Source organism: Gopherus evgoodei, chromosome 1, assembly GCF_007399415.2.
Source record: "Gopherus evgoodei ecotype Sinaloan lineage chromosome 1, rGopEvg1_v1.p, whole genome shotgun sequence".
NCBI classification, from domain to species: domain Eukaryota; kingdom Metazoa; phylum Chordata; order Testudines; family Testudinidae; genus Gopherus; species Gopherus evgoodei.
Window position 1 is genome coordinate 6,018,315 of NC_044322.1, and position 51,094 is coordinate 6,069,408.

The 51,094-nt window shown below is 48.3% G+C and overlaps 1 protein-coding gene across 1 annotated transcript; it reads left to right on the plus strand.

Annotated features, from left to right (window-relative positions):
* Nucleotides 1-2,009: 2,009 nt before the first annotated feature.
* RNF169 (ring finger protein 169) lies at nt 2,010-50,868 on the plus strand. Its single transcript, XM_030555604.1, has 6 exons — nt 2,010-2,313; nt 22,699-22,775; nt 37,724-37,870; nt 39,958-40,070; nt 41,276-41,375; nt 44,042-50,868. The coding sequence occupies exons 1-6, from the start codon at nt 2,010-2,012 to the stop codon at nt 45,242-45,244; spliced, it is 1,944 nt and encodes a 647-aa protein (XP_030411464.1). The 3' UTR covers nt 45,245-50,868.
* The last annotated feature ends 226 nt before the right edge of the window (nt 50,869-51,094 follow it).

The window sequence follows — 51,094 nt, forward strand, 5'->3', positions numbered from 1 at the left end:
GGATTGGTGAAAGCTTCCTGCATTTCTCCCCAAGCTCATCACAACAACCCTCCTAGGCATGGCTTCCTCACCCCAGCCCCTCTCTGGGCTCTCTCCCCAGGCTGTCCCCTACACACTTCACTAACCCCCTTGCTCCAGCTCTCCCCCAACCACTTACTTCTGAGAGAAATGGGGAACTAGGCTCCTGCTTCCCCTACACCTGTGCTCAGGGCTGGGGCAGACCCTGAGGGGGAATGGGGAGAAGCCTCTGACATGGGCAGGGGTTTGGGAGAGCACAAGGGGGGCAGTGGGGTAGGGAAGACTGGTGTAACCCTGGTCCAGGTGGGAGAAGTCTCAAGGGGTGCCGGGCAGGCTGGTGTAATGCTGGTCCAGACTGGAGAGGTCGGGAGAGCAGGGGGTGCTGGGCGACAGGGCAAGCTAGGATAACCCTGGCCTGAGGGGGAGAGGACAGGAGACCAGTAGGATGCTGGGGGTCGGGACAGGCTGGGGTATCACTAGGCCAGATGGGAGAGGTCAGGGGCAGGGAAGGCTGTGGTAGCCCTAGCCCAGGTGTGGGGGGTGTCAGGGGGCAGTGGTGTGCTTGGGGGAGGGCAGAGGGAGCTGGGGTATCCCCAGCCCAGGTAAGGGAGGCTGGGGTAGTGGGGGAAGGGCAGAGTGAGCTGGGGTTGTCCTGGCCCAGGTAAGTGGGGTGGTGGGAGTGCTGGGGGAGGGCAGGCTGGCCCGGGTAAGGGGGCGGGGGAGGTGCTGGGGGAGGGCAGGCTGGCCTGGGTAAGGGGGAGGTGCTGGGGGAGGGCAGGCTGGCCCCCGGTAAGGGGGCGGGGGAGGTGCTGGGGGAGGGCAGGCTGGCCCCGGGTAAGGGGGCGGGGGAGGTGCTGGGGGAGGGCAGGCTGGCCTGGGTAAGGGGGAGGTGCTGGGGGAGGGCAGGCTGGCCTGGGTAAGGGGGAGGTGCTGGGGGAGGGCAGGCTGGCCCCGGGTAAGGGGGCGGGGGAGGTGCTGGGGGAGGGCAGGCTGGCCCGGGTAAGGGGGCGGGGGAGGTGCTGGGGGAGGGCAGGCTGGCCCGGGTAAAGGGGGCGGGGGAGGTGCTGGGGGAGGGCAGGCTGGCCCGGGTAAAGGGGGCGGGGGAGGTGCTGGGGGAGGGCAGGCTGGCCCGGGTAAAGGGGGCGGGGGAGGTGCTGGGGGAGGGCAGGCTGGCCCGGGTAAAGGGGGCGGGGGAGGTGCTGGGGGAGGGCAGGCTGGCCCGGGTAAAGGGGGCGGGGGAGGTGCTGGGGGAGGGCAGGCTGGCCCGGGTAATGGGGGCGGGGGAGGTGCTGGGGGAGGGCAGGCTGGCCCGGGTAAGGGGGCGGGGGAGATGCTGGGGGAGGGCAGGCTGGCCCGGGTAAGGGGGCGGGGGAGGTGCTGGGGGAGGGCAGGCTGGCCCGGGTAAGGGGGCGGGGGAGATGCTGGGGGAGGGCAGGCTGGCCCGGGTAAGGGGGCGGGGGAGGTGCTGGGGGAGGGCAGGCTGGCCCGGGTAAAGGGGGCGGGGGAGGTGCTCGGGGAGGGCAGGCTGGTCCGGGTAAGGGGGCAGGGGAGGTGCTGGGGGAGGGCAGGCTGGCCCGGGTAAAGAGGGAGGGGGAGGTGCTGGGGGAGGGCAGGCTGGCCCGGGTAAGGGGGCAGGGGAGGTGCTGGGGGAGGGCAGGCTGGCCCGGGTAAAGAGGGAGGGGGAGGTGCTGGGGGAGGGCAGGCTGGCCCGGGGAAGGGGGCGGGGGAGGTGCTGGGGGAGGTCAGACTGGCTCTGGTGGGGGGGTTGGGGCTCCGGCTGCCCCCCCCCCCATGAGCGCACTGGAACGTCCGGAGCCTGCACGCGACGGGCGACTCACCGCCCGGCGAACCCTCCCGAGGGGGCGGGGCCAACCCGCGGCGCCGCGCGGCCTCATGAATATGTATATTACCCGCCCTGCCCTGCGCTGCTGAATATGGATGAGGTGGGCGGCGCCGCGGCCTAACGCTCTGTCCCTGCCAAGGGTGAGAAGATGGCGGCGGCGGCGGCGGGCCCTGGCGGCCGGGCCGCGGCTCCGGGGCGGCGGGGCCGGCGGCGGCGGGCGCAGGCCGAGGAGGAGGCGGGGCCCGAGTGCCCGCTGTGCCGGGAGGCGCTGGTGGAGGCGGTGACGCCGCCCTGCCGCCACTCGCTCTGCCGCGCCTGCTTCCAGCGCTGCCTGCAGGGCCCGGGCCTCTGCTGCCCGCTCTGCCGCAGCCGCCTCTCCACCTGGGCCCGCCGGCAGCGGAGCGGGGCCGCCGCCGCGGGAGGAGGCGCGGAGCAGCGAGCGCCGGACGAAGGTGCGGCCGCCTCCGGAGCCTCGCCCGAGCTGCGCCGGCGGGGGAGGGAGTTACATGCACCGAGTGCGCGGGGCTCGGCGCCGTGGGGGGGCCCTTGTGCCCCCCCGGGATCAGTGACACATCGGGGTGCAGGGGTTACATGCACCGAGTGCGCGGGGCTCGGCGCCGTGGGGGGGCCCTTGTGCCCCCCCGGGATCAGTGACACATCGGGGTGCAGGGGTTACATGCACCGAGTGCGCGGGGCTCGGCGCCGTGGGGGGGCCCTTGTGCCCCCCCGGGATCAGTGACACATCGGGGTGCAGGGGTTACATGCACCGAGTGCGCGGGGCTCGGCGCTGTGGGGGGGCCCTTGTGCCCCCCCGGGATCAGTGACACACTGGGGTGCAGGGGTTACATGCACCGAGTGCGCGGGGCTCGGCGCTGTGGGGGGCCCCCTTACACCCCCAGGGATCAGTGACACATCGGGGTGCAGGGGTTACATGCACCGAGTACGCGGGGCTCGGCGTTGTGGGGGGCCCCCTTACATCCCCCAGGATCAGTGACACATCGGGGTGCAGGGGTTACATGCACCTAGTGCGCGGGGCTCGGCGCTGTGGGGGGGCCCTTACACCCCCCAGGATCAGTGACACATCGGGGTGCAGGGGTTACATGCACTGAGTGCGCGGGGCTCGGCACTGTGGGGGGGCCCTTACACCCCCTGGGATCAGTGACACATCGGGGTGCAGGGGTTACATGCACCTAGTGCGCGGGGCTCGGCGCTGTGGGGGGCCCTTCTGCCCCCCCGGGATCAGTGACACATCGGGGTGCAGGGGTTACATGCACCGAGTGCGCGGGGCTCGGCGCTGTGGGGGGGCCCTTACACCCCCCAGGATCAGTGACACATCGGGGTGCAGGGGTTACATGCACCTAGTGCGCGGGGCTTGGCGTTGTGGGGGGCCCCCTTACACCCCCCGGGATCAGTGACACATCGGGGTGCAGGGGTTACATGCACCGAGTGCGCGGGGCTCGGCGCTGTGGGGGGGCCCCCTTACACCCCCCGGGATCAGTGACACATCGGGGTGCAGGGGTTACATGCAGCGAGTGCGCGGGGCTCGGCGCTGTGGGGGGGGCCCCCTTACACCCCCCGAGATCAGTGACACATCGGGGTGCAGGGGTTACATGCACCGAGTGCGCGGGGCTCGGCGCTGTGGGGGGGCCCTTACACCCCCCGGGATCAGTGACACATCGGGGTGCAGGGGTTACATGCACCGAGTGCGCGGGGCTCGGCGCTGTGGGGGGCCCCCTTACACCCCCAGGGATCAGTGACACATCGGGGTGCAGGGGTTACATGCACCGAGTGCGCGGGGCTCGGCGTTGTGGGGGGCCCCCTTACACCCCCCGGGATCAGTGACACATCGGGGTGCAGGGGTTACATGCACCTAGTGCGCGGGGCTCGGCGCTGTGGGGGGGCCCTTACACCCCCCAGGATCAGTGACACATCGGGGTGCAGGGGTTACATGCACTGAGTGCGCGGGGCTCGGCACTGTGGGGGGGCCCTTACACCCCCCGGGATCAGTGACACATCGGGGTGCAGGGGTTACATGCACCTAGTGCGTGGGGCTCGGCGCTGTGGGGGGCCCTTCTGCCCCCCCGGGATCAGTGACACATCGGGGTGCAGGGGTTACATGCACCGAGTGCGCGGGGCTCGGCGCTGTGGGGGAGCCCTTACACCCCCCAGGATCAGTGACACATCGGGGTGCAGGGGTTACATGCACCTAGTGTGCGGGGCTCGGCGTTGTGGGGGGCCCCCTTACACCCCCCGGGATCAGTGACACATCGGGGTGCAGGGGTTACATGCACCGAGTGCGCGGGGCTCGGCGCTGTGGGGGGGCCCCCTTACACCCCCCGGGATCAGTGACACATCGGGGTGCAGGGGTTACATGCAGCGAGTGCGCGGGGCTCGGCGCTGTGGGGGGGCCCCCTTTCACCCCCCCGAGATCAGTGACACATCGGGGTGCAGGGGTTACATGCAGCGAGTGCGCGGGGCTCGGCGCTGTGGGGGGGGCCCCCTTACACCCCCCGAGATCAGTGACACATCGGGGTGCAGGGGTTACATGCACCGAGTGCGCGGGGCTCGGCGCTGTGGGGGGGCCCTTACACCCCCCGGGATCAGTGACACATCGGGGTGCAGGGGTTACATGCACCGAGTGCGTGGGGCTCAGCGCCGTGGGGGGGCCCTTCTGCCCCCCCGGGATCAGTGACACATCGGGGTGCAGGGGTTACATGCACCGAGTGCGCGGGGCTTGGCGCTGTGGGGGGGCCCTTGTGCCCCCCCGGGATCAGTGACACACTGGGGTGCAGGGGTTACATGCAACGAGTGCGCGGGGCTCGGCGCTGTGGGGGGCCCCCTTACACCCCCCCGTTATCAGTGACACATCGGGGTGCAGGGGTTACATGCACTGAGTGCGCGGGGCTCGGTGCTGTGGGGGGGCCCTTCTGCCCCCTGGGATCAGTGACACACTGGGGTGCAGGGGTTACATGCACCGAGTGTGCAGGGCTCGGCCCGGGGCGGGGTGCTGGGCTGTGGAGGGGTCTCCCTTCCTGCAGGAATCAGTGACACATTGGGGTGCAAGGGTTACATGCACCGAGTGCATGGGGCTCAATGCTGGGCTGTGGGGGCCCTCCTTCCCCCTGGGATCAGTGACACATCGGGGTGCAGGGGTTATATGCACTGAGTGCGTGAGGTGAGGCTCGGGGGCGGGGTGCTGGGCTGTGGGGGGGCCCCCCGGGATCAGTGAAACAGTGTGGTGCAGGGGTGACATGCACTGAGTGCGTGGGGCTCAGCCAGGGCAGGGGGCTGGGCTGTGGAGGGTATGTCGGGCCCCCCCCCTCCGGATCAGTGACACAGTGGGGTGTGGGGCATGCATGTATTGAGTGTGCTAGGACTCTGGGCTTTGAAGAGGCTGTTCTCACCACCATCGCACAATGAGAGATGAGAGGATTACGTGCACTGAGTCTGCTGGGGCTCAGCTCATTAGTGTGTGGGCACTCCGCTCATGGGGGCACTGGGTTCTTTCTCTCTGGTATTCTGCTGAATGCGGGTGCAGGAGAGGGGCTGGAGTGATTGAGTTTTGGGCTCAGGATAGAGAGATGCTCAGATTGTGCAGATTCTTCACACCCTTTTAAAGTTATTTCTAGCCTTCATAGCTGCATAGTGAACTTTCCAAATAAATAATCCATAAAAGGCTATCTGCCTTATTCTACTGAGAGCCTGCAACTTCGACTCAGCGATGTGTGAACTCTCTTGCTCCCGTCTTTCTAATTGGGGTGGATTAAGACCTTGTTTTCGTAATGTATTGTGATTATGTTTTTGTGGTGTTAGCTTGCCTCCTTGTTACTGCTTCTCAGCATAAGTTATGCCATTGTCCAATGGGACTGATTTTCAAAAATGGAGGTCTACATAGAGGGAGGATATGTTATCCAGCGTTACATATCCTGTCACATCAGTAATTAACCATTAGGCTGAAGGCCATGCAACCTTTTAGTAAACTAGAACAGATTGCAAACCCTCTTTCTTTAACATACAACTTCTTGCATCTCATCTTGAAGCTGGTAGCTTCTCAGACCATCTGGGTTGGCCTTGCAACTGTAGTCAAGAGACAAGATCAATTAAAAAAAAAAACACAGACCCTCAGTTTTTCTTGAGCTGACCTGCTCGTGTTAGAATAACTTGTTGAAATGGTGAATTGAAATAGTAGAGGGAAAGGTGTCATTGACACTTCTCTCATTTCTACATTTAACTACGTCATATTGTTAATCAGTTGCACTGTGTCCTCTAAATAGGTAATCAGTTTCCCATTTTATTTGTGTGTGTCATACCAACATGGAAGAGAAAAGCATGAATCGCTAACACACTGTGATTTGAATACCACAAACATTGACAGATGGGCTCTGGGTCAAGGACAGTACCTAGAATTACTTTAAAATAACTCTTTGAAATTGACTGGACACTAGTTGACAAGAACAGCCATACTGGGTCCATACCAATGGTCCATCTAGCCCAGTATCCTGTCTCTGACAGTGGCCAGTGCCAGATGCTTCAGAGAGAATGAACAGAACAGTGTAGTTTTGGGTGATCCATTCCCTGTGGCCCAGGACCGCCTTCTGGCAGTTGGGAGTTTAGGGATACCTTAGGCAAGAGGTGGTGTTCCTGTCAGTTTTGGCTAATAGCCTGTGATGAGTCTGTCCTCCATGAATTTATCTAGTTCTTTTTTTAACCCAGTTATGAGGTTCTTTTAAATAAAAAAGTTGGCGTTGACTATGGGCAGCATTTATAGTGTTTGAGCTGCATTTGCCTTCATGCTGTCCTTTGGTTACTCATCACCCTAAATGTTGATTGACTGGGGTGTGTGCTGAGGGGAACCAGAGCAAAAAAATCTAGATGGAAGGTCCTTAAGCATCCGACTTAGATTATTTTATGATTGTAAGCAGGCAGTAGACAGAAACCAGTGGTTCTTACCATTGAAGTGAATGCAGGGTTATTGTGTGAGATATTCATAAGTGATATCTCAAGACAAAATACTTTGGAATTAAGCTTGTAAGTACATGGCAGTTGCCTTAAACCAACATTATTACAATGTTGAGCTTTTAACAAGTTTCTCTGTAGTGAGTTGTAATAGGTCTGTTTTAGGGGAGAAGAATGAAAGGAAATAAAATAACTACTGTATTAAAATATCTTTTGGCTGTTTTAGTCAACAAATAGTGACAACCTGAATTTATTTTAGAAAAGTCAATGAAGGGCAGACTGGGATCTTGGGGTTGTGGATAATGTATTATTCCTCTTTTCTATATATGCTTAGCTTCAGTTTAAGTAATAATGCAAAGTCTTTAAAACTCATTACCACAATATTTGGGGTCGGGAAGGAATTTTCCTCTGGGACAGATTGGCAGAAGCCCTGGAGGTTTTTCGCCTTCCTCTTCAGCGTGGGGCATGGGTCACTTGCTGGTGGATTCTCTGCAGCTTGAGGTCTTCAAACCACAATTTGAAGACTTCAATAACTCGGACATAGGTCAGGGGTTTGTTATAGAAGTGGATGGGTAGGGTTCTGTGGCCTGCTTTGTGCAGGAGGTCAGACTAGATGATCAGATTGGTCCCTTCTGACCCTAAAGTCTATGAGTCTATAATTTTGGGTACAGGAATTGAAAATTTTCCTATAGACTGAGATGACAGATTGGGAATTATTTTGTAGCTGGCAAAATATATAGTCCAGAAGTAAATGATTACTGAGGTATTTTCTTTGGCATCAGGTTAGTCAGCTGATAAAGTAAGGTCAGTTTATCTGAATGGTGTTAGGAAAAGAGAAAAGTTTAGTGCCAAAGGGAGTCTCTTCTTGGCAAAATGTTTACTAGTACTAAATTCATCACTTCCTTTGGCAAATTCCTTGTCCATCTGTAAAGCAGGCAGCAACACAGTTGAGGGAACGCTCACTACAAACAACTTTCTTCTAAAAGTTCTACCTATAACAACCCTTGGTCATTTGAAAAATTAACTTTTCACCGCTGTTGCTTTTTCATTAGCAGTGCACTATTAATGCTGATGTTTAGTCTCTGGAGACTGGACAGTGTAAACAGATAACAGACTAGCTAGTTTCACTTTCTCATGCTCAAACATTAACATAAGGTTTGTCTTCATTGCAGGAGTTAAAGGCTTGGATGAACCTATAGACTGCTCTTAAGTCTCTCCCTTTAACAAAAAGCAGTGTTGAAAGGGAACTGGGCTTAACTTTAAAAATTTTAGGAGACTCCATATAGGAGAAGTGTTAAAACAGTGGTGTTCCTCTGCTACAGTTAAAATAATGTAGGCAGGACTTTGGGGTGGGATTCACGAGAGAAACTTAAGTGCCTGACTGACACTTTAGGTGCCTACATCCAAAATTCAAATCTTCATAACCCCTGCTCAGCTGCTGCCTAACCTAGTAGGTGACTAAATTCTCATGGTGCCTAAATTTCTGCTACTGGGAATGTACACAGCCACCTCAGACCTGAAATCACTGAGCCCTCAGTACTGAACTCAAGCCTAAGCCTCTGCAGGATTCACAAAGTAGGATCAGGTCCTACAGGCAAGGTAGGAGTAGATGTAGTCTGAGGCCACCTTACCGTATGTCTACCAGTTTGAGTCACGCACAAAACACAGAAGAAGGAGATGATACTCCCCTGAGGATGAGGACCAAGAGGTCAGACATGAATCAGTCGTTCTGTGAAAAATATTCACCCATGGCTGATATTGTGCTCCTGTCTCCTATCATCTTTCTGTGTGAGTTCATTTGAGAGCATAGTGATTGACTGGTTTCAGGCATGTTGTTGGGGCATTTAGTGCGCTGGCTGAGGTATACCACATGTTGTGATAGGCATGAGTAGGAGCATGGATTTTGAAAGGTGTGTTGAGAGGATATTGATCATTGTAGCAGTGGAATTTTAGCTTCAGGTTTTGCATCAGTTGTTGTAGCAGGGCCTAGTGCCACTTTGAACTGGGGGGTCCTGTTCTGTGGGGAGCTTGCTTCTGATGATGAGATTGGGATGTTTTTAGGCCAGAAGAGGGGGTTCAGGAAATATTTCTTTCAGGTTCAGAGACGGGCTACAAGGATGATCCGAGGAATGGAAAAACTGCCTTATGAAAGGAGACTCAAAGAGCTTGGCTTGTTTAGCCTGGCCAAAAGAAGGCTGCGGGGGGATATGCTTGCTCTATATAAATATATCAGGGGGGTTAACGTTAGGGAGGGAGAGGAATTATTTAAGTTTAGTGCTAATGTAGACATAAGGACGAATGGGTATAAATTGGATATTAGGAAGTTTAGACTTGAAATTAGACGAAGGTTTCTAACCATTAGGGGAGTGAAGTTCTGGAACAGCCTTCCGAGGGAAGTAGTAGGGGCAAAAGACTTTTCTGGCTTTAAGACAAGGCTTGATAAGTATATGGAGGGGATGTTATGATAGGATCGTTAATTTGGGCAATTGATCTTGGATTACCACCAGATAGGTCTGCTCAATGGTCTGCGGGGAGATGTTGGATGGGATGGGAACTGAGTTACTGCAGAGAATTCATTCTTGGGTGCTGGCTGGTGAGTCTTGCCCACATGCTCAGGGTTTAGCTGATCGCCATATTTGGAGTCGGGCAGGAATTTTCCTCCAGGGCGGATTGGCAGGGGCCCTGGAGGTTTTTCGCCTTCCCCTGCAGCGTGGGGCACGGGTCGCTTGCTGGTGGATTCTCTGCAGCTTGAGGTCTTCAAACCAATTTTGAGGATTTCAATAACTCGGTCCTGGGTTAGGGGTTGTTATAAAATTGGATGGGTAGGGTTCTGTGGCCTGCCTTGTGCAGGAGGTCAGACTAGATGATCATATTGGTCCCTTCTGACCTATGAGTCTATGAGGATGGGGTCCTCACTGATGATACCTTGTATGGATTCCAGTGTGAAGTAGTATGTGACAATTAGGGGTGTGCAGTCAGAGGGTTTTGTTTTGATTTCTCTCCCCCCTCCATATTGAAGCAGGTTCTCTCTGGGTATTTGGGTACCCGATTCCATTATGCTGTCTGTTTCTCTGGTGGAGTGTCCTTGTTTGATTAAGTCAGTTTTAAGTGTGTTAAGATGTGTATGCCAGACTTTTTTCTTGAAAAGTATCCTGTGGTATCCGAGTGCCTGGCTGTAGATAGCTGATTTCTTCACTGCATCAACGCATTTGCACTGATGCAGCTGGGCAGCTGTGGCGCTTTAGGGAAGACGCTCTATGCCGATGGAAGAGAGCTATCCTGTCAGCGTAATTAATCCACCTCCTCAAGAGGCAGTAGCTATGTCAGCAGGAAAGTTTCTCCCACCAACATAGCGCTGTCTACACTGGGCTTAGGTCAGTATAACTACATCGCTGTGGGGTATGGATTTTTCACACCCCTGAGCGACATAGTTGTACTGAAATAATTATGTACTGTAGGCCTGTGTCTGTGAAGGTAAGTGTGGTGATCCATGGATTTCTTGCATATAGTCTGTACGGTTCCATTGTTGAATCTGATAATAGTATCCAGGAAGTTCATGCTGGTGAGGTAATGTTCTGTTGTTGAAACTGAAACTAAGTTTTGTAGACTTCCTTTTAACAAAACTTAATTTTGGATGTGTACTAAAATAAAATAGAAGTTTTACCATTGTACAAAGAAGATAAATTCCTTAAGAGTCAAGGGAGAGAATGGGAGTGCATAACCCAAGGTTAACTGCCAGCAGAAGAAATTCAGACAAAAAGCCCTCTGCGCTGTGAAGTGTATGAGGCTCATGTCAGTTTCACTGTGCTTCTGATTTTGTGAAAGCACTGATGGTGGCAGTGGGGATGGCGGCAAAGAAACATATGACGCTGTGTAAGAAGGGAGACAAATGAGAGGCAAAAACACAGATCTTGTCTATGCTGGGCAAGTGCATCCTGTTAGAAAGTGTGTTAATAAGCATGGTGTTAAACACAGTTCTGCCCTTAGTGTCCTTGTGTAGACTAGAAAAATAGGTAGCTTGAAAATATTTTACCTCAACTCCCCTGTCCAGTTAATGTGTTTCAATTATGAATGGTCTTGTTCGTACAAAGGCCAAATAGTTAACATTTGATTTGTTAGTATCGCTTCTGTCTACACCAGTGCTTGTCAACACCAGTGCTTAGACTATGTCTAAGGGGTCTGCAAAAGGTTGTCATTACCATAGAACAGCGGCTTTCAGCCTATCGTCTGTGGATCCCTGGGAGTCCATGGACTGTGTCTAAGATTTCAAAAGGGGTCCACAGCTCCATTTGAAATTTTTTAGTGAGTCTGCAAATGATAAAAGGTTGAAAACCACTGCTCTAAACAGTGCATTTCCTAGGATAGATAAGGACCCAGGCTCTGTCTACACTACTGTGGTAAGTCGACCTACACTCTGCAACTACAGCTACGTGAATAACGTAGCTGGAGTCAACATACCTTAGGTCAAGTTACCGCAGGGGACTTGCCTTCCTCTTCTCATGTGGGGGGTAGAGCATAAGGGTCAGCTAGAGAGCAATCTGCAGACAGTTTGGCATGTCTTTACTAGGCCTGCTAAATCGATAAATTTGGCGCATTGATCCCGGCTGTAGTGTAGACCTGCCCCCAGTGGGAGAAACAGCTCAAACGACATGAAGGGGGGGATGGAGCCATAGTAAAGGGGTAGGAGACTGACAGAAGGAGGGAGTTGCTGTATGAGTGACAGTGACTCCTAGCTGAAGACAGCATTTGGTACCTTATTCTGTTGACCAGCAGAGATTGGGACAGCTGAAGATAGAGCACTTAGCAGCAAAAATGTATTAGAATGAAAATAGTTATCTATAACTCAAACTGTAGTTTTAGTGCCCCCTCCACCCCACCTCACACACACTGAATTAAATCTCTTCCTTTCCCTCTCCACACAAATGCTTGAGAATTGCTCAGAGCTCTGTGTGTCTTTTATAGGGTGGGTGCCTATTTTATTCCCACTGCATTCAAAAAATGAAACAAAGCCTCTCTAGGTAGGTGGAATATCTCTTTACAAATTAAAGCTTACCCCCAGTTCTAATAAGCCTTCATGAATCTAGCAGCTAGATTGTATTCAGTGTGTTGCTGTCATTCATAAAATAGCATGTTACTTATGAAAGAGCTTCAAGAAGCAGGATGTTTGTGACTTCCCTGTCCTAACATGGGGGTAACTGAGTTGGGGAAATCTTTATTTCACTCTCTGCTGGCCAGAACATGCAGAGATAACGTTGGTGCAGAACCAGCCTATTATAGAGGGCACAGATTATACTTAAGGATTTTTAAAAAAAGGCTAATTTATCCATTATGCTGGCTAAAATTTGCCATAGTAAAAATGAATAATAATAATTTAGATACAATATAGGCCTGCGCCTAGCATTGCAGTTTAAGGGCACTTGTTTGTTAACTCACTGGTAATGTAAATATTAAATTATTATGTGACGGAATCCTAATGCCTCAGTGAGGATCGAGGCCCCATTATGCTAGATGCTGTACCCACACACAAAACAAGGTCCCTACCCTGAAGAGTTTATAATCTAAAAACACAAGTCAGACAAATCCTAATACACAGATGTGAGCAAAACATAAAGGTACTAATCTTATTACTTACATTTGTTTCCCCCCTGAACCATCCCTTCTTCTTCGAGTGATTGCTCATATCCATTCCAGTTAGGTGTACGCGCCGCGCGTGCACATTCGTCGGAAAACTTTTACCCTAGCAACTCAGTGGGCCGGCAGGTCGCCCCCTAGAGTGGCGCCACCATGGCGCTCCATATATACTCCTGCCGGCCCACCCGCTCCTCAGTTCCTTCTTACCGCCCGTGTCGGTCGTTGGAACAGTGGAGCGCGGCTTAGCTGACCTCCACTTCCCTAGCTACTCGTTTTCTCGTATATAATTATGCAGTTATAACCCTTTTATATATATATTTGTATGGTTATACGTGTTTTCTTTGCTAACATGGTTAGTTTAGTTAGCGGGGTTCAGGAAGTAGCCCCTTCCATGAGCCCAGTGCCGGAGCCATGCATGGCTCACCGGGTTTTAAAAGGGGCCCGGCCTGCCAGAAGCCGCGGCCGAAGAGAGATCTACATGACTCCTGTTTGAAGTGCCTCAGGGAATCACACTTGACAGATAAGTGCCCCATTTGCAAGGCTTTTAAGCCGAGAACAAAAAGGTGCGGGACTTTCACTTACCCCTCCACCTTGGGCGCCGAGCGATGTTCAAGCGGCGGGCAGAAGCGCCTCCTCGGCACCGGACCCCGCCGGTACTACCAAGGCCTTTCGGCACCGACCGTCGCCGGCACCGATGTCGACTCGGCACCGCTCCCTTCTTCCGAGGTCGAGAGAGCCTACGATTCCTGCTGGTGCCTGGCGGCTCCCCGGCACGCGCCGTGGTTGAGCCCCCTGCTCCCGCTGCTTCCGTGCCACCTGCATCGCAGCCAGAGAGCTCGCCTAAGTTGCGTTACCCGGCACCGACACCTGCAGAGGCACCGATGACTTCGGCTCCGTCGATTCCAGTCCCCCAGGACCACTGAATCCGGTGCCTGGCAGCTCCCCGGCTCGCGCCGTGGTAGAGCTTACTGCTCCTGCTGCTTCTGTGCCAACTGCACCACAGCTAGAGAGCTCGTCTAAGATGGCTCGCCCGGCACCGACGACGTCGGCACCGTCGATCCCGGTCCCACGAGGGCCGTAGAATCCGGTGCCTGATGGCTCCCCGGCGCGCGCCGTGGTTGAGCTACTGCTCCTGCTGCTTCCGTGCCAGCGGCACCGCAGCCAGAGAGCTCGTCTAAGTCGGATCGCCCGGCGCCGACACCTGCTACGGCACCGATGACGTCGGCACCGTCGATCCCGGTCCCACAAGGGCCGTAGAATCCGGTGCCTGACGGCTCCCCGGCACGCGCCGTGGTCGAGCTAATGCTCCGGCTGCTTCCGTGCCAACGGCACCACAGCCAGAGGGCTAGTCTAAGTCGGATCGCCCGGCACCGACACCTGCTGCGGCACCGATGACGTCGGCACCGTCGATCCCGGTCCCGCAAGGGCCGTAGAATCCGGTGCCTGACGGCTCCCCGGCACGCGCCGTGGTTGAGCTCCTGCTCCGGCTGCTTCCATGCCAACGGCACCGCAGCCAGAGGGCTAGTCTAAGTCGGATTGCCCGGCACCGACGCCTCTGAGGCACCGACAACATCGGCACCGTCGATTCCAGTCCCACAAGGGCTATCGAATCCGGTGCCCGACGGCTCCCCGGCACGCGCCGTGATTGAGCGTATTACTCCCGCTGCTTCAGTGCTGACGGCACCGCAGCCAGACAGCTTATCTAACTCGGATCGCCCGGCACCGACACCTACCGAAGCTCTGATGACCTCGGTACCGTGGATCCCGGTCCCACGAGGGCCGTCGAATCCGGTGCCTGACAGCTCCCCAGTACGCACTGTGGTTGAGCCTGCTGTTCCCTTCACGCCGGAGATGTTACCAATGGCGAGGGCTCTCAGTGCCATGACAGAGTCAGTGCTGCCTGACCCGGGCACCGCCGGTACGGGTAATACAGTCTCTTCAGGGGACTGTCCCCTGTCAGCACAGCAGAGCGGCACCGTTCATGATCACGGTCCCGCAGACACTCCAAGTCCTGTCGGCACGCCGGACACCACTGGCAGTCCCGGTGCTGTTTTCCTCGGTACTGGTCACACTCGCTGCACCGGTCGGTATCCCGTTCGCCGACCCGCTATCGGCACCGTTCCGACCTCTGGCACCGGGGCAGGTACCTTGACTCCTGTAGCCCTTCTCCGAGCCTCGAGATCTCGGTCGACCTCCCGACACCGTTCTGGTTGCGGGTCTGGATCTCGTTCCAGGTACCGATACGCCTCCCGATGCCGGTCCCCGGTGCCGAGTTGGGCAAGGTCCGAGTGAGTCAGAGACTCTGCCTGTGCCTTCTTTTAGTACCTCCATGGCCGTCCGGACACGCATCCGTGTCATCCCATATGCGCAGATTTTATGCTCAGGACCACGATCCTGATATGATGGCCAGCGGGCGCCAGCCCCGAAGCAGAAAGAGGCTTGGCGAATGAACAGGCTTGGCCGCCAGGTGTACTCTGCAGGGGCCCTGCAGCTCGGGGTAGCAAAGCAACAAGCCTTGCTTAGCTGCGATAATTATAGCACCTGAGTGAAGGAGTTTCTCCCTCAAAACTTCCACCTGGAGTTCGCTGCCGTCTTGGAGGACGGGGGAAAGAAGGTTCCCAGAGCGTCCCTCCAGGCCTCGTTGGACGCAGCAGACTCTGCGGCCAGCACTCTGGCCTTGAGTGTCGCCGTGAGGTGCATTTCATGGCTTCAGGTTTTAAACCTCCGGCCGGAGCTGCGGTATGCCATTCAGGATTTACCCTTTGTTGGTAAAGGCATCTTCGCGGCAGAGACAGCCCCAGACTGCGAAGTCTGGTGGGCAATAGGGTCCTAATGCGTCTCAGCATGTATACGCCAGCGACCAAACGCAGGCCTTTCTGGCCCCAGCCGCCATACTCTGTGCCTAGCCAGAGGCAGAACTCTGGCAAACGGCAGGGCCAAGGTGGTCGCAGACGAACGTCAGGACCCCTAAAGAGCCAAAGTCAAGGTCCCTCGCAATTACCACTGGGACCAAAGACGGACCTTCCAAGGTTCACCTGAGGGCGGTGTACCAGTCGCAGGACGGGATCCCGATCCCGCTTTCTCCTGGCATGGCCCCAGTTACTTTCAGATCGCTGGGTCCTGCGCACGATGGAGCATAGGTACCACCTTTAATTTGCTCCAGCCCTGTCCCACTTCAGCGGACAAAAGGGGTAAGGGGTTTTACCCCCGTTATGCCCTAGTCCCCCACTCGAACACAGGTCTCAGACCTTCTTGGTCCTGCACGGACTCAACCGGGTTAGGATAAGGTTGGAGTTCTGCATGGTATCCCTGGGAACCATTATTCCATCCTTGCCTCCTGGGGGCTACTGTGCCGCCCTGGATATGAAGGACGCGTACTTTCGCAATGCCATCTTCCCTCCGCACGGGAGATGCCTCCGCTCTATAGCCGACAGTCAATACTCCCGGTTTACGGCCATAGTCGCCGCCTACCGTCGCTGATGTCGGATATGCGTTTTTCCGTATCTGTACGATTCGCTTATCCGCGGAGACTCTGAGACACAAACCACTCAGCGCGTGGGCATCGCCACGGTCTTATTCACAGGTCAAGGCCTGCTGTTTATTATAGAGCAATCCACTCTGGTCCCCACGCAGAGGTTGGGCTCCCTAGGGGCTATCCTGGTCTCCTACCTAGCCGGAGCCTGCTTATCGCAACTGAGATTTTAGGCGATGGCAACAATCATCTGAGGTCTGAAGGCTTTCCCAACGACCTCAGCTCGTTCTTGTCTCAGTCTCCTGGGTCCATGGTTGCCCGCAAGTTTGTAACCAAACACGCCAAGCTCCGCCTCCGTCCTCTCCAAGTCCGGCTCACTGCCCCTGACGGCGGACGCCTCATCTCTCTGCTCGAGTGCTCATGGTCACCTCTGAGCTTAAGGCCTTTGGTCTTCTAGGGAGCTGGCATTCCTCATCAATGCCCCAAAAAATGAGAGTAGTCCGCCTGGCATGCCAGGGGTTCCAGCGGCAGCTGCGAGGCCGTTGTATCTCGGTGTTTACAGCCAACACAACGACCAGGTGCTTCATAAGTATTCAGGGGGGACATAGTCCTCCCCCCCCTTTTTTGTCAGGAGGCCATCCATTTCCGGGTCTTTTGCATGGCCCACTCGATGGAGCTGGCGACGTCCTTTCTCCCAGGCGTTTGGAACGTCCTAACTCTTTGCCTCAGCAGGTCTTTCCTGCCTTACGAGTGATCACTCTGCCCCATGTGAGGCGTCCCGCTTTCCGGAAGTGGAGATGTTTCCTCACACAGACCTGTTCGCTCACCGCGAGAGCAGGAAATGCCAGGTGTTCTGCTCCTTCCAAGATCTCTCCTCGGAATCGATCTTGGACGCATTCCTGATGCCGTGGAAAGGCCAACTGCATTATGCCTTCCCACTGTTCCCACTGGTTCATTAGGTCCTGCTCAAACTCCGCAGGGGCAGAGCGTGCATCATCATGATCACTCCAGAATGGTCCAGGCAGCACTGACATACCACGTTACTCGGCCTGTCAGCCCAGACCTCATCACTCAGGGCAACGACAGGCTTCGTCACTCGGACCTGCAGCCTCTTCACCTCACGGTGGCTGCTGCGTTCCTGAGTCGGGGTGACAGGCAGCCTTCCACCTGGTCGACGTACCGGGCCAGGTGGAAGCGTTTCTTTTACAGCTGCAATTCGCTCGATCTTGCTCCTGCTGAGGTCTCGATCCCCTCTATTTGGCCTGCCTCTGGCCTTCAGCGGCAGGACCTGGCGGTATCAGCGCTGAGGATACACTCAGCAGCCATCTCTACCTTCCAGCAGGCTGAGATGGACGTTCAGTGTTCTCACGCTCTATGGGTTCGAGGTCCCTCAAGGGCTTGGAGCGCTTGCACCCTCGGGTGCGCCGCCCAGCCCCGACCTGGGACCTCAACCTAGTCTTGGCCAGACGGGTCTCTGAGATCAGAGCTCTTACGGGGGTTCCGCCGTACACTAGGTTTCACAATGACAAGGTGCAGTTATGACCGCACCCGGCTTTCCTCCCTAAGGTGGTTTTGGCTTTTCATGTTACCCACAGTTCAACGCAATGGGCACAACCGTTGCACTCCTTGGACATCTGTGGAGTGCTCGCATTATATTGTGCTGACAGAACCATTTCCTAAGGTGCCCCAGCTCTATCCCGGTAGCGGGCCAAAGGGAGGGCTTGCTTGTTCTCCTCTCAGAGGATCTCATCTGGGGTGATGGCGGACATCCCCACTTGTTATGATTTGGCTCATATTTCCCCAAGCCACATCAACGTGCATTCTACCAGGGCTCAGGCTTCATCTGCCGCCTTGCTGGCTCGTGTTTCTACCCACGAGATCTGCCGCGAAGCTCCATTGGTCCTCGGTCCATACCTTTGCTTCGCAGTATGCCCTGGTTCAGCAGTCAAGAGAGGCTGTAGCCTCTGGCTCAGCAGTTTTATTCTGCCACATTTCACTCCGACCCCACCGCCTTTGTAAGGCTTGGGATTCACCTAACTGGAATGGATATGAGCAATCACTCGAAGAAGAAAAGACGGTTACTCACCTTTGTAACTGTTGTTCTTCGAGATGTGTTGCTCATATCCATTCCACACCCGCCCTCCTTCCCCACTGTCGGAGTAGCCGGCAAGAAGGAACTGAGGAGCGGGTGGGCCGGCAGGAGTATATATGGAGCGCCATGCTGGCGCCACTCTAGGGGGCGACCTGCCGGCCCACTGAGTTGCTAGGGTAAAAGTTTTCCGACGAATGTGCACGCGCGGCGCGTACACCTAACTGGAATGGATATGAGCAACACATCTCGAAGAACAACAGTTACAAAGGTGAGTAACCGTCTTTTCTACCACCATCTCCCTGATTAACAATTGGAACAGATTACCAAGCATGTGGTAAATTCTTCAGCACTTGCGGTCTTTAACTTAAGATAGAAAGTCTTTCTAAAATGCATGAGCTCGTTAAGCTGCAAGTTATTAGGCTGGAAGCAGGAACCACTGAGCGAAAATCTGTGGTTCATATTTTGCAGATCGGAGTAGATTTATATTTCAGTAGCACCTATAAACCCTGCATATAGACCAGGACCCCACTGCGCCTGCCATTGTGCAAACACAGAACAAAGAGACATAGTACCTGCCACAAAGAGTGTGCAATCAGAAAACAGACAACAGGTGGATACTGACAGATGGGGCAGCAGAAGGAAACAGTGAGACAGTATTGGTCAGCATATAGGCAGCAGTCTCACCATACTTGCTGCCTAGCTATTGTCAGGTTTAGCAGGCAGGTGATTTTGGAGATTATTACAAAGTCCCATCTGTCCTTGAAATATATTAATCCTTCTGTTTGGGTGCCTCAGCCAGTATGCTCCTCCACTGCTGATTCGAAGTGCTTCCCTTTCAACCTCTGTGGCCTTTTCTGTTATGTTTTATTTTAATGCTTGCCTGTTGCCTCACCCTTCTGTATGTCTCCTTCCCAATCAGCATCTACACCTTCCCTTATTCCTCCTTTGTGCATTTTCAGTATACTTCACAGTTTTGCTGTCAAGAGTTCTGAAAGCATCCTAGGTCTCTAATGGCCTGCTCCCTCTGTACGAGTGCTGCTCTGGTTGCTGCTGCTTGGGGCTGACTCTTGAGAGTTAATACCTTCTACTGCCTGCATGTTTTGGGACGGCTATGGAGATATTACACAATTATATGGCGTAAATTGTCCAAACTTTAGGATAGTGTGTTTGCTAGGGTTTGAAGAATGAATTCCACTGTCTAAGACCGTCTTTACTATCATAGAGATGGAAAAGACTTCCTAGGTCATCTAGTCTCTCTCTTTCTGGCATTGCAGGATTCTTCCCTGCAATGCATTCTGTAGTGTTTTGCCCAGTGTAGTTAAATAACTCTCTTTGAGAGAGCAGGCTACTTACTAGATCTCACTTTAAGGAAGAAATTATTGGTTTTTTTTCCAGCCTAAATTTTCTTAATTTCTGTCCTTAGCTTCTAGTTATAGTCCTTGGATTGTTCTAAGGAATTCCTTTCCCCACTCAATGTTTACATCCTTAAATCTTTTGTAGGCTATGAAAAACCTGTTATTTTTCTGAAGATAAAAGAAGAAATAGGTTTTATCAGGGCTTCCTTCCTTCCTGCCCCCATTTCTGCACCTCTGTATCACTGACACATTTGCATAAACATAATTTATATTTAAAAGCACTAGGCTCTGACAGTGAACGAAAACATTTACTACTTTAAAATATAAAAAGGGAAGCAAGGAGACCCTCACAGCTTTTGTGATGTCTGCCAGGAAACCAAGAGTGACAGTCTTGTCTACACTGACACTTTACAGCGCTGCAACTTTCTTGCTCAGGGGTGTGAAAAAACACATCCTAAACGCTGCAAGTTTCAGCACTGTAAAGTGCCAGTGTAGACAGTGCAGTGGGAGCCATTCCCCACATGGAGGTGAACTGTTTTGTTTTTCTTCTAGCGCTGGTACCGCAACTACACAGCCATGTTAAAGCACTGTTGCAGCAGTGCTGTAACACTGCTAGGGAAGACATGCCCTAAATTCTCAAAGAGAGAGGGGCGTGACTAGGGAGAGGGATTAACTGTTGAGAATGGATGGAGTTACGAACTTGAAGGATGGAATTGGTTTGGCAGAATGTAGGCGCTTCTGGAAGATGAACAGGGCTTCTGATAATGTTTCCATATAAAGCTAGCTAGTTCATCTTATTTTTCAGTCTTCATATTTTTGCAGGTGCTAAGTGTCAGCTTCTCGTTCTAACTCTAATAAATGTGTCAACCTGTGGAACTCCTTGCCTGAGGAGGATGTGAATGCTAATACTATGCAAGGTTTAGAAGAGAACTAGATAAAATTATGGAGGTTATGTCCATTAATGGCTGTTAGCCAGGATGGGTAAGGAATGGTGTCTCTAGCCTCTGTTTGTCAGAGGTTGGAGATGGATGGCAAGAGAGAGATCACTTGAACATTACATGTTCGGTTCACTCCCTCTGGAACACCTGGTACTGGTCACTGTCGGTAGACAGGATACTGGGCTGGATGGACCTTTGGTCTGACCCAGTATGGCCATTCTTATGTTCTTTCTAGCATTTAAAATTGAAGCTCCAGATCTGTACCCCAAATTCAGCCTTCTGAGGGAGGTTGTCTTGTGTTTTTGTTGCATCAGAATGTTGGAAAATCATGAAAGACAAGTCATGGAAGACAAGAGAGTTGAATTCAAAATTTTGTCAACGTTTAAAATGCCCGTACTGTCCAGCCAGCTCTCTTATCAGTTGAGTGTCTGTTTTTAGCATGGCTGAAATTTTGTGATGGGCAAGTGACTGACTGTAAAAAGCAAGTAAGTTGATATAGATATTGATACTGAAAAGCAGGTACAAAAGAGCAGTAGGACCTCACTAGTTAGTAGGCTGGAGACTCTGCTGTTGTGTTCTTTTAAGTTAGTTGCACAGTTTTGAACTTTTCATTTTGGACTATAAGTACAGGTCTGTTGCATCTTACACACATTTAACATGTGCAATTTCAGCCTTACGCATATATTCAAATTAGATACAATTAACTCAGGCCTGAACAGAGACTGGGAATGGTTGGGTCATTACACTAATTGAATCTATTTCCCTATGTTAAATTCTCCTTACACCTTCTATGGGTCATCTTAATTATCACTTCAAAAGTTTTTTTTTCTCCTGCTGATGGTAGCTCATCTCAATTGATTAGACTCTTCCTGTTGGTATGCATACTTCCACCTTTTCATGTTCTCTGTATGTATAAATATCTCCTATCTGTGTGTTCCATTCTGTGCATCCGAAGAAGTGAGCTGTAGCTCACGAAAGCTCATGCTGAAATAAATTTGTTAGTCTCTAAGATGCCACAAGTACTCCTCTTCTTTTTTCTCTTTTGGATTCCTCTTAAAAATTTCTCTGACTCTAGAGTGTGACTTGTCCAGACTTGTGCTGTATAAAAGTGGGTGGGGACTTTTAAAGCTGACATCAGGAACTTAATAGAGTAACAAAACCTACTGCCATGGAAGCTTAAAAATGACCTGTTCACCCAATATGGTTAAACCTGGTTGGTGTTCTACAGGTCTGTCTCATCTTACATGGGGTTACGTTCCGCAGTCAGCACGTTTAAAGCGGAAAATGCGTATAGTCAAATTACATTGAGTGTAATGGCAGGTGGAATCGCCCCCGCAGTACAGAACAGTATTAAAATTGTTATTTTTCTCTCTTTTTTTGTGTGCTTTTTTTCTTGTTTTTGCCGACCACATAAAGCTGAAATCGCGCATGTTAAATGCGCCTAAAATGTGACAGACCTATACTTCTTCAGTTTTGTTTTAGTGTACTAGGGAAAGAGTTGAATAAATTGTGTGTAAGACTTAAGACTGCTGAAGTTACTCTGTGCATTGCAAACAAAATAAAAGCTCTGTTTTCTAATTATAGTTCTAATAAGTCAGCTAATTGAGATGTTAAAACTGCAAAATGTGTAGGTGAATGGAATGTAGATCTCATAGGTATGCTGATAAATGTAACAGACCATTTAAACAAAATTTAGAAAATTATGTTTAGATTAATAGCTTTGTTTAAATGGAAGCAAGAGACATATAGGAATAAGGATATTGTACTGCCTTTGTAAGTAAAGACTTGTAGATGATCTTGCTAGTTTGGTCTAGTAGAGCAGTGGTCTCCAACCTTTTTTGATTGCGCACCCCATCAGTAAAAAATTTTGAGCATGCACCCGCTGCCACACGGCAGGGCCAACTCTACCATTTTTGCCGCCCCAAGCAAAACAGACAGACCAAAAACGCTCGGACTCCTGCCTGAACTCCCGAAGTGCCCCCCCCCCCCCAAAAAAAAGCCGCCTTAACTGCTGCACCCCTGAAGGATCCTCTTGCACACCCCCAAGGTGCGCGCACCCCATTTTGAGACCACTGTAGTAGAGCATAACACTGGTTTCTACTTCTGGCTCTGCCACTGACTGACTCACTGTGACACTTCAAGCAAGTTGCTTAATTACTGTTTGATAACTGGAGATAACACCTCCATGGGGGATTGTGATGCTTAATTGCTTGTAAAACGCTTGGAGAAAATTAGAAGTACTATAGAACAGCAAAGTGTTATTGCTTGGCACTTAGCTCTCAGAACACTTTTGTGTATTGAGTTGGGAGAGCAAGACAGTGTAACAAGGGCAGCTTGAGGACAGTCCTAATTATCGTACATAAAGTATGTTCCCTTTTTTCTTTTCTTTCTAGACTTTATATTCAGAGCACCCATCAAATTAAGCAAACCGGGGGAACTGCGTGAGGAATATGAAAGCCAGCTGAGGAAGGTATAGTGTTTTGTTTAATTGTAACTTTCTTCCAGAGAAACTTGGAATCCTTTCAGATATGCCTGCTTACCTATATATGGAGAATTCTAAGCATTCTTTTCTTTTCTAAAACAAAGGTCATTTATCCCTTCCTACCATTCAGTCAATTCAGGAAAATGTTGGCAGTTGGCAGTTAGCCGGTTCCAGAATTACTGACATCTTAGACCATGTCTACATTACAAACTTTGGTTGACACGAGTTTTATGTTAAGGTACAACCTTCAGAGTTTGTATATCACTCGTGCGAATGCATACTTGGCTGCTTGCATCAGCGCTGCATGTGTTCACCAGGAGTGCTTGTGTCGATGAAAAAGGCTACACGCCATGGGTAGGTATCCCAGTGTGCCGTGCACTGTCATCTGGTGCAGTGCCTTTTGGGATCTTTTTGTGGTGAATTGTGGAGTACAAAGGAGTCTCCCAGGATCTCTGGGAGCTAGGGGTCAAGTTCCCAGCATGCAACTTTCTCTATCCCATAATGACATCCATATCCCATAACGTTCTCACCCCTTTTTAAATCTCACAAACTTGTGCGGCACTTTTCAGTGTTCGCCATCTTTGACAGAAGTATGGAGCCCGCAGACCTCTGTACTATTCTCACGAATGCAGCAAATACAGGACACATGATCCTCTTGTGTTTGCAGACCTGCTGGAAGTGCTGCACCAATGGTGGACATGATGATTTCTTTAAGGACAGTTTGCTGAAGGACATGGCAAAAAACAATTCAAGGTTGTTAGTGACAGTCACCGAGCAGCTTCAGATGGTGGAGTGCTGCTTCTGAGCCAGAGAAACAAGCAGTGGGACCGCATCATAATGCAGGTTTGAACAATGAGCAGTGGCTGCAGAACATTCAGATGCAAAAAGCCACATTCTTGATTTGTGTGCTGAGCTCACTCCAGCACATGGACACCAGCATGAGAGCTGGATTGATAACTGAGAAGCAAATGGTAGTTGCACTGTGGAAGCTTGCAACGCTTGTTTTCTACAAATCAGTGGGAAATAATTTTGGAGTAGGAAAATCCACAGTTGGGGCCATTGTCATAAAGATGTGTAGGGCCATTAATTGTCTCCTGCTGTGTAAGGCTCAGCAATGTGTAGGCCATAGTGAATGGATTTACAGCAGTGGGGCAATAGATGCACGCACATCCCTTTTGTAGCACCTTGGACAGAGTACATCTTTAGAAAAGGCTACTCTTCTATGGTTATGCCAGCATTAGTGGATTACCAGTGATGCTTCACCAATATCCGTGTGGGCTGATCCAGTAACGTGCAAGACTCTTGCATCTTTAAGGACAGAGGACTGTTCAAAAAGCTGCAAGCAGGGACATAAGTTCCCAACCATCAGATTACCATTAGTGATATTGAAATCCAGATGTGATTTTGGGGTAGCCAGAATAGCCCTAGCTCTCCTGGCTCAAGAAGCTATGTGCTGGCCGTCTCGACAGTATCGAAGAACTATTCAGCTACCAGTTCAACGGGTACAGAATGACAGTTGAATGTGCTTTTGATAGATTGAAGGGACATTGATAGTGTTTACTCACTTGATGAGATATTTTTCTCACTGAGATCCAAATGGTTGTAGCTACCTGTTACGTCCTGCATAATATCTGTGAGGCAAAGGGAGGAAAGCTGCCTTCAAGGTGCAGGTGGAGCTGGAGCAGCTGCCTGCTGATGTTATACAGCCAGACACAAGGGCCACTAAAAGGATTCAGTGTGGAGCTATGCTGTTGAGGGAGGCTTTGAAAGAGCACATGAACAGTCAGCAAAAGTAATGTTCTGTGCTGCAGTGTTCTCTGGCCTGGAGCTTTGGGTGCTGCTGAGAATGTGTAGTGATTGCTGTACATTTATAAATGACTTTTCCTGAATCTATGTTTTATGTGGTCCTTCCTGTTTGTTTACAAGTACTGCGTGTTTTGAGTACTGCTGTGCATTCTGCAGCATGCGTTGTGAACTAATAAAGATAATTGTATTCTCCTCAAATAGAACTTCATTCAGTGGCAAAAACAGTTTAAAAACGCAAGAAATGGGTAAACTTTGAACATAAATTCAGAGAATAGAAATTTAAAATTGGAAAGGCAGCAAACAAGCATGTCAGTCCATTTCAGTGCACAAATGTAGCCCATCGTGGCTACATACACTGACCTGTGAGAACCACTGCTGGTGTGTATGTGAAGCTGTGGTTTTCCTTCTTGTTTCCCAGAGTGAAGTGCAAGGAATAAGGATCCTGGCCCATGATGCCATGTGGAATATTGAGGGGTATAGAGAACTGCTACCATGGAGTTCTCCAAGGTCAGCAAAGGGTGAGGATTCCTGGGATTTTTTTTTTTATTTTTTTTTTTGACCTGTAGGTCCACTGGGGTCTGCATCATTTGTGTTTGCTGCCCGGGAAGACCCATTATGTGCTGGTGCATCTCCTTATTCTTTTCCTGCTGGCATTTCTGAACCTTTCTCCTGTCTGCCCTTTCCTTCTCTATGCTCTCTGCCATGATGGCCCTCCGGGCCTTTTGTTTGCAGACCAATGCAGTACTGGCTTGCAGAATCTCACTGAACATGGCCTCTCTAGTCCTCTTCTTTTCCTCCTCATCAAAATCAGGCATTCTGCAAATGTGAAGGCGACATCTCTCAAGGCTGCCACAGCAGCAGCTACAGACAGATGTACCGTTGGATTTACAGTCATTGCGGAAAGGGAAGGATAAGTGTCAGAACTCACTTTTCTTATTCCCATAAACACTTTTAAGAAGACTTGCTTATTGACACTTCATCTTTGGAATGCCTCACCACAGCACTTGTTGCCAGCCCCAGCCATAGTAGTATGGCCCACCAGGGTCACGGGTGGGGAAGAAAAGTATAGGGTGATGGCAGTCAACATTGGCATTATTTTCCACAAGTAGTGATGGGGTTAGCTGATACTTCACTTTTGAGGGTCACAAAGGCACAGAGAGCACAGCTGGCATCCTGAAGACTCCAGGCCCATATGCTGCTAGCTCGTTTACTGAAGTGATGCTATCTGGACTCGTGGGGTGGGGTGGGAAAGTATCTTACCTCAAAGAAAGAAATAAGGCAGCCATCTCTAGAAACCTTTCAGAGAGGATTGCACAGTATCTCCATGAAAGTTTTTCATGGATATGTCTCAGGAGATGCAAGGGTTACTCCTATGTACATAAACTCCTGTGCTCCCCTTCTCCACCTGCCTAAACCAACAGGGGAATGAATGTCAAATGCCAATTCTACATCTGTTTGTTTGTACCTCTACCTCTTCTCATATGAGTAAAACCGTGAAAAGTTGATACCTGTGTCTTGTTAATTTGGGGCTGGGTGCCATTTTTAAATTTAAACATTGTACGGAAAAATGGATGCACACACTTACCTGAGGTCCGGTCCCCTTCCTTGCGCTAATCCTTGCTCTCAGCTGGTGGAATTGGCTAGACTCAAACAGGTCTTGGCTCGCAGCATAGCCGACCACCGCATTGCATCTCTCCTCTCCTCCTCTTAGCTGTTCACAGCAGGGGTCTCTGGCTTTCCTGAATTGTCCACAGTGGTCTGCAAGGTACCGGTGGAATCTCTACCATATATGGCATGCAGCTTGTTGTAAAAGCAGCAGGTCTGCAGCTCATCACCAAATCAGTTGTTGGCCTCCCTGGTCTTCTGGTATACCTGGCACAGTTCTGTCACTTTCACACTGCATTTCTGCTGATCCGCTTTGTACCCCTTTGCCTTCCTTCCCTGTGCAATCTGCTCTTAAATATCCATGTTGCTGTGGCTGGTCAATAGCTCTGCTTGCATAGCCTCTTCTCCCCAGGAGCCCATACCTCCTATCTCCTCTTAGCCAGAGTGCATCTAGTGCATGGAGCTGGCGTGGCTGGTTGGGCAATTACACTCAAGAAAGGAGGGTTGCTAGGTCTGTCTGCCAAGGTGGTCAGTCAAGAAACAGCATTTCAAAAATACTCATGGGGACATAAAGCGCAGGGATGGCTTCAGGTCTCTGTGACCCCTGGGCAGTGGAGCATGCAGTTGTGACGAGAACAGTCACTATCACAAGGAATGGGGCATTGTGGGATAGCTGCTGGAGAACTATTAGGGTTACATTTGCACTGATTGACCCCAGTAGGTCAATCGTGGTTCCATTCTATTAAGGGAGGTGGTTTTACTATATCACAGTACCAAGGCACTTACATTGGCTGGAGGTGAATTTTAAGAGTAGACGTGCAAATAGGTCAATGCAAGGCAACATACGTCCATGTAACTTTGTAGTGTATACCGGCCTTCATTTGCCTTCCAAAAGGTGAAAATGTACCTGCTTGGTGCAGGTCTACCATCTTTGTTATACAGGGTTTATGGAAGAATGAGCTATGGTGAATGTAATAGGTTTGCAAAGCTAGTTGCAGTAAAATCTCCCCCTTTCCTACTATAACTCTTTCAGAATCTTAATCTGGGAAACTGACGCTTTCAATGCTCGGTCTTAGCCAAAAGATGAACTCAAAAAAATTTGAGGAGAATCCATTCAGCCCTTTTGGACTTAAATAACTGGGAGCGTCCCTTTTTTTAAAAGAAGCATTTTTTATCCACAAATCACTGAAATGACTGAACTCTAACCCTAAATATCTCATGCAGCTAGTCATTATTCTAGAAATATTATAATGGGGCAGTGACTGCTGTAGTTAAGATAGGATAATAGTTTCTATTCTAACCCCTCCACCCCTAGTTCTGAGTTATTCATAACTTTCTGAAACTTTCATTTTTTCCAGGCATAAGCCCTGATCCTATAATCAGATCTGCTAGTGTGGACGCATGCAGAACCCTGTTTATTTCAACAGGGCTCCACACAAGAGCAAGGGCCTCTGACAGCAGATCCATTTGCTGGATTGGGGCTGCGCAAAGGTGGGATTTTGGAGTATGATGTGGTTGGTTTATTTATTTTATTTTTTATTTTTTTGGTAAAGCTTGCCCAAAAGTGGTTTAGCTATTTTTGATAAGGATAGTATATATGCGTATCTGCAAAGGGAAGGAAATGCATTTTTCTAATGAAATAATCCTGGCAGTCTTCTTTTGAAGAATTCAGCATCCTGTGAAGACCAGTGTAATGCATACATACAAAGGGGCAGAGTTAAGGTTAAGAGTGACATCTAGAAGAGGTGATTGCACTGATTTTTAGCTTTGAGTTGCCTCAGTGACACACAGTCAGTAGAGCTTCAGTTAATTGAGGCTTTGTCCCTAGGAGTTATTGATTGTGGTCTTTTCACTTCATTTCAGACACATTTGCAAGTGGATGCAAGGTGTGAATCAGTCAACTGAGGGATGCTGCAATCAATTGATTTCTCTATTTTAGACAAGCCTCTAGAGTAAACAAAGTGCAATGACTTCTGACATTTTTACCACTGTCGGGAGTTTGGTAAAAGATTAGGTGCATAGAGATTTTATTCACGTAAATGTCTAATTTATCAGTTAACTTAAATGGACACCACTATAGTTAGGAAATTACAACTTAAAAAACAAACAAACTTAGAGATGAATATTTTGTAACTGAGCCTCTTGGTTTAAAAAAATGAATGTAACGTTTGGTGGAGGTCTAAAGTATCAGCCACACCAGGATTTTATAAATCTACTTCCTAATGGTGAGGAGGAGACCTTCCCTGGTGAGATATGGGGCTTATTCAGCATTTCTGCAGAATTTTATTTTTTCACTGGTTTGTGTGTTTGTGTCTGTCTGTCTCCAAGGAGATGTGACTAGATGCAGTTTTTCTTCCTGAATCTGAATTGTGTGAACTACAAATAGCCCAAATCCTGGCCTCAGCACACAGCCCAACCAATTAGGCTGTGTACCGGGGATTTCTGCTGGGCTTGAGGGAATATCTTTCTTCCACCATCTGCTGGCAACTTTGTCTGAGCATTGCTATTCTACCCTCAGCTACAGTGGCCTCTGGTAACTACAGGGGTTTGAAGTGCCTCAGTGCATTTCAATGGGGTATTAATCTTGACATCTGGTTTTGCTCCTCCAAACTACTAAATGCCTGGAACTTTTGGGGGGGACTCACCCATCTTCCTCCCCACGTTCCACAAACCTTTTATGTGAGCACTGTCACTGTGCAGGATACGTCTTCTGGTTAGTGAACTTGTAGCTGATTTGTAGTCCTTTGCATAGCTCTGGTCAGTCATCAAGTATTGAGTGTGCAGCAGACCTAATCTAAGTGCTGCTGAGTGTGTTTGGGTGTTGGCGTTGATTTTTTTTATATATTTTATTTGAAGTTCAGTGTAATAAGCCTATTTTTAATCATAGTAATGTTGCAGCAGCTGTAGATCATTCTGAGATCTTTTTGCAACTCTTTATTGACCTGAAAAAAATGGATGATAATCCTTCTCATTTCCACTGCAGCAAAAAGGAAAAGTATTTTAATGTGCTTCTGGCATTTTGACTATTCCACTTGTGTATTTTGAGGATAGAATTTTTTGTCTAATTCCTGTTTGGCCTGAGGTTCATCTATCTTCCTCTTTTCAATCTTTGTTCACTGCCAGACTGGAACCCTGTTTCCTTCCCTTCACAACATGTACATACCCTTTCTGAACCTCATTTGAAAGAAGAAGGGATTGGGGATATTCCCCAAATCTCATCCTATGAGCAAAGAACAACGTAATCATTCTGACAGGTTGTGAGTTGAGAAAATTCTCTATCACTTGTCACCAAGCCTTATGTAACCAATACACAACTTTAAAAAGAGAAAATATTTTTAAGCTAAGTAAAATTTGGAGGGCTAAATACTATCCCTCTAACTCTTGTAATAAGAGTTTCATAATATTGCTTTGGGGGGAGGGATAGATCAGTGGTTTGAGCATTGGCCTGCTAAACCCAGGGTTGTGAGTTCAGTCCTTGAGGGGGCCACTTAAGGATCTGGGGCAAAATCAGTACTTAGTCCTGCTAGTGAAGGCAGGGGTCTGGACTCAGTGACTTTCAGGGTCCCTTCCAGCTCTATGAGATAGGTATCATTATTTGGACAGAGTCCTGAACACTAGGGGCAACATGACATGAAACTGGGGGTAGTTCCTTATTTGTAGTACAGCTCATTTGTGGTCCCCAGTTCCTTTTTCAGTGGCCAAAATATTTAAAAATATATGTGGGAGCCCAGACTCTTGCGTTCAGATCCCGTATCTAACTTTGGCCTTGTCTACATTGGCAAGTTTCTGTGCAGTAAAGCAGCTTTCTGGGTGTAACTCCCAAAGTGTACACAATGCCCAGCCACTTAGTGCGTAGACGCTGCGCAGTTGCAGTGCAGTAAAAAACCCACCCGAGAGCCGTACAGCTTTCTGTGCTGGGGGACAGTACCACGGTGCCGGTGTAGACATCCTGGTTGATTACAGTGCTGCAATTGGCCTCCGGGAGGTGTCCCACAATGCCTGTTCTCCCCTCTCTGGTCATCGGTTTGAACTCTACTGCCCTGCCGTCTGGTGAGCAAACCGTGAGCCCCACACCCTTAAATACCTTGGGAATTTGAAAGTCCCCTTCCTGTTTGCTCGGTGATGCATGCATTGGTCTCAGTGCATCTTTCAGGCTTCACGCATCATGCATCCCCCTCCTGGAGCAGTGCTGAGTTGCTGGACCTCATCAGCATTTGGGGAGAGGAGGCTGTCCAGTCCCAGCTGTGCTCCAGCCGTAGGAATTATGATGCCTTCGGACAGATTTCATGATGCATGCAGAAAGGGGCCATGACAGGGACACACTGCAGTGCAGGATCAAGTGTAGGAGCTGCGGAACGCCTACCACAAGGTGTGGGAGGCAAACTGCCTCTAACAGTGCTGCGTCCACAAGCTGCCGGTTCTACAAAGAGCTGGATGCGATACTCAACGGCGACCCCACGTCCACGAGAAGGCCATTGGGGATTCTTCGGTGGCTCACATGCCAGTTTGAGAGTGGACCGAGCCAGGGGGAGGAAATCTTGGATGAGGATGTGGAGGGAGAGGAGGACCCGGAGGCATAGGACGACTCAGAGATCAGAGGTGCATGCAGGCAGGAGCTCTTCTCTACCCCAGAGGAGGCTCACCAGTCACAGCTGTCAGAGCTTGATGAAGCGCAAACAGGAGAGGAGGCTCCTGGTAAGTAGCTTTGATTTTGGGAATCGCTGAAGCGAGTTGTTGGGGGCAGGAGGGTTGTAGAAAGCAGGCTTGTCTGTATGATGCACGTACCACCGCATGCCAAGGCTGAATTGCAGAACGGGGGTTGCTTGACTCCCTCACCTCATGGGAATCTACCTCAGAGATCTCCAGGAAACTGTTGTGGAGATACTTGGCAATCCGCTGCCGCAAGTTCTTTGGCAGAGCTGCTTTGTTTCTTGCCCCATGAGGCTGACTTTCCCATGCCACTCTGCTGTCAACTGTGGGTGGAGGGGCATTGCTGCACACACGCAAGCCACATAAAGGCCAGGGTGGAAGCCGCAGGCGTGGAGAAGACCCTCCCTTGATTCCATGCTCAGCCCTCAGCAGCAGGAGATCTTCCATAATTAACACAGCCTGTGGAAAATGTGGGGACAGTAATGATTATAAAGCCCCCCTACAGTGCCGGCTCTCCCAAGAGCTTGCAGCCCAGTGTACCGTATGGTCCTGGAACACTGCAGTTACTCACCAGTTTGGGGTCTTGTGGCTCATATGTGCTTGCCTGGGTCAGCCAGGTATGTGAATAGTGGCTGTGTTTTAAATCACTGAATCCGTGGTCTGTGTGTTGCAAACAATACTGCTTCTGTAAATGTTGCATTTTGGCTTCACATATATGACGTTCGGAGCCCAACCTCCCTCTTTATCGCCGGCTGAACAGCTGCGCAGAATTAGAAAGTGGCCACGAAGAACTAAGGAGGACTTTCTGCGTTATATCATGATGCACTCTGCTGCCAAAACACAAGAATTGAAAGAGTGGCGGGACAGCGAGAAGAGGAACCAAAAGGAGAATGCAGTGTGCCAGAACGAAGCCATGGAGCGGCTCTTAAACGTTACGGAGCACCAAGCAGACACGCTGCAGGCGATATTAGCACTGCAAACCAAGCAGCTCCGTGCCCACCCTCCCCTGCAGCCACTGTCACAAAACTCTTTCCTATGCGCCTCCCAGACACGCCAACACACTCCTCTCAACCTCCTGGCTCCAGTCTGTACCCACTGCATTCCACTCCTGCCCTATCACAGTCCAGCCCTGCGGACTCCCAGTACCCACTGCACTCAGTCCCCGTCCCTCTGCACTTTAGCCCTGCTGAAGTCCAGTATCCGCTGCACCGTGCTCCAAAGGACAAGGTTGCATATGATACCTGGACTTTAGCTGTCACCTGCTCCTGGGATCCTCCCTTCCCCCATCTTCCACAGTGCTGATTATTTTTTTGTTTGTCTCTCTCCCCTCCAGTTGTTGTTTTTTAATAAAAGAATTCTTTTGGTTGAAAGCAATCTTATTCCAGTCATTGAAAGCAAACAGAACCCTGCAGAGCAACAGGCAGTTTTCTTACACCTTCATAGCGGCATTGTCTGCACCAATCACAATTGCCTCCTAGCATTACAAGCACTGCAGTCCTGAGCATAGCAACAAATATTAGTGGCTTTCAGCTTCAAATTGCTGCCTCAAGGCATCCCTGACCCTTATGGCCCTGCGCTGCACCCCTATAATAGCCCTGGTCTCGGGCTGTTCGAATTCAGCCTCCAGGCGCTGAGCCTCTATGGTCCAGCCCTGAATGAAGCTTTCACCCTTCCCTTCACAAGTATGGAGCGTACAGCACGTGGCTATAAACATCAGAATATTGTCATCGGCCAGGTCCAGCCTCCCATATAGGTAGCACCCATGGGCTTTTAATTGCCAAAAGCACACTCAGCTGTCATTCTGCGACTTGCTCAGCCTGTTGTTGAAACCACTCCTTGCTGCTGTCGAGGTGCTCCATGCATGACTTCATAATCAATGGTATTAAGGGGTAGGCAGGGTCTCCCAGGATCACAATGGGGCATTTCTACTTCCCCTACGGTGATCTTCTGGTCTGAGAAGAAAGTCCCTGCTTGCAACTTCCTCAACAGGCCAGTGTTCTGAAAGAATGCGTGCGTCATGCACCTTTCCAGATCAGTCTGCGTTAATGTCCGTGCATTGCCTACGGTGATCCACAAGTGCCTGGAGAACCATTGAGAAGTACCCCTTCCTGTTAATGTATTCAGTGGCTAGGTGGTCTGGTTCCAGAACGGGAATATGCATGTCATCTATTGCCCCTCCACAGTTAGGGAAGCCCATTTGTGCAAAGCTATCCACAATGTCATGCATGTTGCCCAGAGTCATGGTCTTGTGGAGCAGGATGCAATTTGGCCCTGCACACTTCCATCAACACGATTCCAGCAGTCTACTTTTCCACTCTGAACTGGTTAGCAACCGATCGGTAGCAGTCTGGAGTAGCCAGCTTCCACAGTGCAATCACCACACGCTTCTCCAACGACCGGGCAGCTCTCATTCTCGTGTCCTTGTGCCTCAGGACTGGGGCAAGATCACATAGTCCCATGAATGTGGCTTTCTAAAAGTTCTGCAGCCACTGCTCGTCATCCCAGACGTGCATGACGATATGATCCCACCACTCAGTGCTTGTTTCCCGAGCCCAAAAGCGGTGTTCCACTGTGGTCAGCACCTCTGTGAATGCCACAAGCAATCTCATGTCATAGCTACTACATGTGGCAAGATCAATGCGCGCTCCTTTTGCCTTTGTAGTTTAAGGAATATCTCCACTGCCACTTGTGATGTCAGAGTGAGCACCATGTTGGCCAGCAGTGCGGGATCCATTCCTGCAGACAGAAGAGGCAGAGTACGCAGTACACAAACAGTTGAAAGATGGTGCCAGATGCGGACGGAAGCACAGGGATTGCTGGGATGCGAAGCAATGCATCATGGGACATTGGGCCAGGACCCAGGGTGCTGCGCGACCCCCCCACCTTCTCACAACTCTTTGCGGCAGAAGAGGAATAGGTGCTCTGTGGGATAGCTGCCCAGCGTGCACCGCTCCAAATACCACTGCAGGTGCCACAGGTGTGAACATACTGTTGCGCAGGCAGCTGACAGTGCGAACACACAACAGCGGTTTCCCTTCAGCGCTCTCTGAGCAGCGATATAACTGCCAGTGATGTAACTTTGCCAGTGTAGACATACCCTTAGACTTCCTCTGTGATCTAGAGCAAGTTATTTAACCTTTGTCTCAGTTTTCCTACCTGTAAAATGGGGATGATACTTGCTTACCTTCCTTATAAGTGTGAGTAATGATTGTTTAAAGTGTTTACATTTTTCTTTAAGATATAAGGCACCGTAAAAAGTCTAAATATTGACCCTAGTTTAACCCTTTGCAGTTGAATGCAGTGTAGTCTTTCTTTCCTTCTTTCTTCCCTCCCTCCATTTATTTTACTGAAGAGTGTTGATTAGATTTAGGTAATACAGTAAAATACTATTCTTGTCAGTATGGATGACTTGTTTCAGGATAAACCGGCACATTGTAAAGTTACATATTTGTTTTCCATCTTACTAAGCAAAAAAAAAAAAAAAAGATTTTCTTGTTTTGAGCAGTTTGCTTTGGGTACTTGTATTTTGCTGAGATGAGGAGGCCTTGTAATATAGGTAAATCCATAGTTGCATCCAGTTCTCTTCACACAACAGTTTTTTCCTTGGAAACTCTGTAATCAGGAGGGAAACTCCTACCTGGGGCATGTGCTGACATGTCACTTTTCAGCAGCAGGGTAGACAGAGCAGTTTCACCTAAGAAGAGGGCACCTTTTAAAGACTCCATAACCTGGACAGGTTCAAGGAAGAAAAGATGTCAAATGTGAGTTTCACAGATTCTGGAAATATATGTTGAGCATATAGGAATAGTATTTCTGATATCAAGAAACGAGAAATCTGATCACCTTAAAAAACAACCATTTTCCTTTGGATTACTTGCAAGGGATTATTCTCTGAAGCTCTGAGCACAGTGATCAGGGCCTGGGGGATATTTAAAAGGGTAACTAGGTTAAAATAAGAGCTGTTACTTATAATTACTAATAACATCTGAGATTATCAAAACTAAACTTCTAGGAATCTTTTTTTTTTTTACTTCTCGCAAGTTGGGTGTTACAAGTAAGGTCGTCTGTTTCGCTTTTTCTTTTCCTTGTGCCTTATAACGCAATGATTGCAGTGTTCATGTTGCAAATTCTTCCCTGGACTGTTTGCATTCAAACAAAAATGTTAGGCCTAAATTCCCAGGCAATCTTCCATTAATTGGAATATGGGTTGTTTCTGCTCTGGTGGTGGGTTTTTTTGTTTTTGCTTTCCCCTTTTTTCCTCCTCTCCAGGTTAGAGAAACCTGCTAATTGCAGAAGCTACTACATCCAAAGGGGTATGTATATCTGGGGAAGGGTACATGGAGGGTAACTTCCAAGCCAAATTTGGAGTTATTGGCTTCCAAACTTTATACTGTAGGGCAAACTTTGCATATGTCTAAGTCAAATGGAAGCACAGCTCTCAATTACCTTTGTACAAATATGTTATTGGATGCCAACATTAACCTTTGGCTTGCGGGAGACATATATGGTCTCCAAAACAGAGCACAAAAAGTCTTTGTCAACAAGAGATTCTTTTTTCTTTTTGTAAGGTTTTTGTAGACCTCTGCTGTTCTTAATATCCAAAGAAGATAGCCCTGAGTGTTTCCATTGATGGAGGTTATGTTTGCACCTCTTATGGTCTGTTTCAGTAAACTGATAAGTTTTTAAACATTCTTGTATGTGTCACTGTACTTGGCCGTTAAAATAAAATCCAAATATAATCATAGATTAGAAGACAAATAGATAATTCCATGTGGATTTCTACACATTTTGGGGAGAAGGGATGGAAGATGTGGGGAGGATTTGGACAGACTGCCAGAAATAACTTTTAAAAAATCCGGGTTTATTTACCTCTATTTAAATCATTATATACAGGACTCATGAACCTCTGAGTTTGTGTGTCCCATAGTAAAACAAATAGAGCAGTCCCTCTTCAATTCACACATCCCATTACTGAGTAAAGACTTGATACGAGTTCTGTAACGAGGTTCTGTATGACTCAGACCCAATTCCTTTAGTCATCTCCTGAGAAGTATTAACAAACCATGCATCGAAAGAATGTACCCTCAACCCCAACTTCAGCATTTGGTCATACAATTTTTGCTCCTGTTTTTGCCCTTCTTTCTTCACTCCCCCAGGGCGGCCGGGGGGGGTGGGGAGTGGGATAATTTGCCCTGGGCCCCGGAGGGACCCCTGCGAGAGTTTTTCTGGGCCCCTGAAGCAGGGTCCTTCACTTGCTCTAGGGGCCCCGGAAAACTCTTGCAGAGCCTGGGCCCCCGGAACTGTCTTCGGTGGCAATTGGGTGGCAGGGGATCTTTCCGCTCCGGCTGCTGCTGAAGTGCCGGTCTTTGGCAGCAATTCAGTGACGGGGAGCCCCCCACCGCCAAAGACCCCAGGCCCGCTGAATCCTCTGGGCGGCCCTGCAGTCTCCTACCCCCCACCCCCTTCCAGTGTTTGTACATTGCCTTTCTAGGCTCAGCTCCTGTAATGAGAACTCTGAATGGAGCGCTCCAACTTATCTGGATTCTGCGTGCCTAGATACATTTGAAGGATTGGGGCCATAGATTGTAAACTCTTCAAGGCAGGGTCTTTGTGCATGTCTCCAAAGTATTTAGCACACTTCTTTACACTAGTTTAAATACTATGTATTAGTATGTTATGAAATATTCTACATTAAAAATAAAATTTTTCACTCAAAAGTATTTTTGCAGTCATTACAATTTTTAGCGTGTTTGTTCACTAATTTTATTTCTTCTGTAAATTAAAAACACCTTGATAGCCAGGAAAGGAAACGCAACAAACTGATGACTAAAGGAGAACCAGAAAATATGGCAGTTGAAACGTTGTTGGAATTAACAGTTCTGTTTAATGATGAACAAATCATCACAACCTCTCAGGATTTTTTTTGGAGCCGATCTCTATGGACCAAGATACTGGTGAAAGCCTAAAAGTGGGAGAAGTCTAGAACCTGGGGGGGAAATATTCACTGCTCAAAAGCTTGATTTTCATATTCTCCTAGCCCAAATTTAGAGGTGGTGGCAGGGAAGGAGGAGAACGCTCATGAGAAGGAAGCGTGAGAACAAAGCACTGAGAGTTGCAGTACCTCACGGCTTTAAAGAACATTTACTGTGATCACGTGGGCAAATATTTACTATTGATTGATTAAATATCAGATGCTCCCCCACCCCCGACTTTGGGCACCCCCAATCTGTGGTGGTGGTGCACTAAGCACTGCCTGCCGACATCTGTCTGTAGACTCCCAGTATCGGGTGTGGGAGGCAGCGCTGTAACCTGGGCGAAGATTAACTTAAAGGGTACTGTCAGTGTGTCTAACAAACGGAACACACTTCATTATAACCCTTTTGAAGATCAAAACAGAAATCTTTGCTTGAGGGAGGGTTCTGTGTGTGTATTGTATGGTTCCACGTTGCACCTTTGTCGTAGGATCCCATATAAGTGGCTGTCTTAAAGTAGACAAAACTACTTGTCATGCTTTACAAACAGATGCAAGGAAAAAGGCTGTGTCGAATACTGGTCCTAACAACGCCGCTGCCAGTTTAAGATGTGTAAAGACTGTAATAGCCTTGGTACTTAATAGTGCGTGTTAGTGTCAAAACACTTCTCAAAAACTTGTCCTCAGAACGTTCCTGTGAAGTAAATGATGGCCCTATTTATGGATGGGGAAACTGAGGCATGTGGCAAGATTAAGGGACTTTCCTACAGTGAATCATTGTAAGATACCAGGATTAGAATACAGGATTTTCTGGCTCCCAGTTCCATGTTTAATTCAACAGATACATTGCCTGTATTAACAGCCTATTTCAAGTATATTGTCTCCTTTGTTATTTTACTGCTAGTTGAGGGAAGAAAAATTACAAGAGGAAAAAACGTCTGAGGATCTGATCCACAAGCTAATTCTAGAAGACATGGAAGGGGGAAAAAGAAAAATGGAAGAACAGCAAAAAAAAGATGAAACACTAATGCTTAAAATGAATCAAGAATGTGTAAGTAAAGAACAGATTTAAAAATTTTATTAAAGTGACTGTTTGAAATGAAATATACGCAGGTTGAGAGGGAAAGGTACTGTACATCTGGGGTCAGGCTTGGGTTAGGGGGGGTTACAGATATCATTTGCAAGGATGAAAAGATACATACATATCGCATAACTGGCATATACCCAGATTGGGGTGCAAGAGTTTTTAAAATGTCAGTGGATAAGTGGGCTCGGGTACGCCATCCATGGGATGAATAAGGAGTCCAAGTCAGTATCGGTGGAGCGGATAAGTGTGTGGGTGGGTGCGTTCTTTGGTCCTTCAGGGAAGGAAGTGGGTTATTTCCCTGGTTGGCTGTCTCGGTTACTCAGTGTGGTATTGGCAGTGTCCGGTGATGTGTTCGGTATAAATGTCTCTGGACCACCTGATGGTGTCGGACACCATGAGCTGTCTCATGAACCGGGCGTAGCGTTGGCCAACCCCGCAAGCTCAGAACTGGCTCGTTGCGGGGGTCCCACGAGCCCAAGGCTCCCACGATCAGGGTGTGTACCTGGACTTCGTAGCCCTGGGCTCATCCCAGGTACAGCATTAAACCTACGCAGGACTGACTGGATTCAGTCCTGGATCATTAATCACTTTTCTAGATCTAATGTCTCCAACTCCTGCACAGTTGAAACTAGGAGCTATATGTCATTGGAGGGGATGGTGTCCCTAGCCTGTTTGCCAGAGGCTGGGAATGGGCGACAGGGGATGGATCACTTGGTGATTACCATTCTGTTCATTCCCTCTGGGGCACCTGGCATTGGCCACTGTCAGAAGACCGGATACTGGGCTGGATGGACCTTTGGTCTGATCCAGTATAGCCATTCTTATGAAGCTGTAGCTTCCCAGGAGAACTTGTTTGAAGGACCTGAGATACCAGACTGTACAGTTGTGGTATTTTTAGCTATAGGAAACCTACCTTAGGTCATCTTTTAGAGGTTTGAATAACTCTTCTGTGCATTGTACATTTGGATTCCATAGTGACTAAGGCACCTGGCTGTAGGGGGAAGGAAGGCAAGAAACAGTCCCAGTAACATTTTAAAAACTCTCTCTAAAGCATTCCTAAAGTAGTTCATCTGTAATACATGTGACCTTTTTGGAATACAGGATGATGTGGAATGAAGGTTTCATTGGCTCCCATTTGGTGTGGCCTATTAAACTCACTTCTGGCTTCCCCATTCATGAGTAACGTGGTCATTTCAAACACGTGGTGATAAAACCTGTATAGCAAACCACTGCATGTATCCTCTCTCTTTCTCACACACATACAGACTTGTAGAAATACACATCTACAAATACATACAATATGAGTCATCAGGGGACTGTATGTCAGCATGGTAAAAGAGTAACTTCTTGTTTAGCTTTGTCTCTTGCCCATATCAGTCATAGACTGTGTAGAAAGCACCATATAATAGTTTACGGCTGATAAAAGATTATGCTGATATCAAACTGTTGCTCCCTTAGTATTGTTTGCTGGATGAATTACTATGGGCTCTGAGTCCTGTAGTATTTGATAATGAAAAGTTTGTCACTGAACCACAGCTGCACATATGAGTAGTGAGTGTGTGCAAGGTCTTCTGATTAGAAATTATGCCTTTCAATTAATTCAATGGGGGGAGGGATAGCCCAGGGGTTTGAGCATTGGCCTGCTAAATCCAGGGTTGTGAGTTCAATCCTTGAGGGCGGCCATTTAGGGATCTGGGGCAAAAATCTGTCTGGGGATAGGTCCTGCTTTGAGCAGGGGGTGGGACTAGATGACCTCCCAAGGTTTCCAACCCTGATATTCTATGATTCTTTGAGTTCTTTTTTTTTCCCCAAGTGGCAAAAACATTAGGCTAGATCTTCAGCTGACATAAATTGCTGTAGCTCAAGGGAAGTTAATAGATCAGTGACACTATACACTAGCTGGCAGTCTGTCTCATTCTGTTCTTTACATACTTCAAATGTCACCACTACATGGGCTTTTGGAGACTTGAAACATTTTCCCAAGGAAAAATAACTATTTCCTGAGTGACTTTTTTGTGCATGCCAGCTGATTCTTCCTTTATTAACTTCAGTTTCCAGAACGCCTCTCGGATTCAGAGAATGAAGAACCATTCCGGAGCAAACATACACATCGGTCGGCTTTTGTCTCCAAAGGCAGCGCCTATTCTTTCGCCTTTCTGACAGGGTAAGAAACAGACTTAGTTCACACTGGCTGTCCATTACGAACATAAATATTGCTCAAGTCAATTTTTTATTCTAAACGTCCCTGAAGTACTTAAATCTAATTAAAACAGTCACCACAGCCCAAAATAAGTTATTGCTGTTTTAGAAAACTTAGTATTGAATAATTGGTAAAATATAATCGTAGAATCCATAGAAATGTAGGGCTGGCAGGGACTTCAAGAGGTCATCAAGTCCAACCCCCTGCGCTGAGGCAGGACCAAGTAAACCTGGACCATCCCTGACAGGTGTTTGTCCAACCTTTTCTGAAAACCTCTGACGAGGATTCCAAACCTCCCTTGGAAGCCTGTTCCAGTGCTTAACTATTAGCTCTAGTTGATATCTAAAACTCCCATGCTGCAGATTAAGCCCATTACTTCTTGTCCTGTCTTCAGTGGACATGGAGAACAATCACCATCCTCTTTATAACAGCCCTTTACATATTTGTAGACTTATCAGGTCATCCCTCAATCTGCTTTTCTCAAGACTAAACATGCCCAGTTTTTTTTAACCTTTTCTCATAGGCTAATTTTTCTAAATCCTTGATCGTGAATAGGACCAATTTGTCCCACGGTTGCCATAGAATTCTTGAGGATGAATGCACTGGGTATGTGTCCTTTGAAGGCTGTATTGTAAAATTCATTACATTTACGGTCTCTGTACTCTATAAAGATCTACATGGTAGGGTCATACATAAAAACATTTGTTTATACAGGTCTCAAAAGGGGCAGGGCACTTTACAGCAACAATGCCAAGAGCTGGCCCCTGCTCCAAGGAGCTGCTTATATAACTTTACTCTCATTGGTTGTATCAAGTGTACCAAGTGGGGGAGATTGAGTAGGACAGGACAAGGGTTTCTGTAATGTCATGCATTTATTCAGGGCTAAATTATGGCTTTGCCATAAGCCCTGGGTGTAGAGCCGTGTGTTGTTGCAGTGGCCCAGGAAACAGATCAGTCATAATCTCCCTCCATGTTCCCCCTGCTCTGATAGTTGGGAGGTGTCCTGTGGAAGCTAGAGTCTGTCTTGGTGGCTACCTCTGCCTCCTGCATGACACAGGTAACTGGCGCACATAAGCAGAATGAACTATGTGCCCAGCTTGACGGTGCCATGAAATTTGCTGTTTTAAGTTAATACACAGTCTAATGTTTTACATATCCCTCATTTTTAGGAACCTAACCTCCAAACTGGAAAGGAGTCAGAGTTGCAGTGACACCATTCAAGATCGATCAAAGAGCAGGCAGAGATCAGCCCCAGCCAACAGAACAAAGGTACCAGATGTTTTTGGAAATCTGTTCCATCCAGTGAGGGAGAAGTTTGTACATTTCATAGAAATGTTGAAGGCTATACAGTGACAGTTACATGGAGATCATCTATCTATCGGTCAAAAAAATTGTTGTCGGCAGAGGCGTGATGTTAAATCGGTATGGCTAATCAGTCCCTTACGACTTACAGCAGGAGCTGACTGCCAGTCCAGGTTGGAAGTAATTGAACAGAAAAACGGACCACGCACACACTTTTTCCCTAGCATCATGTGGTAGCAGGGAATTCGAAGGGTACTCCCATTTCCTTTTTTGTTAATCAGATTTCTTTTCAAACCTGATTTACTGGTTGTTTAAAAAACAAATCTCACAAGCTTGAAAAAAACTGTCTCCATTCCACCCCCAAACTACTTTTTAACCTCTGCATTTTAGCGAAAAGTTATTCCACCCCTCCACACCCCCTACCATGCACCCCTTGCAGATTAGTTTTAAAGTGGAGCGGAAATGATCATTGTTGACTTGGTCTCTGTCTCCTTCCTTGTGCACCATCACTGATTAACATCGCTTCTCTAGGAACAGTTGGTCTAGTCTTGCCCTTGCTGAAGTCTGTGGAGCTCTCTTTGTGAATGAACTGGTGCTACAGGCCAGCAGAGGGAGCCTATGGCACAGATGGGCTTCAGTAAGAGTTGTGGCTACCAAGCACCTCTGAAAATCCAACCCATGATTTTCTCAGGCAAATGTCCATCTGCTGTTCCAGCCTAATTACTGGGCTGCTGTTGCACATCTGGCAGACTTCTTCCTTTGCATGATTTCTGAGACTCTAAGGCCTTGTAGCACCATCAGCCCCAGGATTTGGTCTCCCCAGCATCAGCAATTTGATTGATATCACTCTGGGCTTTTACTCCACTACTGCTCTCCACATACTGGGCCATTTTCTGCCTCTCTGGCTTGCAGGCTCCTGGTGCCTGGCAGAAGCATCATACAACACAGTGGATTCAGTCAGTTTTACCTAATCCAGTCACACCAAGTATCAGGTGCCTCATGTCCACTTCAGGAGGCCCAGCCCAGTCAAGGCAGGAGATGGGGATGTAGCATGTTTCAAAGGGCTTCAGTGGTAGGGCCGCCATATGAGACCTGTGGCTCTTTGGCTCTTCTCCTGCCTTCCCTCCACTCTCTGCTGAGTCTTCCTGCATAGAGATGGGGTGTCCCCTGCAGCCATTGGCTGAGCTCTTGCTCCAGAACTTTCCTCTCTCCCACTGTACCTTACGTCCATCTGAGCCTTCACTTCCAGTCAGGGCCGCCCGGGGGGCGGGGGGGCAAGTGGGGCAATTTGCCCCAGGCCCGGGGCCCCACACGGGCCCGCGAGCCCTGGTCGAGAATCCCTTCCCTGGCTACAGGTGCCTTTTTAATTTTTACTCACCCAGAAGCAGTCCGGGTCTTCGGTGGCACTTCGGTGGCGGGTCCTTCAGTGCTGCCGAAGACGCGGAGCGAGCAAAGGACCCGCCACCGCCGCTGCCGAAGACTCGGAGCACTGCCCGGTGAGTACAAGCGCTGCAGCGGGTAGCACCTTTTTTTTTGTCTGCTTCCCCCTCTTTTCCCCAGGCCCCGGAATCCTCTGGGCGGCCCTGCCTCCAGTCACCAAAGGGAAGCTCCACTCTTCCTCCACATCTCCCTGTCCAGCACGAGATCTTCATGACCTCATTCTCCCCAGAGCTTCCCTTTTTTCAAGAAGGAATAAGGAACCATCCATCTTCTGCCTGAATCTTTACAGGGACTGTCCACTTTCTGCACTGAATCCCCTTCTCTTCAGCTTCTGCTTCATCTTCATTTCACAAGTGGGTGGGGAAAATCATGCTGAGAATCCAGTAACTGTGGGACGCCTAAGGAATCCTTGGGATAGCCACTTGGTGAGGAACCCAGCTTGCTAGATGGGGAGATCCTCAGTAGGTCCTGCTCAGGTGACATAAATAGTCTTTCTGACAAGGTCCAAAGTACTGTGGACCTCTCTGAGGTCACAGTCATGGGCCATGATGCTAAAAAAAAGGACCCTCTTAGATGACCTAATCTAGTGGTTCTCACACTGTGGGTCAGGAACCCATTCCATGGTTATCAACCTCTCTTTGTCATGTGCTTCAAGCGTTTGCCATCACTACGGCTAGCTACTCTCCATCCCTTTGATGTCCCAAGCACAGCCGTTCTGCCAAGGATGAATTTGGGACCCAGGCTGTGCTGGATTCCAGTGCACCCTGGTTACCTGCAGGCCTTTCAATGTGCTCTAATCAACCACAGTCACTTAGTCTGACTTGCTGCAGGATCTGGAGCACCCCAGGCTGCATTCCAGATTAGACAGTGCACAACTGAATGGAAGACAAGCAGGACTGCAGGACCTAGCCCCAGGGCTGGACTTAGTGCTCGTTATTAACGTGGTAGGATAAGGAAGTTGCTGGCCCAAGCGGAAGAAGGTGGCTGAAGCTGCTGGCTGGTACAGCAGACATCGTGGCCTGATAAACAGGTACAGTTGCCTGAAAGATTAGGAACTAGTGGTCTAGTTAATTGTTTGTGATTTGCAGCATCTTCTGTTCTCTCACAGATTCATCCATTTCACTCTTACTCTGGTCCCTCTTTTTAGATCACCACAATGACAAACTTTCTAATCTCGATGACTTGTCTTACAGGTTCCATCAGTGACCAGTGCGTCAACTCCCATCGTTGGAGTTTTGTCATCCACCCAAAACAATCGCTGTCTCTCTGCCCCAGATTTGACAGCAGAGAAGCGTCTGGTTTTCAACTCTGTTTCGTCACTCTCCATTCTGCACAAGCCAGAGCGATCCATCAGCCCTGAGAGCAATGACAGTATCTCAGAAGAGCTGAATCATTTCAAACCTATTGTCTGCTCACCATGCACTCCTCCCAAGAGGCTTCCTGACGGCAAAGTCTTGAGTCCTTTGATTATAAAGTCTACTCCAAGGAACCTCAACCGAAGCCTGCAGAAACCAACCACCTATGAAGCTAGTCCCAGAATCCTGAAAAAATGGGAGCAAATATTTCAGGAGCGCCAGATTAAAAAGACTCTCTGTAAAGCTACCCTTACATCTCTGGCTTCAGAGACTGGAGAGGACTTTCTGGTTCCTGACATTGCTAACTCCAACAAAGAGCAGCCACGAATGTTAAATGATCAAATTCCACCTGGTTCTGCGGCACACACAAACACAGAGTTAGATTATTGCCCTTCGATCAGTGAAGTGAAGCTCGAAAGGACTGGTAACAAGAAAAACTGTTCACAGGCCTTAACAATGGATGGCAGTTTCTCTGAACTAGATACAAGGTCAAATGGAACCTCTCTGAACACTCAAATTTCAGATGTGTCTGAAGTAAAAACAAATTCATATCTGGACAAATCTGGTCATTATTTTTGCCCCAATGCTAAGACAAGAAGAATAATTGGAGTCAACCCAGCGCTGCCAGGGAACAGTATGCTAGGAGTTTCTGTCAAGACAGCAGGAAAAAAGCAGCTGAAATACCTGAACAACAGTGAATTGATCACCGTACAAAATGGTACCTGCAATTCTGTTGAAAACGTTATTGGTGAACAGCCCCCTTCATTGAGACGAGGACGAAAGAGACACTGTAAAACAAAGCACTTGGAACAGAATGGTTCGGTTAAAAGACTGAGGCAGACAGCTGGCGAGATGGGCTTGGCCACAGCTGATTCTTTAGTGAGGGAGATGGAACAGAAGCTGCAGCAGGAGGAGGAAGACAGGAGGCTGGCCTTACAACTGCAGCGAATTTTTGACAGTGAAAACAGGACAATGGATAGGCGGAAAGGAAGAGTAGATCAATATCTCTTGCGGTCAAAGAGCACTACAGGTGCAAAGTAGCACTTAGGAACAATGTTGCCTTTTGTAGAGGACATGAGGTTTATCAAAATATCCTACAGGAGGAACTATTTTCTTGTCATACTACCACCCACAAATTTTTTTTTTCTTTTTGATGGTAAGACATTTTAGATCCAGTTCACACTGAAGCCAGGGTCCTTGCAGGTTAAAAACAAAAATTCACCTGTCCCGTTTTGTCCATCACTCTGAAAGACAACTGATCCTCACCATATATATGCTGAAATGTACTTAAACATAGTAGGTGACATTTCTGAGTTAAATGCTGATGGTGACCATCTTACTAAGGCAATGGGATACTAAGAGTATATGATCCTAATGATAAGGACCTTGTCAATCCACCATCCAGCCTGCTGCATCATGTCAGGCAGAAATTAGCGATTGAAAACACATTTATGTAAATCATCCAGACTGTTTATTTCCAACACCCCAATCCTGTGCTTGTTTCACTCTCTCCCTTATATTGCAGCCAGATACTGTGAATGGATCGTAAGTTATAACATAGTGATGTAAACTCCCTGGTTTGTGATAACCTTGTAACAATGGGACCCCTTAAGAAAGAGGCTATGAGCCATGCTTTCTCCTTTATGTCCTAAGGAGCAAATGGAGACATCCATAGTGGATACGATTCAGTAACACCTTCCAGGGGCACAACAAATGAAATACATTAGACAGCGTAGATCAGAGGTTATTGTAATGAGACCAAATGAAATGTAGGAAACCTGCAAACCAAGGATTTTACGGAAAATGCATTGTTGAAGACTAGTTAATCGATGTTGGTAATTATCGCAGAAAACTTAGCTACAAAGAAAAGGCAAAGTGAATACTTCCAACCCACTCTCTTGGGATGGCACGAAGGTGAAACCAACCAGTCAATGTGGTTTCGCTTATCTTGGACATTTAGGAAGAGAAGCATCAGGAAGGAAGGAAGCCACCCAAATGAATCCATTTGACAGTGGCAGCATGGGAGCCCCGTGTACTGCTCATTCCCTAGGTATAAACCGGCCAGGGTTGGGTTGGGGAATGTGTGCACTTGCAGTCGTAGTATTACTTAGCACTTAGTGGACTATTTATCCAGAGGTTTCAAAGCATTTGGTAGCAGCAAGGGCCATTATCTTCACTTTAGAGATGTAGAAACCGAGGCACAAAAGTTACAATTTTCAAAACAGCTGCTAATTTTGGGCCCCTGCCATTCCAGTTGAAGTAATTGGGAGCTGGGGGTGCTCGGCCCTTTTAAAATTCTTGGTCCTAGATCTCCCAAACGAGGCTCTCCAAAACAGTGGCATCCAGTTAGTTGACATTTCAGCCTATCAACTGGCCCAGGGTCAGTGGTAGAGTTGGGAATAGAACCCAGGACTCTTGACTAGCCCAGGACCCTATCCAGTGGAGAGCGTGTTCTCCACCCCACATGCAGCAATCACCATGTGAAGCCCTTTCCAAGTGAGAATTCCCACAAGGCTTTCACCGTTGAGCTTAATGCCACAGTCTGGCCCAAATCACTCTGATGCTTTAAGCAGCCTGACAAAGTCTGTCTGCCTGCCTGCGGTGTGGAGGGTGTTCGATTTTCTCTCTTGGACCAATTGCAAGGAATATAGATCAATGCATTAGGTAAGGTAAATGACCATGCTCCTTGTTAATGGGTGCCCTTCCTTCCCAAAGAACCCCTGCTTTTCTCCCTTTCACCTCAGGCCTGTCCTTGGCAATTGTTTCACCGAGTGAAATAACTTTCTCGATTACCACCAGTAATGGGCTCAGAAATGTCACTCTTTGAATCTTGAATTTCGGACCTAGATGATGGATCTTCTTTTCTGTCAGTGGAATTTTTTTCCCCTTTCAGAAACGTGAGTCTGCCAGTTTAATATCTTGTTGCTCCTTATGCCAGGTGATGCTGGCATTTTAAAGAGCTACCTGAAACACGCTGCACCAGCAGTACACCAAGCAGCTGGCAAAACTTGCAGCTGATCTGTGGAGTGCTGGGAGGTTCTGCTAGTGCAGCATATAAGAAGCTGATATAAAAGGATTTTAATAGTTCATCTGTTTCTGCTGTGTCTTTTGCTCTCTCCTTCCATCTTAAATGATGAGGAATGGCTTGCCTTCCTGGCAACGAAGGAATTGGTTTTGCTTGCCACTTATTCATATAACTACAAGGACCCTGAAGCTTTTTACTGCTTTAAACTGGATTTTTTTTAAAAAAAAATCTTATATTTTAATGGATAAAATTTATATATTTTAAATACTATATTTCAACAGATTGACACTTTCATTTTGAGAAATCTTGTAGTAATGATGACATAATATATATCTCGTATTAACACACACAAACTACTGGCTATTCAACTAATATGTGAAGCCAGGAAGTTGATGCTGGTTTTCTGAACTCTCTTAGACTGGACTGCTGTGCCTAACTCTTGTAGCTCATGGGTTGTGTATTATTGTATCCTCTTTGGAGAGGAAATTCTGCCCTTAGTTACACACTTGCAACCTCTCTGGGCCAAATGCAAAGCTGATTTTAAGCTGATACGACTCCCGTGACTTGACCTGCATTACACTCACTTAAGCCAGCAGTGAATTTGAAGGAAACTTGATTGAAGTCAGTGGGTTTGCATGGGTCAGAGTTACTGATGGTCAAATTTGGTCTCATCAGTACTCACGAACAGCAGAGTACATTAAGGATGGAACAACAATCTTTAATCCTGAATTTCCTTTATTTTTGTTCCGAGCAAAAGCTTTTTTACACTATCCAAGTGTATTCATTATTTTTTTCCTAGTCTCTCTTTCAACAGCCCCTTATCCGGTCCCACCCAAGTGAATATCTTGAAACAGGCTTCCTTACTCAATTACCGTGGCTTGTTCTAGGCCTGGGCTGCTGGCTTTTTTTAAAACAAAAGAGCTTTTGAGAAACTCACTTTCTGTGGGTTTCAAAAAGCTGAATGTATCTTTCCTTAGAAGGAGATTTTGAGTCCTACCCACCTAGGCCAGTGTCCTTCTGTGTGGTTTTTTTTAAAAAGGTCACTTAAACACGTGGGTTTTGTGTGTTAATTTCATGTGTTAATTTTGTTTTTATTTTAAATCTGAGTCTCAATGGAAGTGCAGGAGCCATTGCCTCAGGACAGTTCCTCAAGCTAACACAGCTTGATAGAAAAGAACCATGCTAGAATGTCTGTTACATACTTTATTATCTACGGGTCGTTCACACAAAGGGCCCTACTCTGCAAATTGTTACATGATTAATCCAAGGCCCTGATTCCACTGAAATTAATACAGAGCTCCCAATGGGTGCAGGTCCGGACCATCATAGAAAAGCCCTTACAAAGTATGGTCCATTGTATCAGTATTTATTTAAGGAGGCCTTTGATTTTGGGATCCTCTTGTGGAGTAACAGTGGATCCTAAAAATCTGTCACTTTTTTTTTTATGAGACATTATTACTTGTATGCAGAGCATCTTTAAATAATGTGGCAGGGTTGGTTTCAATATTTCCAAGGGGTGCTTGTCCACAAAAGACAGTGCAGGATTTTAGTCCATTAATTTCAGCCTTTCTTAAAAGAAAACTAGTTTATATTTATAATTTTATCCTCCATCTAGTTGCTTAAAGATCAAGACAGACAGTTTCCAGCTTGCTAGAATAGATGCAGTCCTACTCCTTTAAAGTCAGTGAGAGCAGGATTGGGCCCATACCGCCTGATCCAAAGTCCACTGAAGTCAATGGGAGTCTTTCCACTAACTCTGCTGGGCTTTGGATCAGACACCTGGTTTGTGCATCTCCATGTGCACTTAGCTGGGGAGGCTGGAGACGCGAGTTGATGGAATGTTGATGACTCTGTTGGAATCTTTTACTACTTTAACATCATGAACAGTGTTTTTATTATTTACTAGAAAAGCTTGGGTAAAAAAATAGGGTACTATATACACCTGCACTTCAAACAACAGAAGTTCCCAGCCCTTCGTGCATTCAGAGGGCAAATTTACACTTCCTTTGACACAGCTAATGCCAAGTGAGAAGTATCAGTAAAACAGCGGCTCTGGTGGAGACACCAGAACCATGGATGGAGTCAAAGATCTCCACGTTTGGAGACACTAAAACAAGAAAAGATTTTATTAAAAAATCTCTTTTGGCCATTGTTTTGCATCCTCCTTTCTGATCTAACATTCTCTAAGGAATTGAAGCTACTCCCTGCACTTTGCAAGAAGGTGAAGGCATGTACAAATTCTTCCAGAATGTGAATGTTTCTCACCTTACTGCCCTCCTGTAAGCTAAAATGGGGCTCAGCTGTGGGGGCCCTGTGGCTGGTGAAGTAATTGCACTGCTTGTTGCACTTCCTTGTGACAAGAAGGGGTGGGATTAGGGATTTCATTTAGTAGCTGAATGACTGAATCTGCCAAAGATGCCACAGGACTTTAAACCAACTCTGACTGTAGATTTCTAGATGGGGTGAAAAAAATGTATTAAGGGTCTTTGGGGGGGCGGTTAATGACTACAGACATCAGTAAACAAATGAAGGATAAGTGCCAAAAGAGTGGATTGTGCAAAAGATGATTGTATAACACTGTCCTATATTGTCAGTATTTTTTCTTCAAATGGTATTGTACATGCAGTATGGATTAGTCTTGAAGTACAGCTTAATCAAGTGCTTCTTTGTCTTTTGTCAATGAAAGCAAAGGGGAGATAGACGCCTTAAAGACTATAACTGATTTTAAAACCAGGCCTTTAGCCATGCATCAAGGAGATAGCCCTGCAGTGCTCTCTGCTGGACTTTCCAGACCTCTTTGCCATCTTCTAGCTTTCAAGTGAAAGGTTGATAAGGAGCCTGTCCTGTGCAGTGGGAAAATATTTCATCAAAACCAATCCTTTCTGATTTTTAAAGGGGACGAGAGATGAAAACTAAAGACCATTCCTTGTTCAACTTTTGCATGTGGACATGAAGGTCCAGCAAGTCACTTATCGAGCTCTATGGGATCTTTGGTAGATCTTCACAATGAGCTCAAAACTGTGCCATGTCTGCTGATTGAACTGTAGCTCAGAAACCAGAACGGTCTCTCTCCATGTTGTACATGAGTTTGATGTAAACTGTTTTCTTCCCCGTATCTCTAAAACACTGCAACGCATCAAAGAGATAGAGAATTAGCTATTCACTATGCAAAGAAAAAATCGTTTAACTGATGGGATCATGTGTATGCCTGGTTTTCTGGTGTTTACTGTCAAATTGTTTAAAACAAATATAGATGTTGCTACATTTTTTCCAATATGCTTTAAATTATGGTGCTTTGGTGTATCCTCAACTTGCTGTTCAAAAACCAGTGCAGTAAAAGACAAAAGGTCATTTAGGGCCTCAGCTGAAACACTGGCTTCATCAGAAAATTATAAAACACATCAGAGTTTACTGAGAGCTTATTTACTTGCATGTGTATAATGTGTGGGTAAAATAACATGTGGGGACATGGTTCTATCAGACTGTTGCTTCTGTTATTTCAAGCAGAGTGAAAAATCCCCAGACTCCCCCTGTGTCAGTCGTACAAATACCTTGTACAGTTTAACAGCAGAGAAGAGGGCTCTAATCCTAGGACAAAGGCAGAAGTTAAAATAGAATAAAACAAGGTTCTTGTAGTGAATAACCTGTTTTTTTCTGAAGTTGCTGTACATGAAAACTAGCAAGCCTGTCCCTGTGTCTTTTCTAACCAGTTACAGCCCCAGCCTACACAGGTTTGCTAGTGACTGGTATGCGAAAATACAGCTGCTGAAACTTCCAGTTTGCATAAAATAAAACGTGTTCTTTATGTACCGCAGTAACCATCTGGCCACTGCTGCCAGGGGTCGGGGTGGTTGGCCTGCACATGG

Coding starts and splice junctions, on each gene's coding strand:
- RNF169 (XM_030555604.1), top strand. CDS start 2,010: ATGGCGGCGGCGGCGGCGGGCCCTGGCGGCCGGGCCGCGGCTCCGGGG. Junction 40,071..41,275: donor TCTTTCGCCTTTCTGACAGG/GTAAGAAACAGA, acceptor CCTCATTTTTAG/GAACCTAACCTCCAAACTGG. Junction 41,376..44,041: donor CCCCAGCCAACAGAACAAAG/GTACCAGATGTT, acceptor CTTGTCTTACAG/GTTCCATCAGTGACCAGTGC.